This window comes from Copadichromis virginalis, linkage group LG9 (assembly GCF_057382275.1).
Source record: "Copadichromis virginalis isolate Kocher_CV1m ecotype Utaka linkage group LG9, C_Virginalis_male_GT1.1, whole genome shotgun sequence".
NCBI lineage: Eukaryota > Metazoa > Chordata > Actinopteri > Cichliformes > Cichlidae > Copadichromis > Copadichromis virginalis.
Genome location: NC_140626.1, coordinates 12,676,234 through 12,748,322, shown reverse-complemented (window position 1 = coordinate 12,748,322; position 72,089 = coordinate 12,676,234). Strand labels below are relative to the sequence as shown.

The following is a 72,089-nucleotide window of genomic DNA, read 5'->3' as shown; positions in this document are numbered from 1 at the left end:
TGCCTCTTATGTCCAGGTGCTTAAAGTCAATGCGTCAAACTATACAACACACTCAGGTAAGAAGATACTAAATTTGTTCAATCATTTTACCTGCCTGTTTCCATGAATATTTACTTCTGTATTTCTATAACAGCCACAGTCACATGATTTCAAATTTCTAAAAACATGATTAAGAATGGACTCAACAGGTCTACATCACAGATTTTCTTATTTGTTTTTTTTAATAGATTCAACCTCATGAAGAGCAGGTTGTTGAAGGGCCAGCAAATAACACAGAAAAAGAGGAAGAAAACATCCATTATGGAGAGGTCAGCTTCTCTAAGCTGGGATATGAAGCATCCTCTGACTCAATGCAGGACAGAGGGCAGCAGCAGGGTACGGTGTACGCACAGGTGAAAGTCAACAAGCCAGAAAACAGCTTAACACAGAGAGTTAATGGCCAAGAGGAACTCTACGCTGAGGTGAAGAAAAAATGAGAAGTATCTGTTTACAGTCTATGAAGAATAAAATATAAATGTGGAGCATTTACATGAAAATATGTCGTTGTGACTGCCAACAGTTCCTTTTCCAACTTACCAAGAATTTCTTTAATAGGTCATCTGGCTTTTCCTTTAAGTAGACACAGACAGCTTTTAGAATGCAAACATCAATGCTAGTATTCTGGTGGAGAAAAGAACTCAATGTGATTTTTAACTCTCTCCTTCACTTGCTCCAACTTTCTGAATGAAGTGGGATGTCAGCTCCATGAGCATGTTGAATATCTGTCTTTAGTTTTGATGTCACTATCTTGTGGCAGCAAGTTGCATTTAAAAAAAAACCAAAACGTAATATAATTAGTAAGTTGTAATTATTCTGCAGAAACATGCTGTCGATGAGTGTTAAACAGACTATGCAACTATTGAAGGTGAACAGATTTTAAACACTGTATAATCTCTTAAATGTCCACCATCATATTCTACAAATCCTATTTGTGTGGTGGCTTTTTTGTAAGTAATACATATCTCTTAATAAATACAACAATAAAAAGGTGACTTCTATGGGTTTTTTAAACAATCTTTTGAATGAATAAAACAAATTAAAGTGTTCTGTCCTGAAGTTTTGAATTGTCCAGCCTGAATTCTCCTTCAAAGTTTGTCATAACCCAAACAGGTGTACTGTAGGGTAATTGTCAGTGTGCAGACCCTTTTACCTACCTACTATCCAGGTAGAGCTCTCCACTGTAGTATGGTGGAGATTTGCGTCTGGTAATCTGGTGAGTAGTCATGAAAGAGCGATAAAAGGTGAGACAAGGTAGTTTGCTATTAAAGTGTACAAAACACAGTGGTGGCCTGCACTAACTGTAGTTAGCTGAGAATCTGGCAAAGAGTGGTTGAGTGTGGTGGCCTTTAAAGTCCACAGCTTAATTACCCACAGGTGAGAGCAATGAGCAGGAACACAGTGGCTCCTCCGAGAGGTTGAACTGCCGGCTCAAGAGATACACACTGGCACTCACCCAGACCATGACAGAAAGAATATCAGCTGCTCTATCAGATATTCTGTGAACCAAGGAAAAGTCAGCAAGACAGCAGAAACAGAAGAGACTCTCAGTCTTTAAAGCAGTTGTTTTTTGATGTGAGGCACAGAGCGACGTCGTAAGCCCTACAATAAATTGGGGTTTTCACCCTCAGGATGCCAACATCCTGGCACCTCCAGCAATATCTTCTCAGATCTGTTGCATTGCTGCCAAAATAACATGGCATGCAGGTGAGGTTAGACAATGGTGTTGGTGGTGGTAATGCTGAGGCAGGAGCAAAGTCCAGCATCTCCTTGGCAAGCTGCTCCCGAAACATTTTTTGTGTCATTGGCTCCTTACCTTGCCTCTTGCATAACTCCATATGCAAAAGAAAACTATTAACAACAGCAATGTCTAAGAAATGATAAAACAAAGTTTTATACCATTTCATAGTTATATGAAGGACAGTGTAATAACCAATCAGAGCATCGGACAAATCAACACCACCCATGTTCTTGTTGTAGTCTACAACACAATCTGGAACAGGTACAGCCTTTGTTGTCCAACCTGCAGCCTCCTTCACTTTTTGCTTCACAGTCTTCCCGCTGAAGGCCTTGTGCACTGTGGAGCACATTGTGACCTCTCGAGTGTCAGTCCACTTCACAAACACCAGTTCGCCTTTCCTTATCCAGCGCACATCTCCCCTCTCAGCCTTCTTAGGAAAGTAATTTTTGCGCGTGCGCGGAAAGCCTGTCTGTTTTTTTCTAATAGTGCCAAAACAGCCATTTTTTTCTTTATATAGGTCACTGAAGAGTGTAGGGCTTGTGTAAAAATTGTCCACATACAAAATGTAGCCCTGCCCAAGCAATGACAGATGTAAAAGATCCATAACAGCTGAGTAGCTAAGCCCATATGTTGTGCTGACCTCACTCTTACTGGTGTAGCCAGTGTCTGAATCAGCCAAGACAAACAGTTTATATCCCCACTTTGTGGGTTTGTCCTTCATAAACTGTTTCATTGATATCCTACCCTTATATGCCACCATTCTCTCATCGATGCAAATGTTTTTATATGGCTGGAAAAGGGCTTTGCAGGCAGTCACAATCTGGTTGTAGAGTGGCTTTATTTTGGAAAGCCGGTCGTACTCTGGGGTGTTTCTTTTATTTTAATTGTCCTCGTCATCTTTTGGGCTGCTAAGTTGCAATGACCACAAGATGGCTTCAAAATGGTTTCTTGACATAGTGTCACGAGGGAAGTGAAAGTTATAAGGCCAAGTTATAAGGCCATTTTTTTCTCCAATAGTCAGCTCTGTGGTGTACACTTACAAGGCCTGTGTAAAGAAGAATTGCCAAGAAGATGTAAACTTGCTTCACCGTGAGAGCAGTCCATGGAAACTTGCTGCCAGCCCTCCTTTTCTTTGCAGCATTGGCATTTGTGTTCTCAATAATTGTTCTGACAACGTTCTCACAAAAGAATAGCTGGAACAGCGACAGAGGAGACCATGCTGTTGTGGTGTTAAATGTAGGGCCTGGGTCCCTTGCTGGTGAAGGATATAAAAAAAAAACAACAACAGCAATAGAATAATATTAAACACAAAGTGAACCGTCTTCCTTCATTAAATAGGTTCTTTTAGATGTTAAGGAGGAATTGACTTAACCAGGCTGGCGGAGAATGAAGACAACCGGACACCTGCAGCAGATGGGGAATCAGTGAACTTTTATTGAGACAGAGACAACCTCTCAATACAGTTCACATCAGAAGATTCCTCATATTTGCTGTGAGGATGGGTATATATTCTCTAAAACTTACAGGAGGGGGTTGTGAGGAAAGTGCTGCATTAGCAGAAAAACAACTCCATAAAAGGAAAGCGGCCTTGGGTGTTCTAGTCTCTTCGCTTCTTATCGCTCTCAAGGCCAAAGTCGTGAGCACACATTTTTATTACACAGTTGCACAGTAACTTTAAAGCTGAACAATATTTAAAGCTGAATAATGTTTGATTCAGATTATATTTTCTTCAAATCCCCCTTTTGACCCATCTTAAATGGGTCAACACACAAAAATAAGTAACATTCAAAGGAACACAGAGACGTGTCGAAGCCTGGCTCGAAAAACTCCTCGGGTCTTATCATTTGTCTTTATCTGTCATTGCAGATGAGGAGAAAAGAGTCCAGGCACCACCCTGCCCAGGGGTCGGCTGCAAGCAGTCTCGGTTCCCGATGAAAGCAGTAACAGCTGTCCTGCACACACGGATACAACGAGTTAGTGCAACCAGGGTAGTGACACAAAATTAACAGTTCCTGTAACTCAGCAACCAAAAAGCATAAGTAATGATAAAAATGTGGAGAGTACAGAGTATACTATAATAATGAGAGATATAAACGTGAAAATGTGAAAGAATAAATCAACCGTAAAATAAACTCAGAACGGTAACTGCTAAGGACATTCAAAAGTGAATATGGTAAAACTGGAGAGGAAGTGGTGGGCAAGACCCTAGGGGCTACATTTGTCATATTGCGACTGTCAGAAGGGGGCGAAGCTTTTGAACTTGAAGGTGTCAGAAGTGTCGGGGGCCCTTCACAGATCAGGATTATGCCAATGGGAATGAGACCCAGGGCCAGGAAGCAAACAAAGACGCAACATCTTTGCCTGCCTGTCATTTCAGGGGGAAAGGGCCAAGACATGTTTACTTAGCTTGGATGTCGTCTAATAGAGGATGATGGGGCAGAGAAAGGTGGTCCAGTTCCCCCCACCTCGCCAAGGGCGTGTTCTAGGAGTTAAAGAGCAACAACCTGCAAACTGTACCAAAAAATCTTCATAGTCCCACCGGAAAATCATAAGAGTAATAAACGATTCAGCTCAACAGACAAGTATCATGTTCAGGTTTCTCCAATCATTAAATCACTATTATTGCCACAATTTGCTTTATTCACCCTTTGGGCAATGTAATTCCAAGAGAGAGAGAGAGAGAGAGAGAGAGAGAGAGAGAGAGAGAGAGAGAGAGAGAGAGCGAGAGAGCGAGAGCGAGAGCCCCTAATGGCCAGTTAGTGGGCTCTAGGTCAAACTGTCCCCAAATTTGTTCTTTGTTATTATTACTTGTTTTCATGTCACTTGTCTGTTTTCTACTGCACCCCTCTCACCAAAGCAAAGCAAACATTAGCAGCACATTGACCGTAGTCAGGCATCCTCATTCCATAGGTGCTATAAAACATTTCCTGTAAAAGAATCACAGTCTTCAAGACAGGGTGTGTCTCCCCCAACACTCTCACCAGAATACAGTGTAATAGCATCCCCAACTCCTAACCCATAAACACCGTTTCTTCACACATCCGCCCAGAAATCCTGTAATAGAAAAACATTAAAACTGTAACCCTGTAGGGAAGAAAATGTAAATGGTAACGCTGCGCAGTTACCTCTGTAAGCAACACAAGACACAAAAATGGCATTTACAGGTTCACTCATCCTCGAATATTTTGTCATCCTTCTACTCCTGTAAAAGAAACCCACATAAATTCATCCACCCTTTTATCCTATCTAGGTGGAGGTGGTTAACCTTGAGTCATGGTCAAGTCTTGTCATCTTTTACCAGTCAGTCCGTTTGTTTTTATTCCCAGTCTTTCATCCATTCATCCGTTCTTTGCTGACAGTGAAACCTGTCGTCGCATCTAGTTTCCACACTCAGCAAAATGACGTCATCTCAAAAAGAAACAAGAACTTGAGTTTGGATTACCTCGCTGAATCCTTTTTTAAACAGGGACTCTCGTTTCTAATTGTCCCCACAAGTGTTTCCTCCAGAACCCATTTCAATGCGGAGAAACTCACTTACAACAATTTTCTCGCCGACGTGTAATGCTTGTAATTTCCGATGTGCAGATCTGCTTAAAGAAAAGATTCACAAACAAAAATCAGTAAACATAAAACAAAATAAAATGAAAAATAACAAAAACAAAATGCAGACGCCCGGGTCTTAGGACTTGTCACTGAATATTCTTCCCATCAATAAAAATACCAACCTAAACCTACACAGAGTCAAATCAACACCACCTCAACCTTTTCATATTCATAAACCTATATGTTTTGCGTTCGTGAAACAAAATTGAACCATTAAGTAAGTTGAGCTCTTGAAATGTTTTAATTCTCTTAATTCTGCCAGTTTATTTCAACACTTATTCAATGACTTTTATTCAACTGCTACTTGGTCACTCGACTTTTACCTGTTCAAATTGCCTAGGGTTCAACAAAGTCTAGATCCCCGTTTTCATGAAACTTGAACGGTGTACGATGATTTACTTACAGTAATTTAGAATCATCACTCAACCTAGCTCTACTACTGGCACTGCGTGACTTTTCTCACACTGGAAACCAGAATTTAGTACAGAACTTTAATGCCTCAGGCAATCGCGTTCAAGGGCTGCCCCCCCTTCTCTTCTTCTTTGTCCGTGTGTTCCTCCTTTATTAAATCTCCATCACAATGACGTGGCGCTCTGAAATAAAACTCACACTGTTAATTCCTCGTTTTCACTCTGCACCACTGCTCAGAGTGTTTTCTTTTCTTTTTAGTGTAGAGTAAACAATTAAGTCGAGGCCTTAAGCCCCAGATATCTCGCACGGGCATCATTTTCATAACCAAACCGCTCCGGACTCTGCTCCCCAGACCACACAAATGCCCTCTGGGCTTATTATTATAGCAAATTCTGTATTTGACTTTGTTGTGTGCAGCATTGAGCCTTTGTCAGTAAAGCATTCTTCATTGCAGCAGCTGGAGCATTGTGTGTCACTTCTTAGTAAATTAAATCAACATTTTGATTTTAGTGCATGGGTATGTATCAGTTTTTACTCCCTCAACAAGTGCATAAGTGTTCATGTGTGTGTTTCCCTTCATTCTAAGTAGGCGCATGCAGAAGTGTGTGTTCGTGTGTTGGTATATGTTTGTGTTCATCACCTTCCTGTTCTGTAGTTTAGGTAAACCAGCGGCCTGACGCATGGCCTAGGGTCCTCCCCTCCTCTTTGGGTCTGTTTTCATCCGTTGTTGCAGCTGCCTGCATCTTCTCCTTGTACCTTGACCCTTTTGCTTCTGCCTTCTGCAGCTCTGCTGTTCGGCTCTTCTCAGAGGTCAGCATCCTTCTGCTCACCGTCCCTTTTCCTCCGGGCTTAATGCGCGTCTCGTCACAGCTCTGTCAGCTGACGCAGCCTGGGAATTTCCCCCGTGTAGTGAAACGGGCTTTAGGTTTAGTGCTCTCCGTCTCTGCTGCATGAGATCACTCTTTTGCAGCACTGTTGACATCCTCAAGTTGTTGTTGTGAGTCCAGCTGCTGTGGCCTTCAGGGGTCAAAGGGTCAAAGATGGTCGCGGAGAGGGCAACGATGGTAGAGGGGAGGGTAGGAGTCCAGGTCAGCTTCGGCTCTCAGAAAAAACAAAAACAAAACAAAACAGGCGAACAGGAAAATGATGTTGTGTTGGCTGTGCTGTGTTGGCTGTGTTATCCCGAGAGGGGAGAAACAACGAGATCTCGTCTCCCCCCTTTTTTGTTTTTGTTCTTTTTTTTTTCTTTTCACCATATAATCAACTCATAACCCCTCAAGTTGACAGGACAACACAGGTACGTGTTAAAATTCTTAAGATCCTGTTTAGAAACCTAAAAAGGAATTTCCTATCATTCAGTAGTCATTTGTCTTAAACAATCAACAAAAACATGTCCCAAGTCGACCCTTTTAACCACTAAATTTGTCGTGTCCTCACTTAATCCTCAGACCAGTGTCTTTGTCTTTTGACGTTACGTTGTTGTCCTGCAACCCAAACCGTTTAATTGTCAGTAATGTATAAACTATATCATTTAAAAACAGGTGTATGTTAAGTGTCGCTACTTTAACCTTGCATGTACGTGCACATGTATGTAAGCTGTTTCTTCATTGCATGTATGGGTGCGTCTGTATATGGGTTACTTTAACTTTTTCTCAAACGAGGCATTTCTCTAACACGCACATGTGTCTGTTCCTCACCCTTCTCATATCTTTCTCTGGTTGTGTGTGGTTTTATTTGTTTCAGTGATTTACCAGGAACATCTTTTCCTTTTCTCCATGTCTTCCGCCAGAGGTTAACACTGGTGAGATTCAGGGACACAGCACCCAGAGCAGTTCAGCGAGAAAAACCTGCCTCAAACTACATTCTCTCTTTTTTGTTTTACCGGGAGGGGTGAGGACAACTCTGGTGTCCAGCCGTGAATTTTAGCCAAAGCTTGGCCTGTCTTCTGCTGCCGTACTCAGGCTTCCAGGTTAAGAAAAAACACCTGTATGAAGACACTAAACATACATTTAGTATTTGTATAAACATAACTGCCTAAATCATTGAACTCTTGAGGAGGGTGTATTTCAGAATCAGAATCAAAATCAAAAACTTTATTGTCATTGTCATGAGACCGACGACATTAAGAATGGTCCCCGATCATTGCATCATCCCTAGTAATATCAAATATAAAAAAACAATAAAATTCAATCAATAAAATAGATAGAATACTTAAAATACTAAGTATTCCCACCGTCATGCTTCAGACCGTGCATAGATTAACACAAGAGTGGCATGGTGGACATTTTTGTAGTATTCAGATGTGTTATTGCAGTTGGATAACAGCTGTGTTTGAGTCTATTAGTCCTTGCTCTGATTGCCCTGTACCGTCTGCCTTAGGGCAACAGTTCGAACAGGGAGTGGCCAGGATGTGAGGTGTCTTTTATGATGTTTTGGGCCTTTTTAAAACAGTGGGCGTTGTTTGACTCTTTACTAACTTTAAAACCCCACCATAACAATTTCTCACTGACAAACTTCTATGCATCCATTTAAACATGCGAAGCCAGCACAAAATCACACACATACCCCTACAGCAAAGCTTTAACATAACCACAATGCAACTCCTCCCTTAAACGGGAGAAATCACCCTGAATCAACCAACTCTATATAAAACGTCAAACAAAGATAAACCACAAACATTTCTACACTTCTGTGTCTTCCACGCAGCACAATAGGCAGAAAAACACCGATTACTCACAGTCTACAACAAAAGAAAAACCTGCTCTTTTCACAACTCTCACAGCTAAAGTCAAAACTCTTACCCAGTGCCTCTGAAATAATAAAAAATCACCAAATACTCGATTACTCTTTTCACTCGCTCCCTCTCACTCCCTTCTTCCTCATACAGCATACACGCTCGCTCCCGCGGACCCGCTCGGCCCCGCGGGCTCACTCGGCCCCCACCTTTTTTCTCTCACAGAGACAGAGAGAGAGAGACCCTTTTCCTTTTTTTTTTTTTTTACTTCGGTCTATCTGCACAGAGTTTACCTCATCTCTTTCCTTCTATGGGCATGCACACTTCCTGTCTCACACACACAGCCCCTCTCTCAGAGAGAGCAGAAAAGAGTTTTTCCTTTTTTTCAACACTCAGGAGAAATTCAACAGACAGTTTATACCACTATTTTACACTTTATTTACACACACCGGTAATTTATGTTCTATTTACACACGGGCCCGCATAGACATATGCCAGAAGAGGTTACCCCTAACTTTTTGACTAATTTAAAAGCATCTTTCAGCTGTTTTGCTTCTTTAGGCTGGTGTGTGGAGTTGATGACTGTCTCAACACATGTTAATTGTTCTCCCAATGTGCTAAGAATAACACCGGGACCCCAACCATCATCATTAGTTTCTCGATCTAATTCTCCATCCATTTTACTGTCAATGGAGGAGTGTTCTTTTATTGCTTTTAAAGGAGAATTTGGGCCAGCTGGGTTTCTGCCTCTGTTAGGCACTAATCAGCTGGGGCGCTGCTTTAAAGGTGAGTCAGCACTGAAATATCCCTTCAGGTGTTACCAGGCTTCTACCAAACCGGAGTCTGGCGGGTAACCTTGCCTAGAGCTTCCTGATAGGGGTGCTAGTTGGTTGTCACCTTGTTCACACGTCTCATTCACACTTCATACATTACCTGCAGTCACTCATTACCCTCCTTATGTATGTAATAAATGTGTAAAAAAATTCTATGTGTGGTGTATTATTTTAACCAAAAGAGGAACCTAGTTCCTTTAATTGTGTAATCTGTGAACAACGGAGAACCAAACTGTCCTGCCCAGTGTTCCACAGCAAGCATTCAGCGTGTATTTATGTGTGTCCAATATCAAACAGAACATCAAAACATTTAAAACACTAAAATCATCGGGGTTTTAAGAAGAGATCCGTTTTCTCCTATTGATCAAAGGGACCCCTCCTTTGGACTCCAACCAGTACTTCTCCTTTTTAAGTTTTAGAGGATCTTTTCTAATAAAGTCCTCTGGGCCTTCCTAACCCTTCTGTAGTTTAGAGAATATTACTAAAAAATATTCTCAAGGCCTTTAACCTTTTAATTTGTTTAGAAAGGCGTTACTAATAAACCCTTTCAAGGTCCCAGACCTGCACTGAGGTATATATATCCGACACCGGAGAGCAACCCGTCGGCTGCAACCGTGGTCAGACCTCAGTTCACTCTTATCTTTATTCACTTATTCACTTATTTCTTATTCACTTATCTCTTATTCACTTGTCTGATTCTCAACAAGCCTTAAGTAAGCCAGACAATTTTGGTTATGAATTACTAGGAGTTTGGACACTAAGTATTTTTATAATGTTCAATATAGCAGAAATAAAAGGTCTGCTTACCTTGTTTTTGTGTGCACACAGCTTTTGTCCAAACTCCGTTCACTCAGACCACGGCCGATGTCCTCCCACCCGTTCCAGTTTGGCCTGGAGCGGATCCTGTTCCGTGACGCCAATTGAAGGATATAAAAAAAAAACAACAACAGCAATAGAATAATATTAAACACAAAGTGAACCGTCTTCCTTCATTAAATAGGTTCTTTTAGATGTTAAGGAGGAATTGACTTAACCAGGCTGGCGGAGAATGAAGACAACCGGACACCTGCAGCAGATGGGGAATCAGTGAACTTTTATTGAGACAGAGACAACCTCTCAATACAGTTCACATCAGAAGATTCCTCATATTTGCTGTGAGGATGGGTATATATTCTCTAAAACTTACAGGAGGGGGTTGTGAGGAAAGTGCTGCATTAGCAGAAAAACAACTCCATAAAAGGAAAGCGGCCTTGGGTGTTCTAGTCTCTTCGCTTCTTATCGCTCTCAAGGCCAAAGTCGTGAGCACACATTTTTATTACACAGTTGCACAGTAACTTTAAAGCTGAACAATATTTAAAGCTGAATAATGTTTGATTCAGATTATATTTTCTTCACTGGCTTAAACCTGAAGGAGTTAGGATTTCTGTCCTCCTCATTCCTGTCTTTCCACAGTTCTTCCACCCCAGGAGACCCATTTTCCTTGAACTTTGGTTTAGCCTTTCCAGTTTTCACCTTTTTGGCCTGCTTGGGTGTGAGAGCTGCTGCATGTCGCCATGTAGAGGATGAGGGCCGTCGGGGCTCATAGTCTTCATCCTCAATAAAAAAAATAAATAAAATAAAATCAATGAGAAGAAGGTTTTAAAAAATGTGTGTGCATATAATAAATAGAATTATAACATATAATAACTCAAAGCATGCTTAGTCATCCAGGTATGGTTGTGTTTTCAATGGGAGAAAGTTTCATCATTTATCCAAGTGACTTTGTCAGTCTCAGATCACAAACAGCACCACCAACAGTGGGATGTGGTCAGTTTCATTGGCATTGTTGACTCCATACCGTCAATATGCAAAGCTGAGACTGAGGAAGTCATCTAGATGAGTGCTGAAATTTTATAACAAAAAGAACGCAACGACGAGCAGAGAAAGAAACAGACACTAAATATGAGAAGGGAACAGGGCAAAGAGGAAACCCCGGGAAACACAGCGGATGCTAATCACACAGGCGAGACGGTAGTGATGGGATTTCCGGCTCTTTTTAGAGAACCGGCTCTTTTGGCTTGGCTCACTAAAAAGAGCCGGCTCTTTCGGCTCCGAACCGGCTCTTCATGTTGTTTTGTTGCTTTAATTAATTTATTATTAACAATAATATAAAATTATGCACAAAAGGAATTACTAATGTAAAAAAAAGTGGTTTTATTTATATATGTTTATATATAAATATATGCGGTGGCCCCTAGAGACAAAACACGTAAAAACTCCAAAGCACATTCCCAGAGTTAACTGAACTTCCAAAACAGAGCTACCTAGATCACTTAAATTACACAATTGAAAGCATATGTGTATTTATACACAAGCACTCGTATATATTCAAATAATAATAAAAAAATGTTCATTTGTCGTTGGTACTTGCAGGCTTGTGTAGCCACTAGGTAACAAAAGCTCAACACTGCGCCTAGCATTCTGGAGCACTTCTGTTGTGTTTCGTACGTGCTTCAGAGTTTGTACGTGTTTTGGAGTTTTTACGTGCTTTGTCTTTAGGGGCCACCGTAAATATACTTTTATTTATTCACTCCACATAAAATGTAATAAATATTCATATAATACAAAAACCAACTAGTCACAGTTCAACTTTTAACTATTTAAATGTTCAGCATTTTCCTTTTAAACCAATTTAAAGTGAAACAACTCAAAACACTGCAAACCGCAGCACAATTAAATATAAATTAGACGTTGTTGTCCCTGGCTCTCTCTCTCCCGCTCTGTTCCTGTGCTACTGCCAGTGTGACTACCGCCCCTCCCCCCTCTGCCCAGCGCAAAGCACAAAGCTCACATGCGGAGTGAAGCGGAAAAAAGTGTGAGAGAGGGTGAGATAAAGGGAAGAAAAAAAACCAAAAACCCACGGCTTGCGATAAGGAGCCGGCTCTAAGAGCCATTTTGTTCGTGACTGACACATCACTACTGTGCAGTATGTGGCGAAGGCATGCGACAGCCAGCGAGCGAAAGGCAGAGGGAGCTGTGCTGCTGCTGGAATAGGGCTTTGGAGTTGACGTCACGCCGCAATGCATTATGGGAGCGCAGCGCCATTTTCGGGGTCTACGAATCAAACCAAACACACTGTGTTGGAACGACGACTACAAGAAAGATGCTTAAAAGCAGCTCAAAAGAGAATGAACTGTATAGAGACCGATTTCATTCAGAGGCGAAGCAGCGGTACTTGCAGAAAATAGCGTGCATTGGAAATGTGGACCCGTATGAAATACGGCCGTGGAGTAGAAACCCTGAAGACCAACCGCTATTGACGTAGCCTGACATATTTTCGTACCTTATCTGTGGAATCAGCGCGTACAAGTCGTCATTCAAGCAAAGGTAAGTCAGCTCGAGTACTGCGAGTGAAATGCGTTTGATTTCCCTGCAAACATTCAAATTAGTGCAGCATAAATTCATTCATGAGGGGAAATTACAGTGACAACATGTGGAGGCTGTTAGGTGGATAACATAGCGAGTTCAGTGCATTGATGTGACATTCTCCTGAAGGATTGTTATTCTTTATGGTTAAAGAAATTGCACTAATTTATTCATATTTATTATAAATAATCCTAATTAAACATCTTGCTTCCATGTTTTGTATCTTGTGTCACTAAAAATACATTTTATTTTAATTTTATATATTGATCAATGACCTGCAGAATCTCCTTATCATATTAAGGGATTCATAATTGTCACTTTATGCTTTCTCCATCTCTAAAGTGATGACATCCTTGCATTACCGGTACATACTTTAGGTTCATTTTCTGCAGGCAGATTTACACTATAACATGCAGCGTTCTATAGATGGACACATAAAGAAATGAAAAATTACATGTATGTGCTAACTTTCTAAACACTTTGTTACATTTATGATAAAGTAGATAAAACACATTTACGTCGGCCTTGGCTCATAGTTCTTGTCTTTAAATGAACTTTGTCTGTGTGTGTTTCAGGTCCTGCGCTCTCAAAGACTGAATGAACCAGCATTGCAGCCATGGGTCACTGTGAGCATCACAGGGAAGGTTGAAGCCGCCCACTGCAGCTGTAAGGCCGGAGTCGCAGAGACCTGCAGCCATGTCGCTGCTCTTCTGTTTAATGTAGAAGCAGCAGTGTTGATCTGTGGCATAAGGACTGTTACAGATGAACCTGCATACTGGGTTTTGCTGGGTAATATGACCAAGATACAGCCAGAGGTTGGCCATAAGATAGACTTCTCCTCTTCAGCTGCCCAAAAAAAGGCTCTTGATCAAAACATAAACAGACCATCTGTAGTGACAGGTAAAAGGAGCCGTCCTCAAAACAGAAAAATCCCACTTGCTACTTTGGAGGAGTTGTCACTGCTATTGGATACTTTGCTGGAACACAGTAAAGCTGTGGGTTGTGGGAATGACCCATAATGTTTTATCTAGGGGTCTACATTTATGCCTGTAGTGCACTGCCGTGTAAATAATTTGCATTTACTGAATATATACTGACTGAGTACCACTGTTCAAAAGTTGAATAAAGAAACAAACTAATTTTTGCCTCTTTTTTTTTTTTAACCCTTGTGTGATGTTCGTATTTTTGTTACTCAGCCAGTGTTCATGGGTCTGGTGGACCCGCTAGAGTTTTGGCTTTCCAAATTAACACTATCAAACAATTTTATGTTAAATTACTCAACAGATGTTTACTTCATCCCAATTACAAGACATATGAACAGCAAACATGGTTAATTTTTTCCCTTTACCTTTGTTAGATCACATTTATGAATTAATGTGCTTCTCGTTTTTCTTTTATATAAAATGTTATAAATAAATCAGTTATAATCAAGTGGAGTGAGTGGAAAGACAACACATTTACACGTGAAAAAATAATTAATTGTTTAATTTTTCTTTTCAAAAAAACTGAACACGGGTCTCACAGACCCGAACACCATACAAGGGTTAATTGAAACCACCTTATAGAACATCACATCAGTTACAATGTAGAATCCATGTCATTTATAGTTTACAAATGACAAAATATTTACACAAAATCATGAGTGTTTACATGACATCACCCACTACTAACATTACTTTATTTACTGTATCTTTTGAAAAAATACAGCAATTTTAACAGCACAAGACTTAAGAATATTTAACAGGAGCAGGTTTCATTCTTCCCTGGTTTTATTATCACACTGTTCACCAAAACGCAGCAAACCTTCACCATCTTATCCAGAAGGGTCAACTCTTCACCCTCACATGGAAGAAGTAATCTGATTGGCATGGTGGTATGTTTGCAGCAGGTCCCTTGTGTAGCGCTGGAACCCAGTCATGATGTGTTTCATCCATTTCATTGGCTGGTTTGCTGCAATAATGCCAAATAATTAGCATCTCTATAGATAGAAGGTAGTTCTGCAAAATCACTCAGTAGGATATTTGTTCTAATTTGCTATGAGCTCAGAGCGCATAGAAAATAAAACTAATAGGCTATAAAGAGTGATATGAACATATTTAGAACTTACCGGAATGAAAATGTCTGAAGCACCAACAGATATTTGGAGATGGAAGAGAACTGCACGTCAGCTCGTCTCACAGCTGCTATCCAGGCTAGACGCCTTCGTTTGGTAACATCAATACACGAGCTGCCTCATGTTGCTTCCAGGTTGGGAAAGAATGAAAAGATAAACCATTTTCAACCTTATTCTCTTGCCGGTCATGTGATCGAACATTGCAGCTGACCACACAGCAAATACGAACCATGGCTGTTGTGTGTGACTTCGCTCCCTTTTCACTTGCGCTAGACCCCCAAAATGGCGGATCGGGCCAAAATCCTTTCCACGCCCACCCCCCGTGACATCACGCTCCAAAGCCCTATAGGTATGCAAGTTTCTAAATGAAATAAATCACATTGACCTTGAAAATGTGGTTAATCTTAACCAAAGTCCTCAGTTATGTGAAAATGAATTGGAAATGCAAGTTGTGCAACTTCACAACCACAAAAAGATTAGACCTGCTGAAACACATCAGGCTAATACATGGGTATTTTGGTCGAGTCCACTCCATACCCTGCCTTCATGCAGATTGCCCTTGCACTGTCAAGACATGGGGTGCATTGAGGACACATTTGTCAAGGCATCATTCACAGTCATCCTAGCCAGGCAACATCCTTTCGTTCACATGCATTGTCTGTAATTCGTGCTCTTTTGACAATGAGAGGCAGTTTTTTGAACATTCTGGTGGCCATCTAAAAATGTTTGAAACTGTGCCATGTGTTTTTGAGGATTGTGATTATCTTTTGCAGCTTATGCGTGCCAAAGGAGGAGCTGCTGATTCCAAGATGAAACCTCTGCTGGACACTTTGAAAGACCTATGTTATTTGACTTTTTTCACAAATATGTAATTATGGAGGGCAGTGGGTAGCAAGAAGGTCCTGGGTTCAAAACCTGGTCTTTATGCATGGAGTTTGCATGTTCTCCCTGTGCATGTGTGGGTTCCCCCCAGGTACTCCGGCTTCCTCCAACAACAAAAGTCACATACCACATAGGTATATAACATTTAAAACAAATACAATATCCCATACAAACATGTAAAATATACAATAACAGATCAAATTAAGAAAACATGACTGTTAGGTTAATTGGTCTCTCCAAATTGACCTTAGGTTTGAGTGTGTGCGTGCATGGTTGTTTATCCTGTCTGTCTCTATGTTTCCTTGTGATTGACTGTCCAGGGTGTACCCAGCCTCTCACCCGTTGAAAGCTGGAGAGAGGCATCAACCATGTTTTTGTTTTGAAGTAATTCAGTCTTAATGTAAGTAAATCACTCCACTTAGTCTTTTCACTAAATGGTATCTCCCTACAGACACAGAGCATTGAGAAGAAAAGGGATCTCCTTATCTGCTGCCTCATTAGCTACCTCGGGGAAAGACAAGAAGATCTTTTTCATGACTGCCAGGTTTGTCATATTGATAACAGATTACTTATTAACTCAAGGGATCCGAATGTTCTTCTCTCCTGTCCTCTCCTATCCCCTGTTCTCCCCTTCTCCATTCATCTTCTGTCTGCTCCCCTCTTTAGATAAACTGAAATATATTGAAAAAGCATCTTAAATAAAATAAAACGTGTATGCTTTTTGTTTCTTTCTTTTTAACACGTAGGAATGTGAGGATTACACAGACAATATGATGAAGGTGATTGTGATCCACAACATCATGGCTGAGGAGGATCCATCAGATGTGTTCATTGTGATTGAGGGAAACCAAGTGATGGAGGGATGTGGAAGTCGAACAAAGGCATGTGTACTGCTGATGGGACTGTGTCGCGGGGTCCTCTCCTAAACTTCTCCCGAACAAATACAGGCGTAGTCGGAAAGCATTCAGTGTGGATAATTTATTTATTTTGCCGGCCTCCCAGGTGCACAAAAAGTTATTTACAAAGAAAATAGAACTGACTTAAGTCAGCACAAACAAACATCTATATACAAAACACAGTCTGCATGTTACCCTCTCTGTAACAGCTCACTGGACAAAAGACAACAGGTGGGCCCTGACCGCCTTATCTTATACCCCATAGCCCCTCCCACTAGGCGTAATAGTCATCTCTTTATTATTTCTTTTATCAAACCGTCTTTCCCCCTCAGCTTATTCCCTGCTGTAGTCCTACAATACATATATGTATATACAGACATTTATGGCCACTTCCCGGCAGCCTACAGTGTTTCACAATAACACCAAACAAACCAAAAGAATAATGCAGTTCACGTGACTCTTCAAGCGCGCGCGAACCCACTATTTAAACCCCGGAACCCCATACCATCGGCTTGCATAACCCCCGTATAATTCGGCGATCATAGCGAGTCTCCGCGACCGGCTTTATGGAAGGTAAGTGGGAAAATACGTTGGCCACCTTCTGCGCTGCTCAAACTATACCTCTCACCCCTTTTTGTTTATCTGCCCGGTCGCCGAAAAGCCGCGCAGCCCCGGTAATTGTAAAAACTAATGGTGGTGGTGCGTGTATGCGCCCAGATCAGCTGTCGGCGGCTCGGGACGGGGTGACTCCGTCACAGACTGATATATGCCCTCAACCTCGAATATCCGAAGGAGCTGAAGAACACATCTGACACTTTTCAAAAACTTTTTTGGAACTTGACGGTACGAAACTACTGAAAAGGGTCCACGGCCTCAAAAATAAGCTTATGCAATGCACACACATTTCCCCTCTTGTTCCCAGAGGATATTTTGTCCAGACATAGCTTGATGGAGCTGACAGCAAGCACAGAAACTATTGAATGTTGGTGTTAGTGTTCTGTTCTATCTATACATATGTTTGATAACGTACATGCACAGAAACAACCTCGTAGAGTTTCTGTATGTGCTTTTGGCTTTTAAAATGGACTAAGTGGCCTAAGTGGCCTTTGAAAGTGTTGTCTGCATTAGCTGTTGTGTTGCACTTTATTCTGTGTTTTTATGGAATAAAAACATTGAGATGATGAACCATTTGAATATCTTTTTTGGGGGGGTACATTTTACCTTATATGAATAGGTAATGTTTATCAAGTGATAATAATTAAATTTTATTAGTAATTATCAGGTATTACCAACTAGCAAACAAGAGATAATTTTACCTCATTTCAATGAGTAAGTAGCTGTTGAATGTATACATAAATATGGGGTAAATTTTACCCAATTTAATTAAGTATTCCATAGCTTTTTATTGAAGCTATTTTATACACAATATATTGAACTAAATCTACCACAAAAAAGTCTATGCAAATTGTTACCTCAGATTTATTGGGTAAATTCTATAGATGACTTCTTACAGTGCACACAACCCAGGATTCAAATCATGAATAGATAATGGGCTTGGATTTACATCACTATGAATGAAATGTGCTCTATTTGGAAGCAGCCGCCCCCCCCCCCCCTCTCCCTTTCGACGGGTTGTGTGTGAGACTTTAAAGCAGCAAACTGTAAATTATAAAATTTAAATTGTTATTGATCCCTTTACCACGAGTCCTAAAGTGTATATTTATTTTCTTACTCTTCTTATATTTATTGTTTGTTTACTTGCACTGCTGTAACTGGAGCCTCGTCGTCTCGTCTCTCTACATACTGGACTGTATGTAGCGGGGTTTAAGTTTACTTTGACTTCAGCAGGCGCACCGAGGGCTCTCGTGCTCACTTTTCGCGTACAGAATTTCGAAAAAACATCGGTGCAAATTATAAGTCTGTATCATGATGTCTGGTGTTTTCGTGTTTATTGGTTTGTTTTTATTTTGTTTTATTTTGCGAGTTGGTTATTAGATGCTGCTCCAGCCACCAGTGAATCCCTCACCGCCCCGCCCTCTCTTCCCTGTGCCGCAAGCAGCAGGCGCACTTCGCAAACGGAGGGCGCCCTTACTCCCAGCAAATGGGCGATAGAAAACCAATAGGTGCCTATGACATTCCCAATATGCGCTGGCTGATGTCGGGGCAGAATGAGTACGAGCAATTTATTTTTGTTTTTTTGCAGATGCCCGTGATGCCGCCCCCCACCACGATGCTGCCCCGGGCAACCGCCCGTGTCGCCCGTATCAATAACCGCTACTGTTCTTAATTTATAAGAACATATTTCACTTTGCATCCCAAAAAAACGGCACTTTTCTAAACAGCATGTATGTTGTCTGTTACTTTTTGTGCAGTTCTGTTAAAAGGTTAAACTTACAAGTGAGTGGCAGAAAAAAAGACTGCTGCAGTAACTTCCTCTTTTGCTGAACATAATCAGGAAGGACAAGAAACTTTTTACATTGTTTTAGTCTTTGGGTGTTTCATTAGTTCTTCTTCTGACATTGGCAGCAACTAGTTCATGTTTTATTGTAATTCTGCTTCATTTCATTCTACAGTTACAAGACTTCACTTGAGCTCCTTAGGTAAGAGATCCTTTCGTGTTTGGTTTTTTCCTTCTTAAATTAAATTTTAAATTTGTAATTCATCTAATACAGATACACAGTATTGTTAGCCAGAAATCATGTTTAAAACAGTAGTATTATTTCAGAGGAAGAGACATTTATGACTGCAGTATATATTGAAAGCAGGGAAACACATGTCTTTTTTAAAAAAATACATTTGATTCACAACTGGTTTGGTTACTAAATGGTTGTTTGTCTAAAGATAAACACTTTAAAATCATTATTGATTATCTACATGCAGATTCTGGGCCTTTTTATTAATCGGGCCTTTTGTTTAATGGTGAACTTTACATGTATGTAGAAAACTTTTTAAAAAAATCCAGTTTCATGCACCTTAATGCAGCCACTGTCACAAACACCACCAGCATAAAGATTTACTTTCAGTAACATCCAAGCAAAGTTACAAAAACATGTTCAGCAGACATTAAACTTACTGCTGTGCTATTTTGGTGTCGGCAGAAGTTTGATTTTGAAGCTGTTTTTCAACCAAGACAAGAAACAAAAGGGGGTCAGCTGATGGCTATTCAGCATCAACATGTTAAGTGGGTATTTATTGATGTTTTGTTATCTGTATGAATTCAGTTTTCTGTGTTTTGTTATTGTTTTTCAGTGCACACAGCTCCACTGAACTTCAATCTGAACATGATGACAGTTGGCATGTTACTGATTGTCCTCTTTCTTTCAGGTGAGCTGTTTTATATATGATCACTGTCTTTAATGTTTGTTACTCTGAGTTTTTACAATGAATCCAACTTTTTAAATGGTGGAGGATAAATGGCTGTCACCTCAGGAATATCTGTTAAAACTTTACATATGAAAATCTCAGTGACTTACTAGGATGTATAAGTGTAGTTTGATGAACATTTAATAATGTTTAAAGAAGAATAATGAGGGTGTTAATGTAATAATTATTCAGTTGTATTTACAGGTACTTTGGCTGATTGTCCTGATGAAGCAGCAGTCTTCATAAATGCATCAAAGAAGCTGGAAGCACTGAGTGGATCTTGTTTGCAAATCCCATGTAGCTTCAGACCCAAAGACGAACAGAAATTTAAGAGCCCAAGAAAAATCTTTGGAGTGTGGATTAAAAATCGACCCAAATTTGGCAAAAATCCAAACAATGTGATCTTCAACAGTAGTGGAGCAGTTAGCATCTATCCAATGAGTATTACTGGGAACCTGAGTCAGAGAGACTGCACCACTCTGTTTTCTAATTTAACCACCACATACACAGACACATACTTCTTCAGAGTAGAGAGTGAACCATTCAAGGCAACAGCTGCTTGTGATCCTCTTCAAATAACAGTCAGAGGTAATAGTGTTTTGTTTTTGTTTTTCCAGTATTTTGTTTTGCCTATTAATAAACCTTCATTCAGGACTTTGATGTATTGTTTGATTATAATCAATATCTGTTGAGCAAATTTTGTGTTACAGTAGTAATGATTGTCCCAGCATGACACTCAGAAGATTGCTTGTTTTTTATGAATTCTACTCTGCCTTTATTTTAAGGACTTGATAACATTTATAAATCAAAGTATGAATTTAGAACAAGTTTGCAGATTTGAATCAGTGGTACAAATGTCACTGTGATTTTATAATGAATATGTATGTGAAACCACAGACTCTCCTTGGAGGCCCAATATTACAATCCCAGGTGATCTGAAGGAGGAGTCTGTCACTATAACCTGCTCAGCTCTCACTCCCTGTCCACACTCCCCTCCTCAACTCACCTGGAATCTCCAACAAGACTCTCACAACAAAACAGAGCAAAACACAGATGGAAGCTTTACAACTAAAATCCAGCAGAACATCACTCTGTCAGACACACATGATGGAAAGAAGATCAGCTGCTCTGCCAGATATCCTGTGAACCAAGGAAAAGACACCAAGACAGCAGAGACAGAAGAGACTCTCAGTGTTTCATGTAAGACAATCAGAGTTTGTTGCTGAACTGAATCCCATATGACAACATGATTTATGGGATATAATTTATTTCTCCAGATGCTCCTAAAGACACCTCAGCATCCATCAGTCCATCAGGTTTGGTGTCAGCAGGCAGCTGGGTGAACCTGACCTGCTCCAGCAGAGCCAAACCTCCAGTCAGCAGCTTCACCTGGTTCAAGAAGAGCAGAGATGGAGCTGTGAAAGTATCTGAAGGAGAGATTTACAGCTTCAATGTAACAGATGGAGGAGTTTATTACTGTGTGGCCACTAATGATCTGGGTAATCAGACATCAGGAGAGATTCATGTGACTGTTGGAGGTAAAGATAAAGGCTGAAGCCACTAATGCCATGCTTTTCTCCCATTTATCTTTTAGGTTTTCCTTGTTGATCTATTAATAACATTGGTACACTGAAACTTGACGATAATGTAACCAAAACAACTTTAACAAGGGTATCTTTAACTCCACATTATTATATATTGTTCGACTCACACAGAGTTTATTTTTCATGTACCAGGAAAGCAGAACAATCACTCCACGCTGGTCCTACTTCTTGGAGGAATCTCTGGGATCATCTTACTCATTTGTTTGATAATCTTTCTTTGGTAAGTATCAGACATCACATTAGAAGACATGATATTTAACTGTGATATTTTAGCTGCACTTTAAAATGTTTTTTTTTTCATCAAGCTGAAATCTACTCACACATATATTCAACATAAACAGATAAATTTTTATTGCCTCTTATGTCGTCCAGGTGGTTAAAGTCAACGCGTCAAACTCAACAACAGACTTGGGTAAGACAATACTGAACTCTGTAGCTGTTTACATGATTGTAAACAGCCACCTAGTCACATGCTTTCAAATGTCTAAAAACATGATTAAGAATGGACTCTATAGGTCTAAATCACAGATTTTACTTTGCTTATTTCATAGATTCAACCTCACGAAGAGCAGGTTGTTGAAGGGCCAGCAAATAACACAGAAAAAGAGGAAGAAAACATCCATTATGGAGAGGTCAGCTTCTCTAAGCTGGCATTTGAAGCATCCTCTGATTCAGTGCAGGACAGAGGACAGCAGCAGGATACGGTGTACGCACAGGTGAAAGTCAACAAGCCAGAAAACAGCTTAACACTGAGAGCTCATTGCCAAGAGGAACTCTACGCTGAGGTGAAGAAAAAATGAGAAGTATGCGTTTACAAACTATAAAGAATGAAATATGAATGTGGAGCCTTTAAATGAAAATGTGTCATAGTCACTGCCGAACAATTCAGTGAAGTAAAAAAAAGCTTTTTTTATGTTCACCCTCCTGTAGTAATTTCATACGGCTGGTTTCAGATTTTGATCTCTTATGATATTAAATATGCGTAAATAGAAGTTGCAGCAGTTCAGCAGGGAACGGTAAAGTGACTGGTACTTATATAAAGTGTTGGTCAAGTTACTTGAAAAAAGTAATTAGTAACTAATTACTGATTACTTCTCCAAAAAGTAACCCCATTATTTTACTGATTACTAATTTTCAAAAGTATTTAGTTGCTTAGTTACTTTTAAAAAAATTATACTCAACCTGAATAAAGCAACAGACCTTTCAGGCCAATTATGTTTTTTATGCATAATCTATCATATAAAATTGAATCAAATGGAAAGCCTCTTTTTAAAAATAGTTTTATGAGTTTTAATCTTTTAAAAAAATGTAATTATATGCAACTGTCTTTGACTTGAAGACATTTAAACCCATTTTCTGCATATTCTATGTCATGATCCTGGGCCATGTTGGCCCAGCATTCTTAGTTTCATGTATTTTTGTATTTTGTTCCTTATTTGATTTCCCCTTGTGACTTTTACCCCCTGTGTGCCTGTCTGTGTATCTGTGAGCCCTCGTTTCCCCTCGTGTTTCATTTAATGTTTTCCCCAGCCCATTATGTCTGTGCTCTCCCCGTGCTCCCTCTCTCCTCCTGTCTGCGCCTCTGTGTACTTCCTGTTTTACTTTGACAGTCTCCCGTCAGTATGCGTCATGTTGTGTTGCTCCTGCCCTGTCTCGTTATGATTATCTGTGTCAGCTGTGTTCCCCGTGTGCTCCCACCTCCCTCGTTAAACCTCTGTGTATTTATGTCCGCGTCTCCCTCTGTTTAGTGTCACATTCTCCCTCATTCATGGCCGTGTGTTTCTCTGTGTGCTAGTGTATTACTTCCCAGTGTAGTTTCTTATCAGTTTGTTTCGCTGTTTCCCTCCAGCAATAAAGCTGTGTTTTGAGTTCATTCCTGCTTCTGTGAGCTTGCGTTTGGGTCCACTTCCTGCCACACAGCCGAATCACGACATTCTAGCATATAAAATAAAATAATGTTTTGTGTCTACACGCGCTCTTTCTAGTAGATGCAAGTAAAACACAGCAAAAAATAACTAAAATCAAAGATTGAGTGGCACTAAGTCCTGTCGCTAGTGATGGCCAAATGAAGCTTTCTGAAGCACTGAAGCTTGTATTGAAAAACGGTTCATTACTCGAAGCTTTTCAACACAGTCCTCTCTGGTGACATCTGGTGGCCAAAAATACAAAGAGCAGCTTGAATCCACAAAATAAAACCAACTGCTTCATTATGATTGCCCACTCTACAGAGTGGAGTTTTGTCTGATATTGGGCCGCTGTTGTGTTGCTTTGAACGTGTATTTTTTGGTGGTTAAAAAAATGTGTTTTATTTGTTTAATAAATAGTTTTGACCAGTAAACTCTCCTTGTTTAAACATGCACCATGGTGTGGTCTTCCTTTGCTTGTGACTTCTTGATGTTAGTAAATACAATAATTGAAAAATACCACGTTTTATATATATATATATATATATATATATATATATATATATATATATATATATATATAATGTACAACACATTATGGAGTATGCTTCTGCTCTGAGGTCCTGCCTCCATGCACTTCATCATCATCATCATTTATTTATTTATATAGCACTTTAAAAACACACCTGGTAGACCAAAGTGCTGTACAATACTAATATGCACATAGTAATAGACATAGCAATAAAGTTAAAAACAATTAAAAAAATTAAAATAAAATAAAATAAAATAAAAATGTCAGTTACCCACAGAGTTAAAAGCCAGGGAATAAAAATAGGTTTTTAATAAAGACTTAAAAACTGGCACTGATGTAGCCTGTCTAATATGGAGAGGAAGGTTATTCCAAAGCATCGGCGCGGCAACAGAGAACGCTCGGTCTCCTCTAAGTTTCAGCCGTGACTTTGGGACCGAAAGCAGCAACTGCTCAGCTGACCGAAGGGAACGAGTGGGGATGTGGGGCTTCAACAAATCAGACAAATAAACAGGTGCCAGACCATTTAGAGATTTAAAAGCCAATAAAAGGACTTTAAAACGGATCCTGAATTCAATTGGAAGCCAGTGTAAAGAGGCTAAAATCGGAGTGATGTGATCAAATTTTCTTCTACCAGTTAAAAATCGTGCCGCAGCATTTTGCACTAATTGCAAGCGTGACAAAGTGCCCTGCCCAACCCCTGTTAAAAGAGAATTACAATAATCTAAACGTGAGATAATAAAGGCATGAATAACGCTTTCCAAGTCACGCTTGGAAAGAAAGGGCTTAACCTTTGATAAACGTCTGAGGTGATAAAATGCTGATTTTACCATCCCGTTTACATGGTCATCAAAGGTGAGTGCAGAATCAATTTTAACTCCGAGATTTGTGATCGAACTCTTTAGTTGGGAAGTCAAAGCTGCAAGATCAACATCCAGAGTATGAGAAGAACGATTTGGGCCAAATAAAATTGCTTCTGTCTTCCGATCATTAAAATTTAAAAAGTTGTTTGCCATCCATGCTTTGACATCAGTAAGGCAGTCAAGCAGAGGTCCAGTTGGGAGACTATCAGAATGACTAAGAGGTAAGTAGAGCTGGCAGTCATCTGCGTATAGATGGAATGGCACTTTATGCTTTTGGAAAATCGCGCCAAGGGGCAAGAGGTACAATGAAAACAATAACGGCCCAAGAATAGATCCCTGTGGAACACCCCAAAGCAGAGGGGCCACAGAGGATGAAGCCGACCCCAACTTAACACAAAATGTCCTATTTAAAATATAGGACTTTAACCACAAAAGTGCCGAACCAGTAATTCCCACACCGTGCTGTGAGCGGGAGATCAGCAAATCGTGATCCACAGTGTCAAATGCAGCTGTCATGTCCAACAAGACCAGCACTGCATATTTACCACGGTCTGTCGCTATCAGGATGTCATTCATAACTTTTACGAGGGCTGTCTCCGTGCTGTGGAATGGCTTAAAGCCGGACTGAAAGATTTCTGACAATTTAGAGTCATTCAAGTAGTCCATCAACTGAGTATAAACAATCCTTTCCAGAATCTTACTAAGAAAGGGAAGCTTAGAGATCGGTCTAAAATTTGATATGACTGAACTATCTAAGCCTGGTTTCTTAAGTAAAGGATGTATGACTGCATGCTTAAATTCCCTAGGTACTTGACCAGACAAAAGACTAGTATTAATAATGTTCAGAATATGTGGTCCGATGATAGGAAATACCTTTTTAAGAAAACGGGGAGGAACAACGTCATTTGGAGAGCCACACGGTTTAGCATTCAACACAAGTTTCTCTAAATCAGATAAAACAATTGGTAGAAAAGCAGAGAACAGACTTGAGCAAGAACCATGCATGGCTGGGTCAGCAATAGGTAGAGTCGGAGGTCTCAAACTAGCAACCTTTTCCACAAAATAATTAAGAAACTTATTGCACATAACCGCAGAAGAGTGCAAAAGAATATAGCCTTCCGGATTAAGTACAGAATTTATAGTGTTATATAGAACACGAGGGTTATGCGAGCTGGCAGCAATAAGTTGAGAAAAACAGGAGTACTTGGCAGCCTTTACTGCTCTCTGATAGACTTTCCAGCTAGTCTTGAGAGCTTCCATAGAGACGCACAGCCTATCTTTTTTTCACTTATGCAATTAATCGCTAGACAGGTGTATTTATAAATAATATTATATTAGGGAAATTTTCCCAGACATATTTTTGACCTGGGGGCAGAATTGATTGTGAAATGGAAAGGAAAAATGCTTATGAAATTGCAAATTAAAAACATGATGCATTTAAGGTAGCCCTTATTCATTTTTATTTAAAAAGAGAATTTGTTCTAGTGTGCGATGGCCGAACCTGTTCCTTTTCGTGGAGATCATTTATCCTGCCTTAAGGAAAATCCCTTCACATGGAACAGAGGAGGCTGGAGTGCAGAGAAACTGGTAGAGATGCAGTTTTACAGTCTACCTGGGCCCCACCAACTATCAGCTAAAGAGAATAAATAGATTAAATTGCTGCACATTTGGCAGACTAACATTTTCAGATTAATTAAACAATAAAATATATATTTTTACAACATTACATGTAAAGAGTCGAGTGGAAGTTTGTCTAAAGTTATTTAATGATATTTATATTATGGAAGCAGATTTTTGACATTTTACCTTTTTCCCGTTTTCAGATATAATAAACACGCACAAAACAAAAGCAAACAACAAGAACACAAAGCTGTAAAACCCACCCGATTGACAAAAATCAACTCAAAATTCTCCCACACAACAGAACCTCCTCTATTCCTTGCTGGCTCCAAATCTCTCAGTGGAATGATCAGTGGTTCGCTATCTGTCACCATCAAAACACTCCACAAATCCCGTGAATGATTCGCTTCCTTATAAACCATTGAATCAGATACCGAAGCAGTTAGGTTCTAAATGAAGCTTCGGACGTCACTGATCACGTGACTCTAGCCAAACGAATCAAGCTTCGACACAGTGCTTCTGAAGCAGTGTGTTGGTTTTTTTGACACACGCACCGGAGCTTCAGCTTCAAGCGGGCCATCACTACCTGTCGCTCTTAAGTCTGTTTTCACGTGTTTAGCAGGAGTGGGGCCAGTGGAGGTTTGCCCAGTGCTGCAGTGGGGATGTCAGCAGGAGGATCCGGGGGTTTCTCTGTGAATTTCACATTCCTTGTGCTTGCTCAGAATTTAAGTTTAATTTTTGCTGTAGAAAGAAGTTTTCTTCCCACACGTGTACAGTGGATGCTAATGTTTTTGTCACTTTTTACGGACTAAAACTTAAAGTTATGTCAGTACTTCCACGCTTTAAATCCTGCACGGTGGTACTCTCTCCCGCACTCCATATTATCCATTGTTGATACCAGAGGTGGGACCAAGTCATTGTTTTGCAAGTCTCAAGTAAGTCTCAAGTCTTTATCCTCAAGTCTCAAGTCAAGTCTCAAGTAATGTCAGGCAAGTCAGAGTCGAGTCTCAAGTCACTGGTGTAAAAGTCCAAGTAAAGTCACAAGTCTGAAATTTTGAATTTCAAGTCCTTTCGAGTCTTTAAAAAAAAAACGAAAAAAAGCATGTTGCAGTTATATGCTAAATGTAAATATTAGACCATGTAATTTTTAAATCTGTGTTTTTCTCAACACATGACAAAATAGTGAACTTAGAAAATATACACAAATTGTGAAATTGCACCTCTTTAAAATGCAGCTCAATTAAACCTAGCTCCAAGAATAATATTCACCGACAGTTCTGAGATAAGCTGCATGTTATTCTTGGATGCGGTTGTAGGACTGGCTTTAAAATCGCATGACAAAAATATCATACATAAATAAATGATATATTTTTTAAAAATATCATTTAAAAAAAAACTGCATCACCAACGTAGCCTGGAAAACATTTGCTAGTTAGATGAAGTCAGCTATCTCATCGTAGCATATTTATATGCATATTTATAATTATACGCTTCTTGGAGTGAGTGCATACACTCATGAAGTTTAGTAACTTCCGGTCACTGCAACAAGCCCAGGTACAGTTTACCGCCGGATGGGTACAGACCCTTGAAATGCACCGTGTAGAACAAAAGACCATCGTACGTATCATAAGTTTACCAGTCTCACAAATCGTCGTCATAAATACACATTCGTTAACCGTTTATTAATATAACCTTTGAGCTCAATGGTAATTAATTAGTAGTGGAAATAATTTCTGGTACCCATCACAGAAATGTAGCAGTGACAATAATATTGTATGCTGTAATCGCACTGGACAATTAGTGATACAAAACAACTGTTTTATCCTGTGAATAAAAGTATATGTTTTTGTCAATGTACCATAATAACAGAAGCGAAACGCAATATTGTGTCAGGACAATTCACTATTTATGCACAATAAACACAATAAATAAAGGAGCATAGCGCGACAATTTCTGTTCAGCGCCAGACTTGCTTGTAACCTATATCACCAATTATGTTAAGAAAAATGACGTATTAACTACAACAGCAGACTGACCTTTGTGGGAATGCTTGGAGCAGACTAACCTGTGAGCTGGAGTGTTCTGGGACGTTATATTTGACCTTTGAATGGCTGCAATCCAGGCCATCCGTCGCGTCTTTGTTACTTCGGAAACATGGCTCGAACAATTTCTCTTCAACGACGTAATCCGATAACAACCGATCTCTTTACTCGTCGGCTTCCCGTGGCTGTCATGCGACCGGCTATTGCAGTTAATAATACAACAGCTTCTTGACATTTTTGTGTTTCTTTTTATCGCTGCGCTAGTACCGCTTGCCACGAGTTCCCAGAATCCTTTGCGGTTCTACCCGTGAATGACGTCACATTTTCAATCTCTATATAATATGCATGTTAAATTTTATATTTGGGGTAAAATATCAAGTCTTTTCAAGTAAACCGGTTCAAGTCCAATTCAAGTCCCAAGTCATTGGTGTAAAAGTCCAAGTCAAGTCACAAGTCTTAGAAGATTTTTTCAAGTCAAGTCTAAAGTCATAAAATTAATGACTCGAGTCTGACTCGAGTCCAAGTCATGTGACTCGAGTCCACACCTCTGGTTGATACACACTTCTGTTGCTGCCACAGACGTCACATAATAGTTTCAACTCTTTAGTGAAGGCTTTCCACAGGTTTAGGAGTGTCTTCTTCCAGACACACATTTGTGAGGTCAGACACTGATGTTGGATAAGAAGGCCTGGCTCGCAGTCTCCACTCGAATCCATCCTAATGGTGTTCGATAAGGACTCTGTGCAGGCCAGTCAAGTTCTTCCACACAAAACTCCCTCATCCATGTCTTTAATCCACGATTCTCCTTGCAACCACCAAACCCAGATTTGTCTATCAGACTACCAAACATAGAAGCATGAATTGTCTCTTCAGAGAACACATCTCCACTGCTGTGGTGTGCAGTGGCAGCATGGTTTACACCACTACAGCCAGCACTTTGCATTGTACAAATGTTTGGAGACACAGTCTGCTTGCCTAGGTGCTTGATTTTTTACACCTATCACCATGAAAGTGATTGAAACACCTGAATTCAATAATCTGGATAGGTGAGTGAATAATTTTGGCAATATAGTGTACATATATAGCATTTCTCTATGCACACAGTTACATATATTCAGGCTCTGATGGAAGAACAAGGAACAACTTGGAGTCGAGCATCTTGGTCAGGATACTTTATCATGTGGAGAAAGCAATCAATCCACTGTCCTTCCAATTGGTTGATGACCCACACCTCAACCTGAGCAAAGCGATCTTTTTCATTACTATTATTTTACTTGTTGCCAAATTAATGCAGTATTTACACATTGACATGCTCTTGTTTGATTTGTTATTTATTTAGCAGGCTTGTTAAAATTAATGTCCTATATAGGGAAGCTAGCACAAAAACACATCTGCAAACATTTTCAGTTTATAAATTATTTATTTAAATATAAATATTTTATCTCAATTGATAAAAGTGTCAGATTTTCAGATTATTTGTGACGCAAATTATTTTGCTCTACATTATGTCTGATATGAAACAAAGAAATTGTAAAGATACAGTAGGAAGTTCAGCTTTGTACATATAAATGCATTTGTAAAACAATTTTATGTGTGATTGAATCAATTTGAATTTGTGTGTGGCTTCAAACATTCATTTGTGAAATTACTCAAAAACATTTGTATATCTCAGTTTAGGCTTATGGGTTATGTATTATAATATATTGTATGCATTTATCAACCTTTTAAGAAGAATTTATCTCCATATTCATTCATAAATTTGTTTCTTGATTTATTTATTAACATTTTATAATTCTTGGTGAGCTTGGTGATCATGGGCTTCCTGTCAAGAGGCTTTTAAACTCTCTCCTACAGTGTCTTCAGCCCAGTCTTCACCTTCTCTGACAGGTCAACTCCAACTTTCTGACTGTAGTATTTCTCAGCTAACTTTAGTGTTGATGGCGCCATCTCGTGGCAGCCAGCCAACAATGCCATTTTGTTTCCATTTTACAGGAAATGTTCCCAATCAGAATTAAATGGATTTTTTTAAAAGTATTTTTTATTTTTTTTAATGTATTTTAAGTATTCATTTTTAGGCATTAAAAGATGAATAAAAACACATCTGGTCAAAAACGCCTCCAAGATTCCTCACTGTATTACTGGAGGCTAAGGTCATGAAATCCAGAGTGAGCGTCTGGTTAGATGCCTGGCTTCATGGATAGACAAATAAATAAAAACTAGTTCACAAGCAACCCCAGGTCAAAAATATACATAAGAAATAAACTATACATATAAGTTATTGTATATTTTATATAAATGGTCCACTCGTTAATTACATGAGCACATAGAGGCATGGACCTCACACCACAAGCTTGCTCCCAACCTATAATGAAATTCTTTATTATTCAAATAGACATAATGTTCAAAGCTCCAAAGTTTTAGCTTGCTATTACAACTGTCACGTGATGTTAAACAAAAGCTTTAGCTCAGCTCTGCAGAGCAGGTCATCATCATGAAGCAGTCCAGTTCAAGTTTTTAGGATTAAGCTGCTCTTCATAATTTTGACCACCAGATGTCACCAAAGATGACACCGTTAGACTCTCTATGGTGTGAAAACGTGTTACTTCCTGAATTCCTGTTTGGGGTTTTTTTGTATTTTTGTCACACTTACATGTTTCAGATCTTTTTTTTTTTTTTTTTTTTCCAGAATTCTGAAAAAAAAGACGTGCCCACTTTTTCTTGTTTTTTCTTTCAGGGACCCTAACCCTCTTCCATACTAAATGTAGGTGTTTATGATTAAGGGGGAAAAAATCCAAACCTACATGGCTGTGTGTGAGTAGGTGATAGCCCCCTTAAACTTAATAACTGGTCGGGGCACTCTTAGCAGCAACAACTGCAATCAGGCATTTGCGATGACTGGCAATGAGCTTTTTACACCTATGTTGAGGAATTTTGGCCCACACATCTTTGGAGAATTGCTGTAATTCAGCAACATTGGAGGGTTTTCAATATGAACTGCTTTTGAAGTCATGCCACAGCATCTGATTCAGGTACAGGTTAAGACTTTGACTAGGCTGATCCTAAGTCAGCATTTTGTTTTACTTAAGCCATTCGGAGGTGGACGTACTGATGTGTTTTGGATCCTGTTCCTGCTGCTGAACCTAAGTGCGCTTTAGCTTGAGCTCTCAAACAAATGGCTGAACATTGTCATTCAGCATTTTTTAGTAGACGGCAGAGTTCCCATATCATCAGACTACCACCAACATATTTTACTGGAAGGGGACTAAGGTAAGTAAAAGCACTACTAATGTTAAGCCTTATATTAATTGTATGTTTTACCAGTGGCTGTCAAGCAATAAGGAAAGCATTTTGAGGAAGCCAGTGTGTTTCAGGCTGATGAAATAGCATTTTTAAAATACCACAGTGATACACTCTCATTAACATCTTCGTGTATTACTAAACCACTTCATTTTTTGTAGAGCGTGTGTCTGTGTAGCAGACAGTGAGCAAGAGTATGTGACAGAGAGGAATACAGAGCAGAGGAAATGAAGGTTACCCTGAGGCTGATGGGAAGGGGAAATGACTTAAATTTGAATTATTAATATTTATTCATGTGCTGTTGAATCATCACAGAGTGGGGCAGAAGAGCTGATTCTTTGTTGTGTGTTTCTACAAGTAATATGTGTCTCTACTGAACTCTTGTACAGTTGTCTGTAAGAAGCCTTTTCTCATTATGTGAATCTGTGTTTCCTGAGTCTACTTCAGGACGTCCTTCTAGTAGAACATGTCTTCCTGTTCCAGCATCACTGCACTCAACATAAATAGCTCACCCAGAGTCCTGATCTCAATCATACAAAGTGATTATGGACTACATTATGTTACAGTGGGGCAAAAAAGTATTTAGTCAGCCACCAATTGTGCAAGTTCCCCCACTTAAAATGATGACAGAGGTCAGTAATTTGCACCAGAGGTACACTTCAACTGTGAGAGACAGAATGTGAAAAAAAAATCCATGAATTCACATGGTAGGATTTGTAAAGAATTTATTCGTAAATTAGGGTGGAAAATAAGTATTTGGTCACCTCAAACAAGGAAAATCTCTGGCTCTCACAGACCTGTAACGTCCTCTGTAAGAAGCTTTTCTGTCCCCCCACTCGTTACCTGTATGAATGGCACCTGTTTGAACTCATCATCTGTATAAAAGACACCTGTCCACAGCCACAAACAGTCAGACTCCAAACTCCGCCATGGCCAAGACCAAAGAGCTTTCGAAGGACACCAGGAAAAGTATTGTAGACCTGCACCAGACTGGGAAGAGTGAATCTACAATAGGCAAGCAGCTTGGTGTGAAAAAATCAACTGTGGGAGCAATCATCAGAAAATGGAAGACATACAAGACCACTGATAATCTCCCTCGATCTGGGGCTCCACGCAAGATCTCATCCCGTGGGGTCAAAATGATCATGAGAACGGTGAGCAAAGATCCCAGAACCACACGGGGGGACCTGGTGAATGACCTGCAGAGAGCTGGGACCAAAGTAACAAAGGTCACCATCAGTAACACACTACAACGGCAGGGAATCAAATCCCGCAGTGCCAGACGTGTTCCGCTGCTGAAGCCAGTGCATGTCCAGGCCCGTCTGAAGTTTGCCAGAGAGCACATGGATGATACAGCAGAGGATTGGGAGAATGTCATGTGGTCAGATGAAGCCAAAGTAGAACTTTTTGGTATAAACTCAACTCGTCGTGTTTGGAGGAAGAAGAATATTGAGTTGCATCCCAAGAACACCATACCTACTGTGAAGCATGGGGGTGGAAACATCATGCTATGGGGCTGTTTTTCTGCCAAGGGGACAGGACGACTGATCCGTGTTAAGGACAGAATGAATGGGGCCATGTATCGTGAGATTTTGAGCCAAAACCTCCTTCCATCAGTGAGAACTTTGAAGATGAAACGAGGCTGGGTCTTCCAACATGACAATGATCCAAAACACACCGCCCGGGCAACAAAGGAGTGGCTCCGTAAGAAGCATTTGAAAGTCCTGGAGTGGCCTAGCCAGTCTCCAGACCTCAACCCCATAGAAAATCTGTGGCGGGAGTTGAAAGTCCGTGTTGCTCGGCGACAGCCCCAAAACATCACTGCTCTCGAGAAGATCTGCATGGAGGAATGGGCCAAAATACCAGCTACTGTGTGTGCAAACCTGGTAAAGACCTATAGTAAACGTTTGACCTCTGTTATTGCCAACAAAGGTTATGTTACAAAGTATTGAGTTGTATTTTTGTTATTGACCAAATACTTATTTTCCACCCTGATTTACGAATAAATTCTTTACAAATCCTACCATGTGGATTCATGGATATTTTTTTTTTCACATTCTGTCTCTCACAGTTGAAGTGTACCTCTGGTGCAAATTACTGACCTCTGTCATCATTTTAAGTGGGGGAACTTGCACAATCGGTGGCTGACTAAATACTTTTTTGCCCCACTGTATATGTTAATATGTCAGAGATGATGGCTGAAATTTGGTTTGGTGTGAGCAACTTCACCTGGTTCAAGAAGATGGAGCTGTGAAAGTATCTGAAGGAGAGATTTACAGCTTCAATGTAACATTATTGTGTGACCACTAATGATCAGGGTCAACAGTAGAGATTGATGTGACTGTTAAAGGTAAAGTTAGTAATAATTATTTTACTGAGTTCAATCTTTTCATGATTTACCTCTTTTCTTGGTAGTATGCCTTGCAAGGTAATGGAGACAGTGTTTTGTCTAAATGTTTATGTTTTAGGAAGTTTTAGGCTCAAACTTCTTTGACCTTTGTTGCATTACAGGTGAACATATTATTATGAGATATTATTTGGTGTCCTTCATATACTCAAGACATTAGTAGTCTTAATGCTTGTGAGCATGTCTTTGAATTGTGAACAAAGGACAAATCTACAGATTAACTTGTCTGTAATAAGTCAAAAAGGAAGTTTTTTTTTTCATTTCTGTCAGATGGTTCATCAAAACACTCCAACAAACCAGAGACAGAAAACTGATAGAAGAGTAGAGTCACACCATAACACATCCAGTAAGGACAATGTGCCTTAAAATAGCACTTTATTTACTGCATTTGAACACTTTTAGTACATTCTAATAAAAATAGTAATTTCTTTATTTCATTCAAGGAATATTTAACAGCAGAGGATTTCTTCCAATATTATTGGTCATAACTGAAAATTAGTTTGTCAGCTAAAATTTAATTTAATTTTGAATAAATGTATTAATGTCTCTTGTCTTTTGTTTAAATGTGTTAAGGAAACACCAAATAGTCAAACAGCAATTTGTCTTCTGGTTCCAATTGTCAAGTAACCTTTGAGTGGAAATATTTTGAGTGATATTTTGTGTTCACTCAGTATATAGCTGTGCTTTGTAATGAGGGCAGAAATGTATGTTTTGCTTGCTGCTTTTAATATAGATGAAGTTAAAAATGATGGTGAAACAGAGCAGGTTGAGTTTGTCAGAAAATAATATCATGAGCAGAAGAAGAAATAAATTAAGCTCAACCTCAGTATCACTCTCAACCGAGATTCCTCCTGCAACAGTTTAGCCTATCAAATCTAACTGTCAGGTACTAACCACATCTATGTGACTGCTTAGCAGCTGAACCCTTTGTCTTTAGCCATGCATTTAGAAAAATAATCTAAACATGAGAGAAAAAGAAAACAAACCTCGCAGCTTGTTTCTTGAGTCAGTGCTCAAACACTTTCGATGAACAGGGGCAGGGATAGCTCAGTAGGTAAAGTGGTCGCCCCATGATCGGAAGGTCGGCGGTTCGAATCCACTTAACGGCTACCCTGAGGTACCCCTGAGCAAGGTACCGTCCCTACACACTGCTCCCCGGGCGCCTGCTTAGTGGGCTGCCCACTGCTTCACTGAGTGAATGGGTCAAATGCAGAGAAAAACAAGTAATTTCCCCATGGGGATCAATAAAGTATCTATTATTATTATTATTCTCAAAACAACCAGCAGCACACTCGTCTGTGCCGTAGAAAAAGAAGTGCTTGTACAGCAGTTGAAGAGAGGAGAGATAGATATCACGTGTTGCTGCTCCACACACATGACCAGGGACATTTACCAGAATGAACAATCTTCTATGATCTCATCTCAAAGCTGAAAGATTTTCATTAGTATTTCCTACTTTGATTATCAAACATAAGCCAACTTCCAAATTTGGACTGCAGTAGCAGGTTGCCTTCCTAAATATTATTACGGGATGTATTGAGTTGAGTGCTGCATTGAAGAGCCTGATATCCACTTACGAGGACATTATACTGCTACTGTTCTATCGAAATTTTAAACTAATATCCTCATATGTTGCTCTCATTTTTCTTAGAAACAAAAATCAGGTAAAAAAAACCCCAAAAATCAGGTAATTCTTTGTTTTTACATTCATCGGGTCCCAATATGCCCAAATATCAAAGAGAAATTAAAAATGCATGCTGTGGAAGAGTTCGGGTCTTAGGAGGTTAATGTTATTATTAGTGCTTGTAGAATTACCCTCTGAGGATGTACAATGCTTTCATGATTAAACTATGGTGCACATAGGAAAGTAAAATAGTAATGGCCTAAAGTGTGATACATCAGAGGAGCCACAGTGTTACAGACAAATAATCCTGGTGGGGATGCTTCATGATCAGAGTGCCCTGGCTTGTGTTAGCCAGCAGCTTCCCAATCGGGGCAAGCCTCCAGTAACAGTCCCCAGCTTAAACAATCAATGCTACACAAGACTACCTAACTCAAAAATATGAGTGTCTGTGTCAGATGTTGGGGTACCAGAACACTTATGAGGAGTGGGAAGGAAGAAAATACACACACAAGGTTAAGGAAAAATAACTTAGGGTTCTAGTGGGCCCTTTGAGCCTTTCAGTGTTAACATATGGACGTTAAACTTCATACTTTCTGTCTGTGTGTTGTGCACTTACTGTTAGCGTGTAGTTTCTCATGTTTAGTGTCTAATTGTGGCACTGAAAGAGCCACTCGTTAAATACATTAAAAAGTTAAATAAATTCCAGTATCTGCATTTGGTTGAATGTCTCGACTGAAGCACAAAGCAAAGGAAGAAATATTTTCTACACTGAGGAAATTGGTCAACAGGTTTCTACAACCTGTGTGTGTACAAAGCTGTAGACACACAGCTTTCTGCAACACAATTTCTTCATTTGGCCTCTTTATTACTTCTTTTTGTGTGATGTTTGCTTTAAGATTGTTTTCTCTTAAGCATCTAAAATTGATTTATGTCAAAGTAACACACACATGGATGCAAGGACCCAGCAGCACATTGCACTGTGAGATCAGTGATCAGTGTTATTTACTTCACGCATCTATGGTTTTAATCCTGTGTCTACATGAGATGTTGATAAACTCAGGTAAACTATAAATTAATCACAAACACAGTTAAAATCAGAACATCTAAGGGCAGACAGATGAGGAGTACAGCATCTGAAAAACTGGAGTGCATGATGGGAACATCAGACGTCTGTTTGCTTTGACATTACAACATCCAAACAGAGAAGTGTTTCACTCACTTTGCTTCTGCTGAAATCACACGTTGACTTTTATTTTGTCGTCTCTCTGCTGAAGCAGTCTGATCATTTGGTAAGAAAACACATTTGCAGTTTTGTTTGTTTATATCAGACTGTGATATTGTGTTTCTATTTTTAATAACAAATTACTTTTTAAAAGAATTTACATGTTCCTTATTCATCACTGGATTCATGTATTTTTTCATATTTTTCCAGGTGATGAGTTTTGTGACAGTCCAGTCTGTGAACATCATGACAGGCATCATGTTACTGAGTCTCCTCTTTATTCCAAGTGAGTCGACTCATTTCAGTCATTTACATTCAGTTAACTTTATATTGAAGATGTTGAGAGGACAGGAGAAAAAAATTGAGAGATTTCAACATTTTAATGATATACTCTGTTTGTTTGTTTTTTCCAGAGCCTTCGACTGCTTGTCCTGAGTATTCAGACCTCTTCATCACTGCACCAACAGAGATGGAAGCTCTGAGTGGATCATGTTTACAAATCCCATGTAGCTTTAGTGCTGCTGGACCAGTAAAGTTTGACATCAGAAGAGCTGTCTTTGGAGTGTGGATTAAAAATCACTCCAATGTTAATAAATTTCCAAACAATGAGATCTCCAACAGCAGTGGGACAGTTAACATCTATCCAATGAAGATTACAGGAAACCTGAAGGAGAAAAACTGCACCACTCTGTTTTCCAACTTAACCACAACTTATACAAACACATACTACTTCAGAATTATGAACTGGCCGTTCAGAGCAACAGCTGTTTGTGATCCTCTTAAAATAAAAATTAAAGGTAAGATACATTTCTTTTCATCAGTAGATGCAATTTTTATTGAAACAAAAATATAAAGTTAAATGCAGCCTTGTTTTAACCAACAAAAAACAAATCCAACACAACAAAGTCCATCCATCCATCCATCCATCTTCCTCCGCTTTGTCCGGGGCCGGGTCGCGGGGGCAGCAGCCTAAGCAAAGAGGCCCAGACCTCCCTCTCCCCAGCCACCTCCTCCAGCTTATCCGGGGGAATACCAAGGCGTTCCCAGGCCAGCCGAGAGATATAATCTCTCCAGCGTGTCCTGGGTCTGCCCCGGGGCCTCCTCCCGGTGGGACATGCCTGGAACACCTCACCCAGGAGGCGCCCAGGGGGCATCCTTGTCAGATGCCCGAACCACCTCAGCTGGCTCCTTTCGATGTGGAGCAGCAGCTGCTCTACTCTGAGCCCCCCCCGGATGGCCGAACTTCTCACCCTATCTCTAAGGGAGAGGCCAGCCACCCTTCGGAGGAAGCTCATTTCTGCCGCTTGTATCCGCGATCTCGTTCTTTCGGTCACTACCCACAGCTCGTGGCCATAGGTGAGGGTAGGGACGTAGATCGACCGGTAAATTGAGAGCTTCGCTTTTACACTCAGCTCCCTCTTCACCACGACGGACCGGTGCAGCTGCAGCTGCAGCCCCATTCCGTCTGTCGATCTCCGGCTCCCTTCTCCCATCACTCGCGAACAAGACCCCGAGATACTTGACCTCCTCCACTTGGGGTAGGAACTCATCCCCGACCCGGAGTGGGCACTCCACCCTTTTCCGGCTGAGAACCATGGCCTCAGATTTGGAGGTGCTGATCCTCATTCCCGCTGCTTCACACTCGGCTGCGAACCGTTCCAGTGCGAGCTGGAGGCCCTCACCCGATGAAGCCAACAGAACCACATCATCTGCAAAAATCAGAGATGAGATTCTGAGGCCACCAAAGTGAAAGCCCTCCGCCACTTGGCTGCGCCTAGAAATCCTGTCCATAAAAATTATGAACAGAACCGGAGACAAAGGGCAACCCTGGCGGAGCCCATCACCCACCAGGAACGAGTCCGACTTATTGCCGGCAATGAGAACCAAGCTCTTGCAACGGTTGTATAGGGATCGAATGGCCCGTAGCAATGGGCCAGACACCCCATACTCCCGCAACACCTCCCACAGGACACCCCGAGGGACACGGTCGAATGCCTTCTCCAAGTCCACAAAACACATGTAGACTGGTTGGACCAACTCCCATGCACCCTCAAGTATCCTGGAGAGGATAAAGAGCTGGTCCAGTGTTCCGCGACCAGGACGAAAACCGCATTGTTCCTCCTGTATCCGAGGTTCGACTAACGGACGAACTCTCCTTTCCAGCACCCTGGCATAGACTTTCCCAGGGAGGCTGAGGAGTGTGATCCCCCTGTAGTTGGAACACACCCTCCGGTCCCCTTTCTTAAAGATGGGGACCACCACCCCGGTCTGCCAGTCCACAGGTACTGCCCCTGATCTCCACGCAACATTGCAGAGGCGTGTCAACCAGGACAGCCCTACAACGTCCAGAGCCTTCAGGAACTCGGGGCGAACCTCATCAACACCAGGGGCTCTGCCACCAAGGAGTTGTTTAACTGCCTCAGTGACCTCGCCCCCAGACTCTGCTTCCTCCTCGGAAGACGTGTCAGTGGGATTAAGGAGGTCCTTGAAGTATTCCTTCCACCCCCTAACCCTTACCACCACGGCAGGCACCAACCACCTTGCGGCCGCAGCTCAATGCAGCAGCTTCGGCAATGGAGACGCTGAACATGGTCCATTCGGACTCAATGTCCCCAGTCTCCCTTGGAATGCTGTTGAAGCTCTGCCGGAGGTGTGCGTTGAAGATCTCGCGGACTGGGGCCTCTGCTAGACGTTCCCAGCACACCCTCACTACGCGTTTAGGTGCACCAGGTCTGTCCAGCGTCCTCCCCCGCCACCTGATCCAACTCACCACCAGGTGGTGATCAGTTGACAGCTCAGCCCCTCTCTTTACCCGAGTGTCCAGAACATATGGTCGCAGGTCTGCTGATACGATTACAAAATCGATCATCGACCTACGGCCTAGAGTGTCCTGGTGCCACGTGCACTTATGGACACTCTTATGTTCGAACAGGGTGTTCGTTATGGCCAAACTGTGATTAGCACAGAAGTCCAATAACAGAGCACCGCTCGGGTTCAGATCAGGGAGGCCGTTCCTCCCAATCACGCCCCTCCAGGTCTCGCTGTCGTTACCCACGTGAGCATTGAAGTCTCCCAGCAGGACAACAGAGTCTCCAGGTGGAGCACCCTCCAGCACCCCCCCCCCCCCCCCCCCCCCCCCCCCCCCAGGGACTCTAAGAAGGCTGGGTACTCTGAACTGCCACTCGGCGCATAAGCGCAGATGACAGTCAGGACCCGTTCCCCGACCCTAAGGCGCAGGGAACAAACCCTCTCATCCACCGGGAAAAACCCCAACGTACCGGCAGCAAGCCGGATACCCACCCCAGCCCGCCGCCTCTCACCAGGGGCAACTCCAGACTGAGACAGAGTCCAGCCCCTCTCCAGGAGACTGGTTCCAGAGCCCAAGCCATGTGTAGAGGTGAGCCCGACTATATCTAGCCGGTACCTCTCAACCTCACGCACTAACTCAGGCTCCTTCCCCACCAGAGAGGTGAGATTCCAAGTCCCTATTGCCAGTCTTGGCAGCCGGGGGTCAGTCCGCCAGGGCCTCCGCTCCTGGCCACCACCGGGCACACAATGCACCCGACCCCTATGGCGCCTCCTGCGGGTGGTGGGCCTGCGGGAGGATGGGCCCATGTCTCCTCTTCGGGCTGTGCCCGGCCGGGCCCCATGGACTAAGGCCCGGCCACCAGACGCTCGCCCTCGGGCACCCTCCCCGGGCCTGGCTCCAGGGCGGGGCCCCGGCAACCCTATCGCGGGCAGGGTAAACTGTTCCCTCGGTGTCCTTTTCATAAGGGTCTTATGAAACAACAAAGTCCAATATAACAAAAACATGTTTCTGTAATTGTTTTGTATTTAGATGATTCTTTGTGTTCTTTATTGTGGACAATAAAAGGATTTAGTCAAAAATAAAAAGGTTTTCATTTCAGCATAACTGTTGTTTAGTAAAGTTTATAAACACATACGAAACACAACCTGACTGCACAATGTTAACATACATAGACATATGGACTATAGTCTGTATTATGCAAATACCAAGACTCCATCAAAACTGCAAGAAACAGAAAGAGAAAAATAAACCCTAAAAGACATGAAACTGTGCAAAAAAAGTAAATAAGTAATTAACAATATTTAGAGGATAAATGACATAAACATATTTTTAAAAAAAATTCAATAAAATATATTCCTTGAATGCAGCAAAAGTCCCACATTACTCTCTGTGTCTTGACTGTATTTCCTGTATTATCACAACACTAATCCAGAGCTCAAACATGTCTGCTACTTTCTGCAAATAATATAATCTGAATACATTTTACATTTGTTTTCGATTGTACAGTAGAAACATGTATGAGGACTTTCAAACACCTACACTGAGCTCTGTCTGTATTTGCTGTATTTCTCTATTATTGATTTACAAATATGTCTGTGATGTGAAACCACAGATTCTCCTTGGAGGCCCAATATTACAATCCCAGGTGATCTGAAGGAGAAGGAGTCTGTCACTATAACCTGCTCAGCTCTCACTCCCTGTCCACACTCCCCTCCTCAACTCACCTGGAATCTCACACAAGACTCTCACAACAAAACAGAGGAAAACACAGATGGAAGCTTTACAACTAAAATCCAGCAGAACATCACTCTGTCAGACACACATGATGGAAAGAAGATCAGCTGCTCTGCCAGATATCCTGTGAACCAAGGAAAAGACACCAACACAGCAGAGACAGAAGAGACTCTCAGTGTTTCTTGTAAGACAATCAGAGTTTGTTTTTTCATCCTGCAAACATATCATGATTTATAGGATATAATTTATTTCTCCAGATGCTCCTAAAGACACCTCAGCATCCATCAGTCCTTCAGGTTTGGTGTCAGCAGGCAGCTGGGTGAACCTGACCTGCTCCAGCAGAGCCAAACCTCCAGTCAGCAGCTTCACCTGGTTCAAGAAGAGCAGAGATGGAGCTGTGAAAGTATCTGAAGGAGAGATTTACAGCTTCAGTGTAACAGATGGAGGAGTTTATTACTGTGTGGCCACTAATGATCTGGGCAATCAGACATCAGCAGAGATTAACGTGACTGTTGCAGGTAAAGTTAAACTACACCAATGATGTGGCAAATTAAATAAGATCTGTTTTTGGGGATATTGTATTTTTTTTTTCATATTTTTCTATCAGGACATCAGAATAATGGTTCTTTACCACTGAGTCCACTTCTTGGAGGCATCCTTGGGTTGGTCTTACTGATCTGTTTAATTATCTTTGCTTTGTAAGTATCTCACATCAAAACAGAAATCATGTTCAGCTACTGTCACAGATATTTTTGCTACATATTAAAAATGTCCTCTTCCTTTCAGGCTTAACTTTACTCACAAAAATATTTAACAAACAAGTGACTATAGTTGATGTGTCTACCTTTTATAGCAGAGCTCTCAGGTTGTTAAAGTACCAAACTCAGCAAGAGACTCAGGTAGGAAAAGACGAAGTTTTAGTTTGTTCAGATGATTACTAATTTCACCAGGGCAATATGTTCACTTTAAATTGTCTGAAAATAGCAATAAGAATGGTTTGAAATTCAGCCACAAACCCTCCTGGTTTATTTCATAGAGTCAAAGAAGTGAAGAGCTGGTTGTTGAAGAGCCGACAAGTAAAACAGAAGGAGGGGAAGAAAACATCCATTATGGAGAGATCAACTTCTCTGAGCCTGGATATGAAGCATCCTTTGTCTCAGTGCAGGACAGAGGACAGCAGCAGGATACGGTGTACGCACAGGTGAAAGTCAACAAGCCAGAAAACAGCTTAACACAGAGAGCTCATGGCCAAGAGGAACTCTACGCTGAGGTCCGAATAAGTGAGAACAGCTGTGTTAAGACATTACATTACCAAAGTCCATTAACAAAGAAACACAGAAATCAATGAAGTTAACCCAGCAAACCACTTCCTGCATATTTTGGGGGGGTTTCTGCTTTCCCTTTAAACTTCATTTAGATGCTTGCATATCTGTCTCACTAGTGGAATAAAGTTTTTCTAAGATTTCTGGAAACATCACTGGATCAGAAACATCACCAACACGATGTTGAGAGTTCACCTGTGAAGTGATAATCTGACCAGCTCTCGTTAAAGTGGCCAGTCAGATACTTCCAGATCACCTCACTTCATTCCCTCTAATCAAATATGATTGTTTGACTACGCCCAACGTTTCATGGAACAGAGAAAGTTTCTGGTGGATTTTAATCCAACACATATTGCTTCAAGCTCTGTTGTAAAGCTTACAAAACAATATTGCAATTCATACAGTGTCTCCCTAATCTCTGGCTGCAACATCTAAAAGGAAGGAAAACTCCACATGAAAATAGAACTTGATTTACAAAAAACTCTTAAGAATTAGAGAGTGTAAACTTCAAATATTTGCAGATTTTGTTTTAGTCTGATGTTCAGCCCTTATTTATGAGCATATACCACTGCCCAGACCACAAAGCACTGAACCCTACAAATACTCCTCCGAGTGATATGATCCAGACAGAACATAAAGTGGCCTTTCTGGCCTTGAGCACACCACAAATGTTAAAACAAGTCAATATTGACCCAGCAGTTCAGTTTCTGCTGCAAAGTTACAGTACATTGATCACATTGAAGAGCAAATGCCATTACTTTTCTGTAAATCAGACTACATTCGTATCTTATCTTTAAATGTATGAGCTGCATGTCTAACCAGCATATCCCTAAATCCGTATGGCATAATATAAAAACCACTGCGAGACACAGCATAAACTACTGTAAGCTTTCTGATTTGGATGTTCTAATAAGGCTCTTATTAGTGCCTGTTTGTTCCTCCAAGTATTGTTGTGGATGCTTTGTCTGATGATGAGCTCAGTGAAATGTGTTCTTGTTTTTTCATTTTAGTGTGGAGTGATGGAACACTAAAATTCAAATGGTGATTTAGAGTTTTGTCTTTTGGTGTTGAGTGAAATTTAACCAATAATGTGTCTGTTGTTAAGATCTCCTGTGATGCCACTTTTTGGATTTGAGTGCCGTTTTCAGGCTCTGCTTCACTTCTTTCTTCATCCTTTGAGGAGAACCCACGAAACTGAAATCAATTATAGTCATATTTCAGAGTGATGGTGTTAAATAAATGGTATTTAAATGAGTTATTTTTGGTCAGATTCTTATGAACTCTGGACAACTTTCCAGTTCTATCATCTACTGACTTCAAGAATGTGAATGAGACACGGCGAGTCCACGGGTCGAGGTTTTGAGCCATTTTATTTACCGCGGCTGCAGCTCACAAGCTACCAGCCGCAAGTACTTCACACCACAACAACAGCTCTCTACTCTCTCTATTTCTTGTCTTATGGTTTTACTGGTTTTTCAATATTGTTCTTATAAATAAATTGACTTGACATGACTTTGTTATAAAACGTCTTATATTTTAAAAATGGTGTTACAGTGATTTGGTTTACTTTGAAGGACCCTGAATTTTTCAGTAGTGCCAAACATTTTATACATGCTGTTGTGCAACACATGCTGAAAAACTCCAGCCTGATTCTTCTGCTTTGTCAAACTTTAGCCCTGTGTCAAAGCAACCTTTTTTGTTTAGCTCCTGGAAAAAATGCCTAAACCAAAATCTAAATCCTTCTTAGATGAACATGCAATCCTGAAAGTTTTACAGTCTGCGTATAAAACTCACCACAACACTGTTTACCACAACACTACTAAGGGAATTTAATGATATTCCTTCAGCAACTGATTTCGGGAACTGTGTGATCTGACACATTGGACCATGAGATCCTCATCTCTGTGTCAGCAATGATAGTTTTATCGCCACCTCTGCCCCCCCCCCCCCCCCCCCCCCCCCCCCCCCCCCCCAGTAAGGACCACAAGGCTTAATTCTTGGACCTCTCCTTTTCTCCTTTCACCTGCTGCCACTTGACACTATTTTCTCAAAACATATTTCCTTTCATTGTTTGGCAGACAACAGTCAAGTTTATTTTGCACTAAAGTACTCTGGTATATACTCCGTCCAGCCTCTCCTTGACTGCTTTAGTGACATCGAGAGGTAGATGGCACATAGAAGCCATGTTGTTAGACCCAGTTTCAACAGCAGAACCCCTTGCATCAACCTTCTCTTTCTTTTCTTTTCTTCTCTATTGCTCACCTACAACTTGTCCAAAACTCATTGTATCAGTTTGAACTGCTGGATCTGTATGTCTAGACCTGATGCTTTTGCTTATTCCTAAGAAAACCCAAACTCAGATGTGCAAAAGTCTTGTTGGTCCACAGAGTTTTTTCCCAAAAGTGTTGAGCATCAAAATTATGTTTTCTGGCAAAACAGAGATGAGCCTTCATGTTCTTTTAGCTCAGCAGTGGTTTTTATCCTGGAGCTCTGCCATACAGGCCATCTTTGCCCAGTCTCCTTCTTATAGTGGAGTCATGAACTCTGCCCTTAATAAACGCAAGTGAGGCCTGTAGTTCTTTGGATGTTTTTCTGGGTTTTGTGACCTCTTGGATGAGTCATTGCTGCGCTCTTGGGGTAATATTAATCAGCTTCACATTCATCACTTCTCCATGTTTTCACCATTTGTGGATAATGGCTCACTGTGATTCACTGGATTCCCACAGCTTTAGAAATGTCTTTATACCAAACTTTATTTTCCAGATTCAAAGATCTCAATTACTTTGTTTCTTATCATTTCCTGAATTTTTTTGGATGGCGGCATGATCTGTGGCTCTTTTGGTCTACTTCACTTTATCAGGCAGGTCCTATTTAAGTGATTTTTTTTTCATTGAGAACAGGTGTGGCAGTAATCAGGCCTGGGTGTGGCTACATAATGACACACAATAACTTTTATAGAGCAGTCAAAAGGAAAAAAAAGATTAAAATGAATAAATGCATTTAATTAAATAATGATCTTAGGTACAAAGCACACAGCAAAAACATCATGCTAGTTTTTTTTTAAAGAATTTATTATTGAATTTTCTTTGTAGATAGATCATTGAGTTCTTATAACAAAGGAAACAAGTTCTTTTATCCAGTAAAACTAGAGTCTGCTGCTATGTAAGCAGCTCTGTGAAGCTGAGTATTTAAAGCTGCAAAATATGCTCACATGTATGATTCCCAAACACTTATGTTAACACAAAGCATAGACATAAAACATTCATAATATTTACTTCTAAAGTTAGCTAACAAAGAAACAGAAGAATATGTGACATTTACTTATAGCAGGCTTAAAATAATTGCTATCTGTAACTAATAAATTCAGCTGTGAAGAATCAGCCACCTGCTTTTGCTGCATCACAGCCAAACTGTACTTACTGTGGTGTAACTGAGATGTTTCTCACAATATGTGATTATGATTTTGGTGCTGGTGAAGAAAGAAAATACATTTAAATGGATGCTTTTGGCCATGTGGTTCAACTGATAAATGACTCATTAAATTAAAGCAGAAACATTTAAACACATTGAGGAAGTTTGTCAACAGGAAGCTGAAGGCACAGTCTGTGCAAAGTGACTGCAAGCACACAAGTTTATGCAAGAAGATTGCTTAATCATTTGGTCTGCCATTATTTCTATTAGTGGCTCTTACAATACCTGCATCAGAACCCAACAGAACACTGGACTGTAACAAGATGATGAGTGTTATTCACTTATTGAACATAACTGTGTATATCTATAACTCTGACTTAAATACTACGGCTGTGGATGTTGAGACCCACTTGAACTCCGAAAAGTACCAAAAGTAATGAACTAAGCTCAGAAAATATTTCTATGTGACAGATTTATGTCTTTTTAAAAAAATGAATCATATTTATTAAGGCAAGTGTTTACTTTAACTCTTGTTTGTTTCATATTGATCTTGTTTATTTACCAGAAGAGCAGGATAGTAGCTCCTTCCCATTGTGGTCACTTCTTGGAGGAATCCTCGGGATGATGTCACTCTTCTTGATCATCTTTGTTTGGTAAATATTACATCACAGTAGAAAACATGATCAGTTGCTGTCACTGACACGTTACCTGCATGTTAAATTATCTGTTTACTTACACATATATTTAACCTCAAACACAGGATAGTTAAGTCATGTTTAATGGCCTCTTATGTCTTACAAGTGCTTAAAATTAAAGCATCAAACTCAACAATAGACTCTAAGGAAATACTAAACGTCCCTGTAATTTACTGAACTGTTCAGAAGGTTATTTACTGTAGTACCTCCACCAGCTGCTTAATAGATTTAAATGAAACTTTCTATTTGTTTCATTTTATAGATTCAAATAAGTGAAGAGCTGGTTGTTGAAGAGCCAGCAAGTAAATCAGAAGGAGAAGAAGAAAAACATCCATTATGGAGATATAAACGTGTTTTTGCTAGGCTATGAAGCATCCTCTGACTCAGTGCAGGACAGAGGACAACAGCAGGATTTGGTGTTTGCAGAGGTGAAAGTCAACAAGCCAGAAAACAGTTCAACACAGAGCAACTCTGAGGCGAAGAAAATATGAATGTCTAAAAGGAGATCACATTACAGAAACGTGTTAACAAAGAAAAACACACATGCTAACACAGCCCAGCAGCCAGACCCAGAACTTCATCAGGTAACAAAGTGATGAGCAGCCTTTGTTTCTACATGTTCACGTTTCTAAAGTAGCATCCCTGTGGAGATCACTTTGAAGTCTCTTTGGTCTGATGTTCATTTTTGCTGTTGTCGACTTTGTGTTCATACATACAAACTAAAAGAAAGATTGTATGTGTGTCTTCATTAGGGCGACACACATTGTGTGGGTGTGTGGGCCTGTAATCTTTAAGTTTTTATTGTTAACTGCTAATTATGTGACAGTGTCAGTTTTTAGAGTGACAGCGATGTAATGTAATAAGTAGTGTAACAATTAACTTTCTCCAGTGAGTAATTAAGTAACATAAAGCATTAATTTTAAGAAAAGTAACTGGTAATGTGTAATACATTATTTTTCTTTAGTACCAAGCCCAATACTGTTCTCTCTCAACAGTTTAGTGAACTTGAAAGTGGATCCAACTGTTTCACAGGAAACCCTAGAGGGAGACAAAAACACAAAAATAAACTGTGCTGTTATTTTTTGCCTCTATTCTGAGCACATCTAAGAAAATTGGCAAGTCTAATGTTACATTTTGAGGAGAAAATTATTTTTGAGCAAAGAATAGTTTAATTTGAGCAAGAAATGTATTTCACACACACAATAACAGCCCCTCTTGCTCAGTTGTTGGCATTGGCTCATGCTCAGATCTCTGATCAGTGTGCTGACAGACCATAATAGACATCTGTGGACCTGCTCTCAGTTTCACTCTTGCTCTCCACACCTCTGCACCCTGCACCCTTAACTCTTTCTATACACGTTATAAGTGTGCCACTAACCCAACCAATTACAGACTTGGATGCAAAAATTCTTATTAGCTGTTATGGTCTCCAATCAGCCATCTAGCTACTGCAATCTTGAAACATGGTCCAGAATTTAGCTAAATCCAATTTCGGTTAGTGTTTTTAATTCTTTTGTTTTAAAATATATAATTTTTTAAGACCATTGTTGGTTTTAATCTAGTTTAAACCAAACCACTCCACTGCTTTGGTTTAAACGTTATTGTATTTTTCGGACCATAAGGCGCACTGGATTATAAGGCACACTAAGTGAAACAAATCAGTCAGATAAATCAAACTTTACACAATTGATTCTTATTGCTTCCTCCAATTGATTTATTAATCTTGAATTCTCTTTTAGCTGCTCTATTCCCATGTTGTTGAAATATATTAATGACTAACCTCATACAGGGCTTTGGAGCGTGATGTCACGGGAGGGGGCGAGGTCACGATCATCACCACCATCATAGGCTACGTTCACACTGCAGGCAAAAGCTTATCAAATCCGACTTTTTTGATCCTATGCGACCCATATCCGATCATGGTATGACAGTCTGAACAGCACAAATCCGATCTGGGTCACTTTCGTATGTGGTATTGAATCCGATACATATCTGATGTTTTAAAAAGCGACTGCTGTTTGAATGGTCATGTCTTTTACATCACTGACACAAAACAGACGCCAATTATCAGTGCTGGAGAAGACATCGTGAACGCTTCCTGTCCATCCAGTGTAGATGTTAGTGAAACTGTTGGGAAGACAACGTTGGAGAAACGTGAACATTTTATTTGTACTGTATAATCTGCAAATTCTGACAGAAATCTGCCGCTATCCTTTGAAGCACCGCTCCTCTCTAAAATAGCAATAAGGATAATTATTAGGCCATATGTAAATAACAAAATAAATTAAAGCACAATTGGGGAACGTAAAGTACGAAACAAGTCTTTATATTAAGATCCATCAGTCAAACAATACTGTTTGGTCTGAGTCTGAACGGAATGCGTTGTCTGTGACATCTGCTTTTGCGCATATGGGCCGCTTTGAGGGTTCACACTAGAGCGCGTTTGATGTCATATTTTATTTTTAGTGTGAACAAGTAGACAAGAAAATCGGATTTGATCAAAAAATCAGAATTGATCATCAAGACCTGCAGTGTGAACGTAGCCTTAGTTGGCCAAACAAAGGGCTACAGGAGCGAAAGCACACGGAAACATCAGCTATGGCTCGTACTTGCTGTGTTGTCGGTTGCAATGTTAGATTGCACGATTGGGAAGGGAATAAGCTGGAAAATGGACTGGAAAAGCAACGTGACGGAGCTCATGTATCTGATGTTACCAAACAAAGACGTCAGGCTTGGATAGCAGCAGTGAGACGAGCTGATATCGAGTTCTCTGCCATCATTTTTTGTGCTCCCGACATTTTCATTCCGGTAAGCTGCAGGAGCAGGCGGACCAGCAGACCCAGGTTCTGGAGCGCCTGATTGGAGCCACTGCGCTGCCGAAGGCCCCTCCTACAGTGGCCCCTAGAGACAAAACACATGCAAACTCCAAAACCCATGCAAACTCCAAAACACAATGGAAGTGCTCCAGGATGCTAGGGGCAGTGTTGAGCTCTTGTTACCTAGTAACTACACAAGCCAGGAAGTACCAATGACTGGATTTGGTGTGTGGTAGTAACAGGTAAATTAACATTTTTTTAATTATTTGAATATATATGAGTATGGTTGTTCTATCTTTGTAGGTGTTTTCCACCGGTATCTAACTCAACGGCTGTATCCCAAAGCCGCATTTTAAGGTACAATTCAAACGCTGCTCGAAATGCAGTGGCCGAAGAGTAAACTTGTAAAAGTACTTAATATTATGTCACTTAGTTTTTTGCAAATGTTTAAGAATGAAGAACATTAAAACATTACTGTTGGCTAAATGTCGGGAAAGTTATGTGTCATTAGCGATGTTTGTACTAACTTGGTTTTAAAGCCTTTACTTCAAAATATACGCCGTTCAATAGTTGACCTTGATCTTATAGAGAATGTGATGATTTTATGGATAATTAAAGTCAGTCATATATCCACAAACACAACAAGCTGAAAGTCAGTGATGCTGCTCGGTTTGCAGTCCTGAATATCACGGCACAAGCAGGATTCACTGCACTGTTAATGTTAGCTATGTTATATTGCTGCCTCTGTTCGGTGGTGTCGAGCCAAACGGACTTTAACGTGTGTTTGAACGAGCTGACGGTTCACTCGTTAAGCTGAAAGAAAGATGCTTTAATCACAGGAGTCACACATGTGTCCACTGTACCATCTGGGAACTCTTCTTGTTTAGCACTCGTAATAACACAAACACTAAATCTTCCTTCTCTCGTGCTGTTTTGTAGCAGTGTATACACCTGAGACTGTCACCTGTCTGTCTGTCCTGCACTCTCTCTCTGTTTCTTTCTCTCTGATTGTCGAATAAAAGTATGAACATGTATTTATAAGTTACACTTCTGTTTGAATCCTGCAGCTTCTCACACATTTGATTTCCATGTGTGACAACTGTAAGTTGGAGGTTAGGTCAGATGGTTGCATCATAACCTGGGAGAAAACAGAATGCTGATGAGGGGTTTTCAATGAGTGAGCTGATTGTTGAGCATCTAGTGTGTGAAGAAGTTTTAACATAATAATAATAATAATAATAATAATGGATTGGATTTATATAGCGCTTTTTAAGGCACCCAAAGCGCTTTACAATGCCACTATTCATTCACTCTCACATTCACACACTGGTGGAGGCAAGCTACGGTTGAAGCCACAGCTGCCCTGGGGCAGACTGACAGAAGCGAGGCTGCCATATCGCGCCATCGGGTACACATACAGGGAGTGCAGAATTATTAGGCAAATGAGTATTTTGTCCACATCATCCTCTTCATGCATGTTGTCTTACTCCAAGCTGTATAGGCTCGAAAGCCTACTACCAATTAAGCATATTAGGTAATGTGCATCTCTGTAATGAGAAGGGGTGTGGTCTAATGACATCAACACCCTATATCAGGTGTGCATAATTATTAGGCAACGTCCTTTCCTTTGGCAAAATGGGTCAAAAGAAGGACTTGACAGGCTCAGAAAAGTGAAAAATAGTGAGATATCTTGCAGAGGGATGCAGCAGTCTCAAAATTGCAAAGCTTCTGAAGCGTGATCATCGAACAATCAAGCGTTTCATTCAAAATAGTCAACAGGGTCGCAAGAAGCGTGTGGAAAAACCAAGGCGCAAAATAACTGCCCATGAACTGAGAAAAGTCAAGCGTGCAGCTGCCAAGATGCCACTTGCCACCAGTTTGGCCATATTTCAGAGCTGCAACATCACTGGAGTGCCCAAAAGCTCAAGGTGTGCAATACTCAGAGACATGGCCAAGGTAAGAAAGGCTGAAAGACGACCACCACTGAACAAGACACACAAGCTGAAACGTCAAGACTGGGCCAAGAAATATCTCAAGACTGATTTTTCTAAGGTTTTATGGACTGATGAAATGAGAGTGAGTCTTGATGGGCCAGATGGATGGGCCCGTGGCTGGATTGGTAAAGGGCAGAGAGCTCCAGTCCGACTCAGACGCCAGCAAGGTGGAGGTGGAGTACTGGTTTGGGCTGGTATCATCAAAAATGAGCTTTTGGGGCCTTTTCGGGTTGAGGATGGAGTCAAGCTCAACTCCCAGTCCTACTGCCAGTTTCTGGAAGACACCTTCTTCAAGCAGTGGTACAGGAAGAAGTCTGCATCCTTCAAGAAAAACATGATTTTCATGCAGGACAATGCTCCATCACACGCGTCCAAGTACTCCACAGCGTGGCTGGCAAGAAAGGGTATAAAAGAAGAAAAACTAATGACATGGCCTCCTTGTTCACCTGATCTGAACCCCATTGAGAACCTGTGGTCCATCATCAAATGTGAGATTTACAAGGAGGGAAAACAGTACACCTCCCTGAACAGTGTCTGGGAGGCTGTGGTTGCTGCTGCACGCAATGTTGATGGTGAACAGATCAAAACACTGACAGAATCCATGGATGGCAGGCTTTTGAGTGTCCTTGCAAAGAAAGGTGGCTATATTGGTCGCTGATTTGTTTTTGTTTTGTTTTTGAATGTCAGAAATGTATATTTGTGAATGTGGAGATGTTATATTGGTGTCACTGGTAAAAATAAATAATTGAAATGGGTATATATTTGTTTTTTGTTAAGTTGCCTAATAATTCTGCACAGTAATAGTCACCTGCACACACAGATATGCCCCTAAAATAGCTAAAACTAAAAACAAACTAAAAACTACTTCCAAAAACATTCAGCTTTGATATTAATGAGTTTTTTGGGTTCATTGAGAACATGGTTGTTGTTCAATAATAAAATTATTCCTCAAAAATACAACTTGCCTAATAATTCTGCACTCCCTATAGATGAGAAGAAACTTATTATGTAATGAGACAACAGGGTTATGCTGTATGTTGTGTGTGGTGTGGCTGATTGGATGAATGTTTGAGATTAAACTGGCTGTTGATTTGTCTTTTATTACTAAGTTGAGCCTGCCAATTGGGTGTGGTATGATTTATCCCCCTGAGATGAAGAACACGTGTCATGATTTAAGAAGGCCTTTCCTTTCCTTTCTTTTATTCTTTTTATTTTGTTACTTTCACAGTGCACTGAAAGTTTTGTTTAATATTCTTTGTCATCTAAGCAGATCTGAACATTGAATAGGAAGAACTACACACCATGTTGTTGCGAACAGTTGCAAAGTGAGTTTCTCCAAAATTAAAACGGGCTCAAGAGAAAGCCACTTATTTGGGACAATTAAGGAAGCAAGTCCCTGTCCAAAAGGATTCAGCGAGGCTATCCGATCTAAAATTCTTCTTTTGTCGTCGTTTTGCTGAGGGTGGAAACGAAATGCGACTATAATTTCCACTATAAGCAAAAGAAAGAATCAATGGATGAATGAATGAGTGAAAATTAAAAAAATGGGGAACTGACTGACTGGTAAAAGCTGGTTAAAGCTGACAAGACTGACTGACTTAACACCACTATGTGAAGTTAACCCCCATCCACGTGACAAAGGTGTGGATGTATCTGTGTGTGTCTCTGTTGCAGGAGCAGAAGGAGACCACAGGACGAAACTTGGGTTACATGACTATGTGAACTCTGCAAATTTAACCTTTTTAACTGTAATTTTTGAATTTACCGTGGGTGTGTTATTCACTACCTTGTGTTGCTCACAGAGATCACTGTGAGAAAGAGTGTATACACCAGCGATAACATTTACATTTCTTTTCTACAACAGAGGATTAATCATGTGATTTGATCATGTGATTTACAGCAGGACACAACTTAATGTTTTTCTACCACAGGATTACTGAGATTTTGTGTGAAGGAAACTGTGGTTACAGGCTATATGTTGGTGATGAAATCCCACTGTATTGTTGAGAAAATGTTGGAGAAAATGTGAATGTTACAGGGGAGAAAGTGAATACAGTGTGATACTGTGTTTGAAACTAGTGTTGCTTCTTTTTACAGCAGAGTGTTAACATTATGACCTTTTACAGCACCTCTGGAATCTGGATGACCGACGCCTGACCACCAGGATGAACCGTGTGTTTGGCTAATGTTTGTTTTCTTTAAGAGTGCTTGTAGAGGATTCAGCACAGACAGACAAGTGACAATTGAACAGATGTGCAGTGGTTACAGAATAGTTACATAGGGCTCATTCAGTGTTGGTCAAGTTACTTGAAAAAGTAATCAGTAATTACTTCCCCCAAAAAGTAATCCAGTTACTTTACTGATTACTTATTTTCAAAAGTAATTAATTACTTAATTACTTAGTTACTTGTTAAAAACATGATTTACAACCTGAATAGGTGATAAAGCAATAGCTCTTTCAGCCCAATTCTACTTTTTCCATATAATCCATCATACAAAATGTAATCAAATGGAAAAGTCCCTTTTTAAAACTTGTTTTATTAGTTTTAATCTTTTAACTTTATGCATCAAGCAAAAATTTAATTATATGCAACATTCTCTGACTGGAAGAAATTTGTTTAATATTTAAACCTATTTTCTGCACATTCCAGCACACATATATATATATATATATATATATATATATATATATATATTGTGTGTGTTTACACTCACTCTTTCAAATAGATGCAAGTAAAACACAGCAGAAAATAAATAAAATCAAAGACTAGCGGTCCTGTTGCTCTATTTTCACCTGTAAAGCAGGAGTAGGGTAGGCGGAGGTTTACCCTGGTGCAGGTGTGCCGCGGCGGTCAGTGGAAGAATCCACGGGTTTCTCTGTGAATTTCCCATTACGTCGTAGCGCACTCGGTGCTTGCTTGGAAGTTTAAGGGTTTTTTCGCTGTAAAAAGAAGTTTTCTTCCCACGCACAACGGACGCTAATGTTTTTGTCACTTTTTATGGAATCAAACTTAAAGTAAGGTCAGTACTTCCACGCTTTAAACGCTGCACGCTCATACTCTCTCCGCACTCGATATATTATCCATTGTTGATCTGCAGACAGCTGTTGTCACGAACGTCGCACTTGCTTACGTCACTGTCATGAGACATTCTCGCAAAAAAATCACGGTTTTAGTAACGCAGTAACGCAGCGTTCCTACGGGAAAGTAACGGTAATGTAATTACCATTTTTGCAATAGTAATCCCTTACTTTACTCGTTACTTGAAAAAAGTAATCGAATTACAGTAACAGGATTACAGTACAGTACAGTTACTGTAATACAGTACAGGATTACAGTAACTGCCCATCTCTGGGCTCATTATCTGACCACTATTGGGCTCATGGTGAGTGACAAACTTAAGGGAAGTCACTGATTATAATGTGGAATGACGATGAGATGTTCAATGATTTGGAGCAAATTATGGAAAAAAAAAAAGTAGGGGTTTAATGAGTTTAGAATAAACCTGCAATGATACTTGTCTCTGTGTTGCTGAATACTTTATTACACTTATGAGTTGCAGTTGGTTGCAAATGTGAGTTGTTTTAACTTAAAGACTTGTAGGATACAGGCTCCAGGTGGAGCTGGGAGTTAAACAAGCTAAATATTTAATTACTGACTAATGTTTATACACAGGGTTACAGGTTGGAGTGAAGCTGCTCCAAAGGACAAACCCTGGAGATTGTTTTAAGGAGACTGTGCAACACTCTTGTACATGTCTCATTGGGGAGTTGACACATGGCGTGAGCCATGTGGCACAAGAGGAGTGTCAGGTACCATGAGAAGAAGCGAGTAAGGAAGAGCGTCGACAAGAAGAAGAGCGTCGACGAGATGGAAGCTGAGGACCCAACAAAGTGCTTTTTGTGCTGGGGTGTTTTTTTTCTGTTCTCAAACTGTTCTCCTATTAGGAGTCTGAGTGGAATATTTTTCTCCTCCTCTCACCTAATGTTATGTATTTCATTGTTTTTTTTTTTTTTTTTACTATCAGCCTACCTCACTGACATTGTGATGCCAATGTGATGCCTGTGTAATGGTCAGAAGGTTCCTTTGTAAGTGCGCATGCGCCATTAGTGTGCTGCCTGCTGTAACCCATAATTTCCTTCGGGATTAATAAAGTATACCGATTCTGATTCTTCCTGTGACGTCCTTTTAATAAACATTCAAACAGTCTTTTCATCTCTTGTTGCTGGACATTAGTTTTTTTAGTTAAATTCATGTGGAAATGTGTCATTTGTGACGAACTCTTGTGATGTCACTTCTTTGGATCTGAGAAGCTTCAGGTTCAGCTTCTGTTCTTCCTTCAGTCTGTGAAGAGGAACAAAAATGAAAATGAAATAGAGTAAAATTATTCCAGACTGCTGATTTAGAAATAGATTTGCGTTTGACTTTTTCCAACATAAACTCTGGCTAGTTCTGGGAGAATCAGGTGTCTTCAGTTTAGCTTTCTGAAAGGTTCATCCAAGAGGCGATAAGGCATTATCATATTTTTTTTAAACAGCTTGTTGAAATAGATTTTTCTTATATTGTCATTTGTGCTTAGAAACATATAATCATTTGTATGCTGATAAGAATCATCTCCTTATTAGGTCTGATAAGATTCTGTGTGCACTTGTGTACCATGAGATGACAGGAAGCAGCCTCGACGTTATAATCCCATTATAGCTTTTGATACCAAACCTTTCTGTTTCTTGAGGTGAAGATTTCACACCTTCAAATGTGCATTTGAGATATGACCTATTACAAATTCCTGCTTTTATAGTTTAGCAAAACGTTTACTTCTGCTTTTCTGCATACCTCATACACGCAGTTTAAGTTCATTGTAAGGTCATATGTCTATGTATAGTATGGCTGGAAGCACACACACATGCACCCACACACACAGAATATGGCTTTGGAGTTGACGTCAACCCGCAATGCATTGTGGGAGCGCGGCGCCATCTTCCTGGGCCACGAATCAAAGCAAACACACTATGTTGGAAGGATGGTTGCTAGAAACATGTTTAAAAGCAAAAGCAGTTTAATGCAAAGAGAAAATAGCGTGCATTGGAAATGTGGACCCGTATGAAATAAGGAGACCTACCATGTCTGTGGAGTCAGCGAGTACAAGGTGAACCAGTTTTGCAATTACAAATCTCTGGAGGGACACACACACACACACATGGGTACAAGATTTGTGAGTACGTCATCATTCAAACAAAGGTAAGTCAGCTCGAGTACTGTGAGTAAAATGCGTTTGATTTTCCACCGAACATTCAAATTAGTGCAGCATAAATTCAGTCATGAGGGGGAAATTACAGTGAGAACATGTGGAGGCTCTGTTAGAGGGATAACATAGTGAATTCAGTGCATTGATGTGATATTGTCCTGAAGGATTTAGTTATTCTTTCTGGTTAAAGAAATTGCAATGATTTATTCATGTTTAGTATAAATAATTCTAATTATACATCTTTCTTCCGTGTTTGTGTCCTGTGTCACTAAAAGTACATTTTATTTTAGTTTTAATGACCTGCAGAATCTCATTATCATATTAGGTGTCCATAATTGTCACTTAAAGTCAAACGTTATGCTTTCTTCATTTCTAAAGTGATTACATCCTTGCACTGCATACTTTAGGTTCAATTTCTGCAGGCAGGTTTCTGAGAGAGAACAGGAAGAGTTAGACTATAACATACAGCGTTCTTTAGATGGACACATAAAAAATGAAAAATTACATGTATGTGCTAACTTTATAAACACGTTGTTACATTTATGATAAAGTAGATTGTGAGCATCACAGGGAAGGTTGAAGCCACCCACTGCACCTGTATGGCCGGAGTCGTGGAGACCTGCACCCATCTTCTGTTTATTGTAGAAGCAACAGTGCGGATCTGTGGCACGAGGACTGTTACAGATGAACCTGCATACTGGGTTTCGCTGGGTAATATGACCAAGATACAGCCAGAGGTTGGCCATAAGATGGATTTCTCCTCTTCAGCTGCCCAAAAAAGGCTCTTGATCAAAACATAAAGAGACCGTCCGTAGTGACAGGTAAAAGGAGCCGTCCTCAAAAAAGAAAAATCCCACCTGCTATTGTGGAGCAGTTGTCACCGCTATTGGATACTTTTCTGGAACACAGTAAAGCTGTGTGTGGTTGTGGGAATGACCCATAATGTTTTATCTAGGGGTCTAGATTTATGCCTGTAGTGCACTGCCATGTAAATAATTTGCAATTACTGAATATGTGTCTGAATATGCCCCATACACAACAAACTGCAATAGACTGTCTATTCTGGCACCTTTCTTTAGTTTTGCTGTCACTTTGTCAGTAATATTCTGTTCATTGCATTTTGTTTTTCCAACTGTTTTCTTCTCTCCATAATTACCTTCTCTCTATATGCAATTATTTTGGTGCTGAAGGAAACAGACTACAAACAATAAATATAAAAACATTTAGACATCTATTGGCCGAGTGGATCAACTGAAGAAGGAATCATTAAATGAAAGCAGAAAGATCTAAACACATCGAGGAAGTTGATCAACACAAAGCTGTAACCTGTGTGAGTACAGACACACACAGAGACACAAAAAGAAGAACAGAAAAGCTAAGACACAAATATTAATATTAATGAGAGAATGAGGAACAGGTTAGTGTGTGAGTGGGGGGTCAAGTGAATCTATAAACAGGCAGATGGAAGTGGTGGCTACTAAACTGACAACATGTGCATAATGGGAACATAAAAGGCAGACTGACTGAAAAAGAAAGACAAAAGCTTCACAGGTCTGTTTGCTTTGACATTACAACATCTAAACGGAGAAGTGTTTCACTCGCTGTGTTTCTGCTGGAATCACACACGGACTTTTATTTTGTCATTTCTCCTCTGTAGCAGTCTGATTATTAGGTAAGAAAACATTTTTTGCATCTTACAAGATTTTTATATCACAATAAAAAGAACTGCTTTATTTTTGTTTGTCTGATTTAAAATAAATGTAAATTTTGTATTGCTCTATAAAACAATGCAAGTTCCTGATTTGATCAAACCTTTAAGTGATGTTATTTTTTTTTTCCAGGTGATGAGTTTTGTGACAGTCCAGTCTGTGAACATCATGACAGGCATCATGTTACTGAGTCTCCTCTTTATTCCAAGTGAGTCGTCTCATTTCAGGCATTTACAGTCTGACAGATCAGTGCAGATGGAGATACTTTACAGAAAAAAACATCACTCCGTGCAATACTGTACTAACTGCCACTCAAAAAGTTTGTACTGCTCAGTTTGTGCTGCTGCTCACTCCTGCCACTTTATCTCATGTGCAATATTCCATTTGTCTTGTGACTTGTCTTCTGCTCGTCAAATACATTTCATTGCAATGTTGACCCTGTGCTAACTTGCATATGACAAATAAAACTGAAACTGAACTGCAACACACGTCTAATAAACTCAGTGTATCATAATTCTGTTTCCCATCATGTGTATGATTTTTTCCAGGTACTTTGGCTGCTTGTCCTCAAGATTCAAACCTGTTCATCACTGCACCAACAGAGATGGAAGCTCTGAGTGGATCTTGTTTACAAATCCCATGTAACTTTAGTGATGCTGGACAAGAAAAGTTTGACAGCACAAGACCTGTTTCTGGAGTCTGGATTAAAGATGATAACAACATTATAGCTCATCCAGAAAACGTGATCTTCAACAGCAGTGGGACAGTTAACATCTATCCAATGAATATTACAGGAAACCTGAAGGAGAAAAACTGCACCACTCTGTTTCCCAACTTAACCACAACTTATTCAAACACATACTACTTCAGAATTATGAACTGGCCGTTCAGAGCAACAGCTGTTTGTGATCCTCTTAAAATAACAATTAAAGGTGAGAAAGTTTTCATTTTATTGTTGATAATAAAAAAAAATCTGATTTGAATATTAACAGCTAAGACATAAATGTACTAACTTTATATTTGGCAGTTAAAAATGTGTTGTCCAGTTCAGTGCAAAAAAAAAACAAAAACAAAGTTTGCTTACTGTGCTGATTCCAAAGCTCAGGTATTTCTCCTACATGGAGGAAATAATAAACTCAGAATAAAATAATTTCCTGACTGAACAGCATGAACATGTAAAATTAAGACTTTAACACAACTACACTGATCTTCATCTGTTACTTGACTGTGTTTCCTGTATTATCAGTGTAAAAATTGAGCTTGATGTTAAACCACAGATTTTCCTTGGAGGCCCAATATTGCAATCCCAGGTGATCTGAAGGAGAAGGAGTCTGTCACTATAACCTGCTCAGCTCTCACTCCCTGTCCACACTCCCCTCCTCAACTCACCTGGAATCTCCAACAAGACTCTCACAACAAAATAGAGGAAAACACAGATGGAAGCTTTACAACTAAAATCCAGCAGAACATCACTCTGTCAGACACACATGATGGAAAGAAGATCAACTGCTCTGCCAGATATCCTGTGAACCAAGGAAAAGACACCAAGACAGCAGAGACAGAAGAGACTCTCAGTGTTTCATGTAAGACAATCAGAGTTTGTTGTTGAACTGAATCCTATAGGACAACATGATTTATGGGATATGACTTTCTTATTTTTTCTCCAGATGCTCCTAAAAACACCTCAGCATCCATCAGTCCATCAGGTTTGGTGTCAGCAGGCAGCTGGGTGAACCTGACCTGCTCCAGCAGAGCCAAACCTCCAGTCAGCAGCTTCACCTGGTTCAAGAAGAGCAGAGATGGAGCTGTGAAAGTATCTGAAGGAGAGATTTACAGCTTCAATGTAACAGATGGAGGAGTTTATTACTGTGTGGCCACTAATGATCTGGGTAATCAGACATCAGTAGAGATTCATGTGGCTATTAAAGGTAATGGCTCATGCCACTGAACAGTTTTATGCTATTATCTAACTTTTTCTTCTTTGTTTATTGAGTAACTCATTAAATCTCTTGAAGTGTTTTGTTTTTTCTAAATAGTGCTGTACAAAGTGTAAAATTAAACATCATGGTAATATAACGGAAAAGAAAAAGAAGAACCTCACGATCTGTTTAACTCTTGTGTTGTTTCATCTTGATATTGGTTTTCTACCAGGATTCCCACTCTGGTCATTTCTTGGAGGAATCCTTGGGATGATGTTACTTTGCTTGATCATCTTTGTTTGGTAAATATTACATCACATTAGAAAACATGATCAATTTCTGTCACTGACATGGTAGCTGAACGTGAAATTATCTGTTTACTCACAAATATATTTAACCTAAAACAGAGGATAGTTAGTTTAACAGCCTCTTATATCTTTCAGGTGCTTAAAGTCAAAGCATCAAACTCAACAACAGACTCATGTAAGAAAATACTCAACTTCTCTGTAATTTACTGAACTGTGTTCAGAAAGTTATTTACTCTTGTACCTCCACGAGTGTCTGCTCACTAGATTCAAATGAACCTTTCTATTTGTTTCTGTTTTATAGAATCAAAGAAGTGAAGAGTCGGTTGTTGAAGAGCCAGCAAGCAAATCAGAAGGAGAAGAAAACATCCATTATGGAGAGATCAGCTTCTCTGTGCTGAGAAATGAAGCATCCTCTGACTCAGTGCAGGACAGAGGCCAGCAGCAGGATACAGTGTACGCACAGGTGAAAGTCAACGAGCCAAAAAACACAGAGCATGCTGATGGCCAAGGGGAACTGTACGCTGAGGTCAAGAAAAAGTTATAACATTACATTAACACAGTGTATTAAAAAACACACACACAAAATTTTTATTAACTTAAAAAAAAATTACATCCTGCAGCTTTTTATGTTCAACTTTAATTTCACTGCAGTCCAATAAAGAACTAATTCACATGACAGCAGAGAAGACTGAACATTAAAAACCTTTACACAATGTAGCTATTTTTTATTATTATTTTAGTTATTATCATGTTCATACAGTATTTGAATGCTGGCATGCTGTGTGTGCTCTTGTATGATTTAATATTTACATTGTAGACATGTTGAAATGAATGTAAGACTTCTTCACAGGTAATTTGTTTAAAAGACTGCAGGGAAAATGGCATCAAAACACGTCTGTAAATTTATTAAACACATTAAATAAAATGTGATTATTCAATGTAACATGTTTTTGTGTGATCCATCCATCCATTCGTTTCCGCTTATCCTTTTCAGGGGGGCGCTGGAGCCTATCCCAGCTGTCATAGGGCGAGAGGCAGGGTACACCCTGGACAGGTCGCCAGTCTGTCGCAGGGCCAACACACAGGGACAGACAACCATTCGCACTCACACATTCACACCTAGTGACAATTTGGATTATCCAATTAACCTATCCCCACAAGCTGCATGTCTTTGGACGGTGGGAGGAAGCCGGAGTACCCGGAGGGAACCCACGCAGACACGGGGAGAACATGCAAACTCCACACAGAAAGACACCGGCCTGATGTTGGAATTGAACTCAGGACCTTCTTGCTGTGCGGCAACAGTGATAACCACCGTGCCACCGTACTGCCGTTTTTGTGTGATATTTAATATAATTATTCTAAAAGTTTACTCTGTATTGTTAATGATATGAAACGTGGGATGTCTTTTTCATATCCAAATAGGTGGATAAAAAAATTTATTTTGTCTTCAAATTTCACTCTTTTTTTATATATTAGGGTCGACACTTTTTGTAGTGGCAGTTTCTCTTTTAATGGATTTGTTTTATTGTTTGAGGAGGGGTTTTTTTTTAAAGAAAAGCTGGTCTATACAGTAGGTCATATTTATTTATTTACTAAGAGTTCACATGAACAGAGCTGCATCACAGTCTAATAATTAAAGTGTCTGCAAGAAGAGAACACACATCTCAGAGATCAGCAGTGTTAATATCTGCATGCTGACACAAACATATGTATAGTACTCAAGTAATGTTAACATTTGGATGTGAATCCTATTGCTAACTTAGTTAACATGTTAGGATCCAAATCTCTGACTGGCCTTAACATTTGCTGATAGCAGATATAAAATAATCACTATATTGGGCTTTTATCAATAATCAACTGTCTGCTCTACAAAAACCACACTGTAGTGTTACTGTGAATTGTTTGTGCTGAAGGCACCACTCCACATATGATGAAAGATAAAGTGTCTGTTTGTGGCTGATTTACTTCACTGGTGAAGAAGAACTGATGAGTTAATTTATTTAAACAAATGGAGACATTTGTGTTTCATGCTGTGTTTTCATAGGTGATGCAGCCTGTTCAGTGATAAGTTTTGTGACACTGCAATATGTGAACTTAACTTAACAAATATTTTACTGAGTCTCCTCTCCTCTCATTTCAGTCATTCACAGTCTGACAGATCACTGCAGACAGAGATACTTTACAAAGACACATTTACACTTAACCTGTTGACACTAATGAGAAAAGGAGAAGCCAATATATTGAACCACAAAAGTCTGGCTTTCAAGATCTGCTTTTAAATGAGCAACATCAAACATTAAAAAAAAAAACAAAGAAAGATCTTTGAAATTAAACTGCTCATTAGTTGCATTTTAGCAATGTTTTAATAATTTGGCTGAAAAGCAACATCTGTACAAACATTTTTTTTTAAAAAGAATCCCTTTTATTATATTTACATGACATATTAAAAAAAATAAGAAAAAATGTTCTTAAATGGAAAAACAGTACGGTAAAAACGAACAGCAATGTCAAATACAATAAGATTGACATGCAATCTTAACTAAAGAATAAAATCACAGAGACCTTACTTTGTCTTCTTGGTAGAAGGTAAAAGAAAAGGGCTGATAGCGTTCATTCTCCTGGATGAGGCAGATTGTGTGTTTTTTGTGTGTATTTCTGCATGTTTAAGGGCGCTAGTAAATGGGTCAGTTTATATGTGGTGAAATATCCGGCGGCTGCTGTGAATAAAGGTGAGAATATCAATGTTGTGTTTGCCCTGGGCTTCGATGCAGAAAACAAGATGTTATGATTATGTAGATGTTAATAATAATATTATTGTTGTTAATAATTCAGTGTCTGACAGCCCCAGATCAGTGGCTCAGATATTAGCCCTGCCACTCGAGAAGGTACTCCCCTATATAATTAATGAGGATCAAACAGGTTTTGTTAAAGGCCTCCATTGTTAAATCCTCTGATAACATGAGGAGACTTCTCAATGTTATTCATCTTTCACAAAATTCTGATGAGCCATTCCTTGTTCTCTCTCTTGATGCAGAAAAAGCGTTTGATCACGTTGAATGGTCATATCAATTTTTTTGCCTTAGAGGAATTTGGATTGGGTGAAATCTTTGTAAATTAGGTGAAAGTTCTCTATAACTCCCCAGTCGCAACGGTTATAACTAACAGGATGCACTCCAGCAATTTTGCTCTCCCGTGTGGAAATAGGCAGGGCGATCCTCTTAGTCCTCTACTCTTTGACATAGCCATAGAATGTCCCCTGTTTAATTCATTTGTTAAAGAGATCAGTGAAGTCAAAACACTCTCCAACAATCCTATTACCCTATGCTCTGTCAAGGCCTAGAGGTCTGTCCGTGCTTTAGAGGGTCGGGCCCATTTGACATCTTCCCTGGCTCCTGTTATGAATGGCCCTTATTTCTTGCCTGGATGTCTGGACCGGGGTTTTGTGGTCTCGTCTAATCTGGGGCTGGTTAACTTGGGTGATCTGTTTAGAGGCTGGACCCTTCTTTCCTTTCAGCAGCTCCAACAATGTTTTGGCATTCAAAATGTGGAATTCTTTAGATACCTGCCACTGAGGCACTTTATAATTAATTATTAATTATAATTAATTATAACAGTCTGGAAAATCCTTCCTTTTACAAGGTTCTTAACTCTAGCTCAGCCCCTCGCTTCCTGGCTGCTAAACAGGCCTGGGAAAGAGGCCTAGGCTGCTCAATAAATGATCCAGACTGGCAGGAGATCTGGGCCTGTGCCTCTAAGATATCTGTCTGTAATTGGGCTAAATCTATTCAGTTAAAAATTGTTCATCGGGCATACATCACACCCTCTTTAAAAAGTAAAATAGATGTAAACTCCTCCCCTTTATGCTGGAAGTATAATGCAGAGAAGGGTGACTTTGTGCATTGTTTTTGGTCATGTGTGAAAATTCAATATTTCTGGTCGGATGGTGCAAAGGTATGTCGGCGTGCTGACGCCTCTCCCGATCTTTTTATCTACCTGGTGAAAAACCACAACGAATGACTCGAGACAGACTTCTTCAATAAATCAACTACTTTATTTCAACCCCTGCGCAGAAGCTCAGCATAAAGCGTCTTGCAGATTCCAAGGGCAGTCCTTCGAACTGTTACATTTATAATATTCCAAAGTTACTTATTTACCTCCCACCTTTCCTGTTATTCTGTTATCACGTTCGCCTATACGTCATACACAGTTTCGATCAAAACAGCTTCTTCCTCATCTCTCGTCTTCTACCTTTCCTTTTAAGGTCTGGCCCTACCTTTAACCCCTTTCTTAATTGCATATCTTAATTGTGAATGTGTGTGTGTGATGTACATTTCTTTGTCTGCAATGTGTGTGTGTTCCTGTCTGCACTGTAGGGGTGTGTGTGTGGGGGTCATGTCAAGTGTCATGAGTGTGCGCTTTGTAGGTGTCAAGTGTGTGTTGTGCCGGGTGTTTACGCTCTCCTCCTCAGTCTGCTTTTTGTCTATACTTACCTAATGTGTTAGACTGTTCTTAACGCTGCCCTTTTGCCCCCCTCTTATCTATTGCAACTTCTGGGCTATTTCTATGCATCTTTTTTCTGTAATGTTGCTTCAACTATTCTTGCTCCCAAGGTCACACAGAGGCCTGCTTAAAAGTATAATGTTTAAACAGTATAATGCTAAAAAGCTATATAATGCTATATAATTCCACAGGTACTTTCAGTTATTTTCAGCTATGTTGTTCCTCTGGAGCCTCTCTGTCTTATACTGGGAGTAATGGACAATCTGATTATCAAAGGCAAGCACAAGAGACTGTTCCAGCTGTTATCTTTTGCAGCCAGGAAGAATAACCTGCTCCTCTGGGGATAATCATCAGATTATGCCTGTGTGTTTCTGTTCTCAGTATTCAGTGCTCACTTCATGTTTTGTTTTCGTGCCAGCAATAAAGCTGAGGTTTTGAGTTGTATTCAGTGTCCGAGTCTCGCATTTGGATCCTCATCTCCATCCGCCTGCACACAGAGCCCTGACACCAGGAGAGCAAACACAGCTCAGAGTATTAAAAAAAACAAAATGAACAAAACAATGAAAAAGGCTCATGGTACTCAACCACTCTATTGTGTTTTACTTACATATTTTTAGCTATAGTTGCTGACAATAAATAATACTGGTATTATCTAGTGGCTCAAATGAAGAATGACTCATTAAATACGAGCAGAAACATTTAAACAAAATGAGGAAGTACATCAACAGCAAGTTGCAGACACATTTTCTGTAACCTGTGTACGTACACAATGTGTATGTACGTTTCTGCAGGACAAAGAAGAACACAGAAAATCTGAGATACAAATACAAATGTGAATGAGAAAAAGGTTAGTGTGTGAGTGGGTCAAGTCAATCTAGAGGAGGTAGGAAGGCAGAAGCGGATGCTTCTAAAGTGAGAGCAGAGTGCATGATAGGAACATAAAAATCAGACTGAGTGAATAAAAAAAGACAGAAAACCAAAAACATCACAGGTCTGTTTGCTTTGTCATTGAAACATCTAAACAGAGATGTGTTTCAGTCGCTCTGTTTCTGCTGAAATGACACACTGACTTTTACTTTGTCGTTTCTCCTCTGTAGCAGTCTGATCATTTTTTACATTTTAATAATTGTGTATATATACATATATATATATATATATATATATATATATATATGTATATATATATATATATATATATATATATATATATATATATATATATTAGGGGTGCGACGATACACAAAATTCACGGTTCGGTTCGGTTCGATACTTTGGTGTCACGGTTCGATATTTTTTCGATACAAAAAAAATGGTCATGCCTGTTTAATTTGTCATTTATTAAATTTTCACGGCACATTCTGCACCACATCTCTGTGCGTTCATCATTTGTTTGAAGCCAGCTCACCTCCTGCAACTACTTTTCCAAGAATACGCGCTTCTTTTGTGGTTCAGACTCCTTCTGACATTTCTTTGGAGGTGGAGGAACACCAAAGTAATTGCTTAAAGGAGCTTCTTCAACATCTTTAAGAGTTCTAAACAAATGTCTGTCCTCCTCCTGAAAATCTTATGTACGCAAACACGCGTTGCAACTTCTTATCTTGTGCGCATTTTTTATTTTGACAGCGAATGCGCACCTGCGGACCACTTATGTGCAGCCCCGGTTATATAGCTCGTCATATTGCAGCCACAGAAATTCTTTTGTCCATGAAACCATAAAGCTGCACTTTCTTTTTGCCTTATAGTCTGATTTGTCATAACTTTTCCGTTTTGTGGCAAGCTTTTCTTTGGCTGTCACTTCTTCACCCTGACCTGTCTTATTTGGCTCAGCAGAACTAAAATATATATCCTGCTGCTTTTACACACATAACACTCAGCGATTCTCTGCGTGATCAACCTCTCACATGTTTAAGCTGCCGGAGATTTCACTTGTCATGTTTGCATAGTAAGCTAACGATTAATAAGACGATGTCAGAGGAATTGGTGCGCAAATGATCGTCACTCACCAATCAGTACTGTCGCTCTCTATACACAGTTCGCGCGATTGCAAAGTGAAAGCAAAAAACAAGCGCAAATTCAAACGCGATTTCAATATGTCACATATTGACAGTGGCTCACCGATGCCAATGACATAATTACCCAGCTACATTTCCGAAAGGATGCAAAAACATTGACATATATCTTTCCTTCCTACAATAGCCCGACGGGCAGGGAAGAGATAGATTTTGGTAGCCCGACTGGAAAAATTTTGTGAGCCCTGTATCTGATTGAGGAATCACTCATCTTTGGAAAAGAGAGTTTATTACAGAGAAATGTCTCTTTCCAAAATAAAAGCTATACTATACGCTTCTTCTGAGCTATCTCAGCAGCATATTAAACATACCAGGTCCCCATGAGGAGAATCATGTGCTAACGGCTGTCTAAATGACTCAGGTAAAGTTTGGAGCATGCGTGCTTGTTGTTTTTGTCGGCTTCCACTTGTCTTTGCACTAGGATGATGTCTGCGTAAATGTGCAGTCATATTCGTTGTGTTCCCACTAGTGCTGTCAGCGTTAATCTGAAATGACGTTAACGCCACAACACGGCAAATCTCCGTTAACGAGCTACCGCGGATCGCCCTGAGCGTGGGGCTGGACGGCCAACACGTTAACGAGCTAACTGCGCTAACACACTAGCTCCCACCCATGTAATTGAGCATTGTGTGGCACATCCAACATACTGTTTTACTTTAGTCCATGACGCGCTTACCTTCAGGGTCATACGTCACATGAAAACCAAAATAGTTCCAAACGCCAGATCTGAATGAGGATGGGGGAGGTTCAATTTGCCATGTTGCAAGGAGAGCTTAACTTCTGTCTCGCTAGCTTGCCCTGCGCTCAGTGAATCTGCACTCGACTGCTCCGCCTAGGCTGCACTGTCGAGTGCAGATCCACTGAGCGCTCAACACAGACAGCATCGTCAGAAGGAAAGTTGATAAAATAAATTAAAAATTTTGTATTGTTCGATACATATGCGTAGGGCTGGGCGATATGACCCAAAATTCATATCTCGATATTTTTTAGCTGGATGGCGATATAAGATATATATCTCGATATTTTTTTTTTAAAGCCATAAAGTAAGAACAAAAAGAGAGTTCTTAGTCAAAGCTGTGTCCCAGATGTCACACAGGCACTTTTATTAACATAGAGCAGATGTACATAAAATTTACTCAAAAATAAATTATGAGCATTTATTAAATAATAATGCTCCATAAATAAAAGAAAACAATGTTGTTTTTGTGCATAACAAAAAGCTCACAATTGTGCAGTCAAAATGTAAACTAAAAGACGAGCACTATAACAAGGACAGATTTCACAGCTGCTCTGTTCCCAACTTGTACTGCGTGACTGACAACCTGGAGTTTGAAATCCGCTTCACAACCACGTCTCTTAACAGGTGCCATTTATGGTCCTTATACACAGTAAGGTAATATTACGTTGAAGCACAGTACGTATCACTCCGCGAGGCTCAGCCGTAATGCTCCGACAATCCATCAAGCGCTGCAGCTCCGTAGCTTACCAAAGTCGTACTAAAACATTTTTTGACAGATTGCTGAGCGCCGTGTTCCACATAAAATCGGTGCGCGGCCATCAAGCACAACCAGAATTCATACATAAGGCGCGCTGTCAACTTTTGAGAAAATGAAAGGATTTTAGTCCGTGCAGCACCTCTGGGCTGCATGGCGTTAGCGTGGTTAGCTCGTTAGCGTGGTTAGCTAGCTAACACGTTGACGCCGTCCAGCCCCACGCACGGGGCGATGCGCAGTAACTCGTTAACGGATTTGCCGTGTCCATCTTGTCGCTTCCTGCAGGTGAAGCGATGGGGGAGGAGGGGGAGTTGTGTTCAGTGAAGGAGAGGCGAGGCCGAGTAACGTTGCGCAAAGACGAAAGTGGACGAAAGAGAGGCAAACTTGCGGCTCCGCAAGTATAATTATAACGTAACATAGACTATATCGATATAAAGGATATTGTCACATCTTATATCTCGTATAAAAATATATCGATATTTTTTAAAAACTCGATATATCGCCCAGCTCTACATATGCGTACCGAACCGAAAGCACTGTATCGAACGGTTCAATATCGATACGAATATCGTTGCACCCCTAATATATATATATATATATATAAAACTAAACCCCTTATAAAAAGCGAATTTCTAGTTTGATCTTATATTTGTGTAATAATGGATTTCTTTTTATATATATTTTTCCAGGTGATGACAGTCCAGTCTTTGAACATCATGACAGACATCATGTTACTGAGTCTCCTCTTTATTCCAAGTGAGCCGTCTCATTTCAGTCATTTATAGTCTGACAAATCAGTGCAGATAGAGAAACTTTACAAAGTCACACATTGTATACTGAAGGAAAACTGTCTACTGTTGGAGAAAAAATAAACACATGTCCTAAACTAATTTGTCATAATTGTGTTTAGATATACATTTATGTTCCTGATTATAAACAATTTCAATATGTTATGAAAGCTTTCAACAATCCACACTGAGCTACATCTTTTCACATTATTGATTTATCAAACTGTGTTTGATATGAAACCACAGATTCTCCTTGGAGGCCCAATATTACAATCCCAGGTGATCTGAAGGAGAAGGAGTCTGTCACTATAACCTGCTCAGCTCTCACTCCCTGTCCACACTCCCCTCCTCAACTCACCTGGAATCTCCAACAAGACTCTCACAACAAAATAGAGCAAAACACAGATGGAAGCTTTACAACTAAAATCCAGCAGAACATCACTCTGTCAGACACACATGATGGAAAGAAGATCAACTGCTCTGCCAGATATCCTGTGAACCAAGGAAACGACACCAAGACAGCAGAGACAGAAGAGACTCTCAGTGTTTCATGTAAGACAATCAGAGTTTATTGTTGAACTGAATCCTATAGGACAACATGATTTGTGGGATATGACTTTCTTATTTTTTTCTCCAGATTCTCCTAAAGACACCTCAGCATCCATCAGTCCATCAGCTTTGGTGTCAGCAGGCAGCTGGGTGAACCTGACCTGCTCCAGCAGAGCCAAACCTCCAGTCAGCAGCCAGCAAGTAAATCAGAAGAAGAAGAAGATAAGAGATAAGATAGAACTTTATTAATCCCTCGGGTGGGTTCCTCTGGGAAATTCGACTTCCAAAAAAAAAAGCACAGCAACGACCGAAGTTACAGTTACAGAATTGTTATATATATACACACACACACACACACACACACACACACACACACACACACACACACACACACACACACACACATATATATATAAATACAGAGACAAATATAAATAAAATATACAAAGGGGATAAATAGAATAAATAGGAATAAAAAATAAAAATACAAGTGAATTGCACATTTCAAGTATTGAGTCTATTGCACTGTTGACTATTTACAAAAAGTATTGCACAAGGTATTGTACAGTGAGGTGAAGAGGCACTACAGCTTAGTTGTTCCCCCCTCCTTTGTCCTCCTGTCTCCCCTCCCTCTCCCCTCCAGAGAGGAGTTAAACAGTCTGATGGCGTGTGGGACAAAGGAGTTTTTAAGTCTGTTAGTTCTTGTCTTGGGGAGAAGCAACCTGTCACTGAACAGACTCTTCTGATTGTTTATGGCCGTGTGCAGAGGATGCCTGGCATTGTCCATAATGTCCAGCAGTTTCTTTAATGTCCTTTTCTCTGCCACTGTCACCAGAGTGTCCAGCTTCATGCCGACCACAGAGCTAGCCCTCCTGATCAGTTTCTCCAGCCTGGATGAGTCCCTCTTTGCTGTGCTGCTCCCCCAGCACACCACAGCATAGAAAAGTACTCCAGCAACCACTGACTGGTAAAACATCCTCAGGAGCTTCCTGCAGATGTTAAAAGACCTCAGCCTCCTGAGGAAGTACAGTCGGCTTTGGGCTTTTTTATACAGGTGCTCTGTGTTGCATGACCAGTCCAGTTTATTGTCCACCCACAGCCCGAGGTACTTGTACTTGTTGACCACCTCCACCTCCTCCCCCTCTATCTGAACCGGCAGTGGACCTGCTCTAGACCTCCCGAAGTCCACAACCAGTTCCTTAGTCTTTGAGGTGTTGAGTTGCAGGTGGTTTGTGTGACTCCATGCGACAAAGTTCCTCACCAGACTTCTGTACTCCTCTTCCTGATCATCCCAGATACACCCCATGATGGCCGTGTCATCTGCAAACTTCTGAATGTGGCATAATTCAGAGTTGTAGCAGAAGTCAGAGGTGTACAGGGTGAAGAGAAGAGGGGACAGCACAGTTCCCTGTGGTGCTCCTGTGCTGCTGACCACAGTGTCAGACGTGATGTCCTTCAGCCTGACGTACTGTGGTCTATCGGTGAGGTAGTCGGAGATCCAAGCCACCAGGCAGGGGTCCACCTCCATCCTGTTCAGTTTTTCCTGAAGCATACAGGGCCGGATGGTATTAAAGGCACTGGAAAAGTCAAGAAACAG

General features: G+C 40.2%; 3 protein-coding genes and 2 long non-coding RNA genes across 5 annotated transcripts; 4 read left to right on the top strand and 1 right to left on the bottom strand.

The window, feature by feature from the left end:
* Window positions 1-15: 15 nt before the first annotated feature.
* On the top strand, window positions 16-1,031 carry LOC146701469 (uncharacterized). Its single transcript, XR_014922188.1, has 2 exons — window positions 16-56; window positions 228-1,031. It is a non-coding gene; the product is annotated as an uncharacterized LOC146701469 (long non-coding RNA).
* A 2,156-nt stretch (window positions 1,032-3,187) lies between these two features.
* On the bottom strand, window positions 3,188-10,746 carry LOC146701468 (uncharacterized). The gene is made up of 2 exons (XR_014922187.1): window positions 10,166-10,746; window positions 3,188-4,259 (listed from the first exon to the last, which is right to left on the bottom strand). It is a non-coding gene; the product is annotated as an uncharacterized LOC146701468 (long non-coding RNA).
* Window positions 10,747-19,209: 8,463 nt separating this feature from the next.
* Window positions 19,210-23,978, top strand: LOC146701467 (myelin-associated glycoprotein-like). Its single transcript, XM_085467808.1, has 8 exons — window positions 19,210-19,254; window positions 19,904-19,978; window positions 20,222-20,605; window positions 20,915-21,217; window positions 21,295-21,555; window positions 21,754-21,841; window positions 21,994-22,033; window positions 22,173-23,978. Exons 2-8 carry the CDS (start codon window positions 19,936-19,938, stop codon window positions 22,419-22,421), a joined length of 1,368 nt encoding a protein of 455 aa, XP_085323934.1. The 5' UTR covers window positions 19,210-19,254; window positions 19,904-19,935; the 3' UTR covers window positions 22,422-23,978.
* A 13,364-nt stretch (window positions 23,979-37,342) lies between these two features.
* LOC146701466 (B-cell receptor CD22-like) lies at window positions 37,343-44,250 on the top strand. Its single transcript, XM_085467798.1, has 7 exons — window positions 37,343-37,415; window positions 37,543-37,926; window positions 41,551-41,856; window positions 41,930-42,190; window positions 42,280-42,370; window positions 42,526-42,571; window positions 42,709-44,250. The coding sequence occupies exons 1-7, from the start codon at window positions 37,343-37,345 to the stop codon at window positions 43,018-43,020; spliced, it is 1,473 nt and encodes a 490-aa protein (XP_085323924.1). The 3' UTR covers window positions 43,021-44,250.
* Window positions 44,251-59,019: 14,769 nt separating this feature from the next.
* Window positions 59,020-62,031, top strand: LOC146701465 (B-cell receptor CD22-like). The gene is made up of 7 exons (XM_085467809.1): window positions 59,020-59,071; window positions 59,412-59,795; window positions 60,141-60,446; window positions 60,531-60,791; window positions 61,015-61,084; window positions 61,226-61,265; window positions 61,392-62,031. Exons 1-7 carry the CDS (start codon window positions 59,032-59,034, stop codon window positions 61,632-61,634), a joined length of 1,344 nt encoding a protein of 447 aa, XP_085323935.1. The 5' UTR covers window positions 59,020-59,031; the 3' UTR covers window positions 61,635-62,031.
* The last annotated feature ends 10,058 nt before the right edge of the window (window positions 62,032-72,089 follow it).

Coding starts and splice junctions, on each gene's coding strand:
- LOC146701466 (XM_085467798.1), top strand. CDS start 37,343: ATGAGTTTTGTGACAGTCCAGTCTGTGAACATCATGACAGGCATCATG. Junction 41,857..41,929: donor AGAGACTCTCAGTGTTTCTT/GTAAGACAATCA, acceptor TTATTTCTCCAG/ATGCTCCTAAAGACACCTCA. Junction 42,191..42,279: donor GATTAACGTGACTGTTGCAG/GTAAAGTTAAAC, acceptor TTTTTCTATCAG/GACATCAGAATAATGGTTCT.
- LOC146701467 (XM_085467808.1), top strand. CDS start 19,936: ATGATGACAGTTGGCATGTTACTGATTGTCCTCTTTCTTTCAG. Junction 19,979..20,221: donor GATTGTCCTCTTTCTTTCAG/GTGAGCTGTTTT, acceptor TTGTATTTACAG/GTACTTTGGCTGATTGTCCT. Junction 21,556..21,753: donor GATTCATGTGACTGTTGGAG/GTAAAGATAAAG, acceptor TTCATGTACCAG/GAAAGCAGAACAATCACTCC.
- LOC146701465 (XM_085467809.1), top strand. CDS start 59,032: ATGACAGGCATCATGTTACTGAGTCTCCTCTTTATTCCAA. Junction 59,072..59,411: donor GAGTCTCCTCTTTATTCCAA/GTGAGTCGTCTC, acceptor GATTTTTTCCAG/GTACTTTGGCTGCTTGTCCT. Junction 60,792..61,014: donor GATTCATGTGGCTATTAAAG/GTAATGGCTCAT, acceptor GTTTTCTACCAG/GATTCCCACTCTGGTCATTT.